The following is a 72,089-nucleotide window of genomic DNA, read 5'->3' on the forward strand; positions in this document are numbered from 1 at the left end:
TCCATTTAATCTTATGTTATTGTTCTATTAGTAATAATATTAATAATATTTTCATTGACATGTTTTCTTTTTCAAGTAAATGGGTAACGTTTTTTAGTCATCTTAACACGATTTAAGAATTAATTCCCCCGACGCCATCACAAAACAAATTTATGTGTTCACAGCTCAACTTTCACTGTCCGATTGGCAGCGAGTCCGTAATTTCGTCGCACCTACAGTTGAAAATTATTTGCCGTTTCACTGTAGTTATGCTCTTAAACCCAAGACTAACAATCAGTCTTTGGTAAAAAAAAACATTAAGGTATAAATACAGACCTGTTATGGACGCTTTACCTATCGTTGTTATCGCCAGCGCTCTCAAGAATGGAGATAATTTTGATGTTTTCAGTTTTGAAAGAAATGTAAAACAAGTTACAATATCTTTTCATGTAGAGTGAAGTTTGTTGGACATGGAGAGCTTGATTTTAATAATGTTAGTTTTTAAAACATTCTTTCCCAGATCCATCGCGTCGTGAGCAGCTCTCCATCTTCGTGATGCAAATGGAGTCTAGACCGATGCGTTTGACGTCCTTCAACTTCTTCCCTGTGGACTGTACTCTTGTCTTCGGATTTGTTGGCACATTAACCACTTACACTATCATCCTGATGCAGATGAGGACTCCTGATGAAACAACCAGTTCTACTAAAATCTCGCAATAATTTTTTGACTTTGTATCAGCACAATAATTGTAAATGGATTTGAAAATAAATCGTTGTATCCGCGTCAAATAATGATATTTTCATTCCACCCATCTTCGAACCGCACAGGTTGTTTTCACGAGTTTTTTTCCGCGTCCTATGTAGACCGCGATAGCCATGACGTCCCGTGGGGGTAGGCAGATAGGGCGTCGCTTGGGGGCGGCAGTTACTCAAAGGGCTCATTTAGTATATATATATATATATATAGAAATAGCTACATAAACTTTGTAACAACGAAAATATCATTCAATTAATAAATTCAGCTCACTCGTTGGAAACAAAATGTACTAATCTATGACTGTGATTTTTGTGCCGAGTTCGCAATGTATAGTTTACTTCCGTTGCCCTTCGACGTCCATGGTGACAAGAAACGACACCGTGCATGGATGATACAAAATACTGTATTTAAAACATGTGGCGAGATTTTGGCGTTGCCCAGGGGCGGCATTTTGTCTAGGGACGTCATTGGCGATAGCATTAATTTCATATACATCTCAAGTCCAAGTTAGAGCTATACTTGTAGAAAATTGGAAACGGGGCATACTTCTAGGGACTGAGCGAACATCTTTGAAATTATTGCATAATAATTCACAGCGCCCACAATTTCTGCGCATGTGAGTTCAATAATAAGTAATAACCGATATGAATTTATAGAGAGTAGGGGCCGTATGTATGAGATTTCCCAATTCTTTATAAGCTATTTAACCGATTTTCCACCATATAGCGTATAGCACTGTTTGCGACGTAAGCAATCTGACGTCACACGTTGATAACATTGTTTAGGTATAGACTTAGTGCATGGACTTATTAGCATCAATAGTGTGTATAGCATACATAGCAATAGCATCAATTAAACTATCGCGACAATAATTATTGTTTACACGTAAAAGTGCTAAAAAGGTCCCATCAATCTAATTCTTCAAGCGTAAGCGAGTCGCGTTATTTTCACTGTAAACCGTGTAAACGTCAAAATGCTCTACGCGGTGTAGTTCGTATTTTTTCCGGCAGGTTCTCCACTATTGTTCTACTACGCAGGTATCGCACAAGTTCCAACCATCGCGCGAATATTCAGAAACCGCTGAATTTTTTCGATCCATGCATGCAATTTTGCAACTTGCACGATAATACGTTTACACGTGCATTTTTGTGCTGTCAAAAAAAATATCTTAATAATAATTTCTTTTTAAATATTAGTCTCTTAATGCTGGCATCTATAATAATTTACGAATGTGTGTCATGTAAAATCACAGAAAGAGATTGATTAGGAAATTATTAAAGTATCATTTTTTAACCACTGTATATTAAAATATTTTTGATTCTTCCTTATTATTTCCATAATAATTAATGAAATCATCCAAATGGACAGAATGTCCTTTAAAACTCTCCAATAAATCTATTTAATGCAATTTATTTTAAGAAATCACGTAAATATTATGAACGTAGGTATAATTTTAGTTAGTTACGACAGCAACATTATTTTACGTTCTTCTGTCATCGACTTATAAATAATATTTTTAAAATTGGAACTACGCAAAAGCCCTGTGCGCATTTCAGACTTAATTTTTTGGAAAATGTCAGTGATAATACATGTTACAATAATATATCATTAGCTTTTCATGTTTCTATATTTACGATATTATTAATAATGTTATATTTTTCCCAGTATGTCTGTAGAAAATACCTGGGCTTTTTATTAACCAACATTGTAGCGACATCTACTAAGAAAATATAAATTAATGTGATCCCATCCTGCATTGTAGTTTGTATTCGACCCGCGAGATGGCATTGCATTATTTAATCACCTACTTACAGAAAAAAGCTATTTCGACTAGCAGTCAGGGGTGATCAACCTTTTGCATAGCATGCGCCATTTTTTTTCACAGACGAGTTCAAATGCGCCATACAACTGAAGCACCTTTTTATACCTTCTTACGTTCACGGTTGGGGTTGGAAAATAGGCATAGGGGTAAGATCTGCTTCGCTTAGGGGAAGAAAATGAATAACTCAATCACGCAATTAAATTAATTATTTTATGACAGTTCAAAAAACACAGGTTTATTGGAGCACCAATCAACAATAGTCAGAAATGATCTCTTGAACGAGAGGGTGAACGCTGTCGTGGACCCCGCTGACGGTGCTTCAGCTGCCGGAGAGTCTCGTTTGGTGAAGATAACTCTGGACCACAGTTATTGGATGTATGAAGGAGAGAGATAGAGAGCTCTGAGAGGGTGGAGAACTGAAAGCTTTTGAGCGTTTGGATTTCGCGAGTCTTTCAATGTTTGGTGCTAAATATGTTAGCAGCAGATAATTATTCAAATTTGAATCAGTTATTCGCGATCTCGTTTTGCTTTTAATCAATTTCATGGATATCTCTTATACATACATACACTCTGTTCACATCCTACTATTGTAAACTGTCAAAAAAATGGGACGAACTGATGAGGAAGAAGGCTACGTTGAAGTTCCCGCCACTACCCGTCATATATGCACGGCCGCTTTCCATGACGCTTTAAACGTGTCTGAGAAAAGTGATTTTAAGTGCTCATTCCGTCCCAAGATGGAGTCGCACGGGACTGATGCTGCAACCATGCACCGTAGTGCATAAAGAAGAAAGTTAAGAAAGATTTTTTTTTGTTTTTGGACGGGCTCTGCTGTCCGCTGACGTTAAGCGCCCTGTGTATCCGCATACTGAGTGTCACGAATTGAAATGGATGAGTCTACAGAGAAGTTAAGACTATCCTGCTCCCCATACAACGCTGCAAATTTCTCGAATGCCGCAAAGTTGGCCTCGGTTGCTATCAGATCTCCATGTCCAATTGGGCCCGTGTGAGGACGTGCCTTGGCAACTGAGAGCACTCAGGTATTGAAAATATGAAGGTGGATTCAGTTATGGCGCCTACTTTAATAGAATAAGTAGGCGCAAAGATTCAATGCGCCACTTGTAATTATCTAATGCGCTACGGCTTGGCCACCAATGGACTAGCTACGCATGCCTAAAAGTCAATTCATCAACACCTAAAATGTTAATTCATTTTCAGTTAAATATTAAATTAAAATAGTATATTTTTCCCGGGGATAAAACTTGTCCATTTTTAATTTTATTATACAATACCCACCTCAACCAGTGAATAAATTAAAAATGATTGAAATCATCTTGTACTGATTTCCATGATCTGATTCAATGAACTGGTCAACACAACACACAACAGCATGTTGTAATCAGCGCTCGAAGAACAAAAGTTTATGAACCGGAGCGCTCGATAATTTTCCGAAAATATTAAAGTGTGCTAGTATTTTTGTTATATAATACATACATACCTAGTACCACGAACAAATAATGCAATGATATTATTAAAATATCTGATATGCACTACTACAAAAATATTCAGACAGGCAACGTTTTTCAGCGCCCTAGCGAAATTATTTTTTTCGAAATATACTGTCAAACATAGTTTTGTTATTTTTACTTCCTTCATTTGCCGATTTGCCGTAATATAAGCAACATGGCCTCCAGAAGGGAAAGGCTGATAGAGCTTTAGCCTGGGGGCCCGGCCCAGTGAGATAAATACACATCACAAATTTTCTCCAATGTTAATAAAAAGTAATTAACATTTTAAAATATGTGGTTGTGTGATGCACATTTTGATTATTGTGTATCCTCCATAATTCAAGTGGGTTTATTATAAAAGCAGGGCTCGAAATGGACCGGAACGCACCGGAGCGCCGTTCCTGTTAGTGAAATCGGTAAAATTATCGCTCCGTCTCTTGGAATAAATAATTTGACCGTCTGAGCTAGATAGGCCATATAATAGAAAATCTAACTCATTTATTATAACAACAATTTGTAAGATAGCACAAAGTGTTATTATTGTTTGTAGAAATGTAATTTAAATAGGTCTGAACCACATGTCAAGTGTCTTATGAAACTTTATTAAGAATGTAAAAAATTAATGTTCGTAATGATTTTCATAATAATTCCCGAACCGGCTGGCTATTTATGACTTTTCTACGCGATTTATCATAAGAAGGTGTGTTACCCATAATTTAGTAATTTTAAGATGATATTTTCCGTTATTTTTTTTTATTCTTGTACGTTCAACGTAACTCCGCAACCAGAGAAGCGCCCGGGGTGGCTACCCCGCTCGCACACCCTTTGTTATGTCACTGATGCTTATAAATTAATAGTAAACGCTAATCAAAATACAACTATTTCAAAATTACAGACAGACATTTCAATATTACTTATTAGTTTATATATAGTGATACTCATACATGGCGAAAAAGTATTTACTCACTTAAAAAAATAAATGGATAACAATTAATCTAGAAATAATATTAACCAACTTTGCAACTAATACGCTCAATATTTTGAAGAGTGATAATATTATGATAGTGTCATTTCTAATTGAAATGCTTTGACATATTGTGTTCAATATTTGGTATTTACTTATTTACTTTAAACGTTCAAATTAAACTCAAGTTAAGTAATTGGACTACATACCTACATCCATGTAAGCATTTTAGTCAGTCCTTCACACTCTGAGAGATCAACTTATTCAGTGTTATTAATACATACATAGTATCCAAGAATCAAGACAAGATGGAAAAACTATCCACAACAAAGCTTCAAAATCTAAAAATTGTTAATAAAATTACACCAACCCATCCAACGATATTCACAAATGAAGCATTCGCCAAAAAGTCAGATATAAGTATATTTTACGGTCTCAAACCACTACATGTTTTGTCACAAATTTGCGGCCTACAAAAAGTTACATATCGCGATAACGAAGTATTTCCACTAAGTAAAATAAGCAAGATGTATTGTATGCTCATTTTGATTATACTTATGAGCTCATTTATATACGGAACAAAGTTAAATATGAATTACTATTATGTAACCATGGATACAACGCTATACGTGACAGAAGAAATGCTTACAGGGACCCATTTTGTATTGAGTTTAATTGCTATTCTTTTAACAGTGTTCTATAATCAAAATTCAAATTTGAAAATACTTCTAAATTTAAAATACGTAGATTCGAAATTTAATTTGCCGCCTGAGAATTATATTCAAATGTACAGAACAGTCTTAATACTTGTCATAATATGGGTATGTTCTATAACTGGGCTGATAATTTTTGACATTATCGCTTGGTATGATGTTGGAAATAGTTTGCTGTTTACGTTATACGTAACAATTTTTAATATGGATGTAATAGTTCTTCAGTACGTGATCGATGTCACAATGGTAGCATTTAGGATGCAAATTCTGGTGGCGCAGCTGATTGGCATGACGAAGAATAAAGGACTACACGCGGAGAAGACGAAAATTGACTATTCTTCAAACAGTTTACTGCTGAGAAAATTCAACAGGACACACAAGGTCAATAACCTCTCATTGCAAATTAAAGTTCTTGGAAATTCTGATGCTGGAGTATACAGACTGATGAGCATATTTGATAAACTGGCTGATAATGTTGATTTAATCAATTCTACATATGCACTACAGGTAAATTAATTATTTTGAAGTATCGAACTACTTTCTGCATGATGTCATTCTTTTAAATACATATACCTTTATTTTAATACTATCGACTGAAGGTTGTCATGTTATTTACATGACCACACTTTATTATGTTGGCAACACGACGCAAAAAGACTACCTAAAAATGGAATTTGAATTTAAATTCTAATAGATTTAAGTTTTGTACTATTCCATTTGAGTCGTTTTTTGCGACCCGGATATCATAGATATATCTCATTTCTTAACTCCATTAAAATTCCCAATACGTTACCATTGTTCCCAAAATGGACCATTTTACAACTTTTGACTATAGTATTTTAATTGTTTATTATAACTAATGATTTAATATTAAGTTTTGACGATTTATTATACGTGTATTATTGATTATTGATAAGGTAGGTGGTTTTTTACAAACTATTCATAATTTGTTTGTCATATTTTTTTATTGTGATCCTTGACTTAAAAGGTGGGCGATAAAGTTTTTACCTACTTTATTGCATTGAGTTGTTATATAAGTTAGAGTTAATAATATTCGTTGTCAGTGTGTTTTTGCCTTTTGGTGAGTGTACACAGTGCCTGAAGATGCCGAAAGGCGAAACCCGGGTCGCAAAAAACGATTCCAATGGAATAGTAGAAAACTTAAATCCATTAGATATATATTTTTTTACATATGCAATATGGATCTATAAGAAAATTTCGAAAAAAATCGTTGACCGAGGAGTGTCACTTGCGATTTCATCCGGAAAATGTTTTCCGTGCAAGGATACACTACAATCTATATAATAAAATTCCAACATGAGTGACAAGCTTGAAGATGTTACATCACTACGCAATCTAAGGTTTTTTTAAATTCCGTCAATAGTCGCTTTCACCGTTGTAACTTATATTATTATTATTATATATATTTATATATATATATATATTGTAGATAATGCCATTGATATAAAGATAATTCAATATTTATTAACTTAAAGACTAAATTTTCACTAATTCTTATTTAATTCCGTTGACAGCGTTTTTAGTAACATTATTTGTATGTTATTACTTGTGTTATTACACCATGATCTCGGCAAATCAAATTACGACATTGTGTTCGAACCAACTCGGTCTAAGAATTTTTACAGGTTTTTTTTTAAATATATCAAGAAAACTATTTTACGGCGCCTTCATTTTTTTTACTGCCGTCAACTTTTCCGCCCAACATAAAAGAAAATTCTGTCCGGAAACTTAAAGAGCTTTTTTACTTCTTACCAATCTATCAAACACAAAACTCAAGAGCTTTTTTCAGCTCTTGGTTCACATTTTTTTTTACAAAATCAAGACATTTTGCGCACAAAATAAATCTTTTGTGATTATTTCACTTTTGTAATACGATCCAGTAATTTTATATAATGCAATTTCTCCGGTTTTTAGTACCAAAAAACGGTATTTATTAATATTTTAAAACTGGTATTCCGGTATATATTGATACCGGAATACCGGTTTTGGAGATAATCCCTAAGTACGAAATCATTATTATTTAGCACAAACATTTTTGATTATTTTCCAGTATATAGTCCTCACTTACTGCGATTTGGGAATTTTAACATTTTGGCTGATAATATTAAATTTGATAGTTAATATTATTAATGTTCTTATGTCGTTTTAGATACTTTTAGTTACGCTTTGCTGCTTCGTGATTGTGTTATCCCAGATAAATACTATGCTGCAATACAAGCTGACTGATAACAACCAAGTGAGTAGATATCATTATGAAACAAATAGAAATCTTCAGAGGTATTAGGAAATGATAATACTAACTGTACATAACAATCAAGTGTACATTACAGGCCCATCTTGTCCATTTACGTAAAATCTGCATTGTTCGAAGGCGGTTAAAAATCAGTCTATTTTTTTCCAAATATTTGTATCGGATCTCGAGCTATTTTCAATACCTATGAATCCCGGGATTGATACACATAATCCCGAAACTTTCGGGATTGATTTTTTTATCAATTTTTATGGAAAATAAAATAAAAACGAAACAATAACAGAAAAAAAATACTTTTAATAACAAATAACTACATTAGAAATAAACTGAGTTTGAATGAAGTTTGATTTATACCCATGTGTAAGTTGCCGATTCATTTTATTATTTCACATAAATTAATAAAAATGAGAAAGATTGGAAAAACAATGCTTAACAAAGTAATTCCACCATGATATCATACATTTTACGGTAGTTTCATATTTGGCTGACTAATTAAATTTATGAAGCGGAAAGGTCATAAGTACACCATGATTTGCTTTACTATTTTAAATCTCACTAACCTATTCATTAAGTCTTTACTATTAGAAACAGCAATCTCATATTAAATTCACATTATTATTTATATTACAATATTATTTACTCCATTAAACTTATGTATTTACAAGATTGAACGTATACAATATTAACAATAAAATAAATGTCTTAAATAGTATAAATTATACTAGACTTATTTTTGACCGATTTTATCAATTTTATTTGTAAAGATAAAATTTTTATATTAATAATGGAAAGAAATGCCAATCCCGGGATCCCGGGATTGTCAAATTGTAATCCCTAAATCCCGGGATCAGAATTTTGGCTCGGGATTGAATTCCCTAATAGTAATCCGTAGATCACTGAACAGGTTGATACGATCGTCACAGACCAAGATTTTGACGACAGTTTTGATGGATGACTTGATTCAAATTCATTTTTTTTTTATTTATATGTAATAGTGAACATTGAAATTTACAAATTCAAGACGTCCACAGCATGATATATAAAACAAAGAAATTAATATAAGCAATATTAGTAAAAGAGTAAATACACAAATTATGGAAGTAGGCCGAATGAGCTAAGTAGACCTTATTTTAAGAAGATTATAAAATCCCACCTATACTCGTCCACACGTCGGTGGAATATGTCAACATCCGAAACGATTTGGTTGAACACAGTAATTGCTCTCCCAATTGGAAAGTTAGTGCTGCACCTTGGAAGATTAAACAACCGATGCTTCCGATTTCTAAGATATTAGTTATAGTTATCAGGTACACAGAGGTCAATACCACCAATAATGGCAAAGTTCTCATTTACACCGCGTATCAGTCGGAAAAAATATTTAATGAGCAACCCACAAAACACAAGCCATACAGAACCCCCTGAATGTCCTGAATTGTTATCAACATTGACAAACTTTAATACATATTATGGTAAAGACGTCAATGCTGTAATTAATATATTTTAACTGCCTTAGAGACTAGTTTGAATAAATATTTGATTATAATAATACAATTTTCAGGTGTTTTTTGCTTATTCAACTTTTGTGATCTGGTGCTCACATAGCTTGTTCATAATGATGGCATGTATTCTAGTGTCCGAAGCTTTGCTCTATGAAGGCAGACGAGGAATGGTGGTCATAAATAAGATGCTACTTACTGAAGATCTGAGTGAGTAAAACATTACATTACAACATTATACAAATTATCACCTTTCGCACAATCTATTAGGAGTCTAGGGATTCTCATCCCGGGATCCCGAGCTATTTTCGATACCTATGAATCCCGGGATTGATAAACATAATCCCGAAACTTTCGGGATTGATTTTTTTATCAATTTTTATGGAAAATAAAATAAAACGAAAAAATAACAGAAAAAATAACAAATAACTAAGTACATTAGAAATAAACTGAGTTTGAATGAAGTTTGATTTATACCCATGTGTAAGTTGCCGATTCATTTCATTTTTTCACATAAATTAATAAAAATAAGAAAGATCGGAAAAAAACAATGCTTCGCACTTTTAACAAAGTAATTCCACCATGATCTCATACGTTTTACGGCAGTTTCATATTTGGCTGACTAATTATATTTATGTAGCGGAAAGGCCATAAGTACACCATGATTATTTGCTTTACTATTTTAAATCTCGCTAACCCATTCATTACGTCTTTAGTATCAGAAACAGCAATCTCATATTAAATTCACATTATTATTAATATAACAATATTATTTACTCCATTAAACTTATGTATTTCCAAGATTGAACGTAGATATACAATATTATCAATAAATGTCTTAAATAGTATAAATTATACTAGATTTATTTTTGACCGATTTTATCAATGTTATTTGTAAATATAAAAAAAAATATATTAACAATGGAAAAAATGCCAATCCCGTGATTGTCAAATTGTAATCCCGGGATCAGAATTTTGGCTCGGGATTGGATTCCTGAATTAGGGCTCTTTTCCAGAGCGTTGAAGCGGAGCTCGGATCACGAGCATGAAATTCTGGAGCAATTGGATATTACTCGGAGCACTGAAAATTTGTAGTGCTCCACTGATCCGGATATTTTTTTTATTATTAAATCTTCGTCCTTAAATCCTATGAAAGTAATATATTATACACTTTGCAACACTGGAATTATTTGAAATACGGCAACACTGCCGAGTGATAAATAATCGCACTTTTATTTACAGAAGAAGCAGATAATAATACTGTCGGTAATTTTTTTAATATAATCAATATTGAAAAGGATAAATAATAAACCTTATTTCAAAACTACATAATATGTACTATTTTTAAAACATATATATACATATTAAGCCGGAGCGGAGCAACTCAAAAAGGGTCCGCTCCAATCCTCTTCTATTTTCCGTATGTATGTATCCATATATAACCCTTATGGTTAGGGAGATTGGAACTGAGGATCCCTTCTCCCGCTTGTGTATGCGCCTGACCCAAATGTTACAATTATTATGTAATGAAAATGAAAAGAAATTGAACGTGAATGTCATTATTGGTATTTTTTTTAAATATATTGGGTAGGGATAATATGAAACTAGATCATACCCACGAGGTTGAGTCAGTTAAAGATTATATTAATAGTTTATTATGTTATATTTACGCAAAATTGAAATGATTAAGTAAAGTTTTCTTACTAATTATTTCAGCTCCATCCAGACGAGAACAACTCACAATTCTGATGGCCCAGATAGAGTCGAGACCAATGCGCCTGACAGCTTTCAATTTCTTCCCCGTGGACTGCACGCTGGCCTTTGGTTTCGTTGGGACCATCACAACCTATACCATTATCTTGATGCAGATGAAGACATAATTAAGCATTGAAGATATAAAAATATAATTTGTCAATGGTTTTATTACTCATATTTTATTGTGAAGATTTTCCGAAAATAAAATTGAATTTAAATGATTTTTCATTTTTATTTTATTCAACTTAGTATTTCCTAATTCAGCAATACCTAATTAAGAAGACCATTTCTTATATTCAAGAAATAATTCCCATGATTTTTAAATATAACATTTTATATATTGAATATATTATATAACTTAAAAACACATATACTATGAACGATAGACAATGAAACGTAGTAATTAACTGAAAACACGTAAATTTGGACTTGTGGCAGTTTAGTTGCGAGGGTGCGATATATACTAGAAAAAAATCTCTTTTTGAAAAAGATACGACACCCGATGGGATTTGAACCTGTATAACCCCAATGTGTTAACCCAGTGGTAACCCAGTGGTAACCCCAATAAATGCTTATATTGCAATGAATTGGTATTATAATGCATTGGTGATAGAAGATAATTTTATTCATAATTATTAATATTAATTTTAACGAAATTATTGAAACTTGTAAACTAGTGGTTCTGAATGCTGAATTTTCACTAATTCTCGACCTAAGAAAAGTAACAATTTTGCTTTTTGAATACACAACAAAGCTCGAGTTTTGCACCCCAACCCGAAACAGCTGCAACTTTTGCATACCCTTGTTTTGCACCTCCACCCAAAACCAATTGATTGAATAATGAAATAGGCAGCGTTCGAAATAAAAAAATTACGAACCGGAGCATTCGATAATAGTACTATATTAAATGCAATAGCACCGAGATGAACATAAATACGCGTTGTTCATGGAGCATTTTCATAGCCGATTTTGGCAAAATTCATGAATTCAAGAATGAAAACCTAACCTAACCTAACAAATAATCCAATATATCGGCTATTTTCAAACTTTGTTTGCCACTGGCTTTCTGTAAACCGACAAGAACCGTTTTTATTTAGACATGAATTTTATCTCAGTACTATACGATCCAAAAAGGTTGGACGGTCTTTAATATACAACCATATATTTCCGATACAAAATTTCACGGTTAAAGTGATACGATGAACTGCATACGTACTACCTAACACAGACGGTCAAATTATTTTTCACGGATGGAGCAATAATCTCGGGGATTTCATGAACTGGAGCTGCGTTCCGGTGCGCTCCGGTCATTTCAAGCCCTGTAAACAGGTGAACAATATAAGTACCTAATTCAATATATATATTTAATTATTATAAGATGTTGAAAGCTATATTGTTGATTTATTTACGTATTGACAAAGCGTTTAGTGTTCTTTGTATTTCGTTCTTCACTTTCTAAAAGCAAACAATTAATATAAAAGCTACCGCGTTGATGAATTAAAAACTATTTATCAGACACGATGGGGAAATAGACAGGTGAGTATAATTATATGTTTTTTTATCGTATTGACAGTTGACATAGTGTTACATATTATGACAAACAAAGGAATGTAGCAATATAGATAATTACTTATTTCTAACATACAGGAGGTTAGATAAAATATAGGGAGACAATTGCCGATCCAATAGGGGATACGACCAACGAATTATTACAACGTTTTTCTTATGTCGTATTCTTATTTGTCCGGTGGTTTTTTGTCCGGTACAAATCTTGCAATCGATTTTTACTAACTTCCCGACTAGCTAGACATTTGAAACTTTTAGAATACATCAGAACACGATGACAATGCATTTTTTAATACTTTTAGACATCTTTAAGTAGAATTGAATTCATTTTCAGTTAATTCTGTTTTGTATGACAAGTTATTTTGACACCATTATTGGTTGCTAGGGGTCTGAGGTCCTAGCAACTAAATTATTAATATATACGTGCGTTACTATGGAAATCAATATGACATGTCAAAATAACATTTCAGTATTATTTCTATCAAGTACATTTTTTTTGGTCGTTTAAGCTAGTCAAGTCAAGTCAAGTTTATATGATTCATTTCATTCATTTTTATCATTTTCATTCATTTTTATCTTGTAATTATTTTTAATATAATATTATTATAAATGTATAAAAATTTCACCCATAAGTGCCTAATAAATATTAATAATTATACGTAATTATGAATACTATCATCATTATTATCAGCCACTGCTAGACGAAGGTCTCCCCTAGCTCCCTCCATCCCTCTCAGTCCATAATTTTTTGCTGCCACGTACATCCACCAAACTTTATGAGTTCGTTTATCCAGTGGATTATAGGGCATCCCTGTGAGGTGTTTAGTACCCCTTGGGTACCACTGTATGACGTATGACAGTATTTGACATATCCAGCCTATTGCCATTTCATTCACTTAGCGATCTCTATCACATCACGTAATCTTGTCTGTATCCGGAAATTTGTACGTAAACAGTTCACCGCAGGACACTTATTCGTGCTCGTGTAACATTTAACCAAATGACGAGTTCTTCGTTGAACATTTCACCGTGGAGTATATTTGTACGTATCTTACAAAATGCACTAAAGCAATCAGACCTAAAATTGTTATTAAAAATAATTATTTTAAGATATATTTTTCTGAAGATGGGATGAGGTTCCCTCTAAGGGTTCCGTGAGTCGACAAAGTTTGAATACCACTGGTTTAGAGTAAATGGAGCGACGACGAGCATACTGCGCTCGTTCTATCACAGTTTTATATTTGCCCGAAGCCCGCTTTCTTAGAATTTTGGGACCAGCCAAAATGTTTCGGTACAAGTTGGTTTACAGGAAGTCAGGCGGAAACCGCGCCAATTTTTATTGCCGATTTTAGCAAAATTCATGAATTCAAAAATGAAAACCTAACTTAACCTAACAAATAATCCAGTAGGTACCTATGGGCTATTTTCAAAATTTGCTTGCCCACTGGTTTTCTGTAAACTTACAAGAACCAATGTTTCTTATACACTATATTACCTTATTTTTTGTCATTTAAAATGTTATTTAAATAAATGTAATATTAATGTTTTTGTGCTTTGCAGCTAACTATTGTCTGGCAACTTGATCTTGGCTACGTGGCAAAACTGTGAACTACAATCGAACTTCCGGTTTCAAATTAGGAACGCCCCTAAATTATTCATTACATTTTTGACATTTGCATTGGACGCATCTATCTATTACGTGATTTGAAGCTTATTATATTCAAAAGATGTCCAAAACTATACGAAGTGATGTTCGAAATATTATTAGTAAACTTTTGATGTATTGTGAAGAAGAAAATGAGTCGCATTTAAAAAGCGAGCCTATACAATACTTAAACAAACCCATATCACGGGTGGCGGCCATGTCTGGTATGTCAAAATTCAGTGTTGTAATACTAGAAATATTTCCCCAAATACTGGAAATTATGTTTGTTTATTATATAGTTGTGTGTATCGTAATATGTTTTATTCATATTTTTAGACGTATAATAATAAAGTATAAATGGTCATTTAAGTACACTGGCAGTGTAATAATAAATTAGCAAGAAGAATATTTTCAAGAATAAACATTATTGTAATTAAATCAATTATTACAGAGATGTAAAATTTACAAAAATGCTTAAAATTATAAAGATACTTACAGAAAGTGTATCATTAATTTACAAGAATATCCCCAAGGACAGTTCGAGAATTAAGAAAGAAATGGCTACAGCGAGTGCCTCCTCTTCAAAAATCGTAACGCCTGGAAAAAAACGCCGTGGAAAAAATAAGATTGCATTGGACAGTATGGACTTATGTACCATACGTCAAAAAGTGCAGGAGTTTTATACTGTCCGCAAACAAGTTCCGACGCTGCGAACCTTACTAGTTTCTTTAAGAGAGTGCATGGACTTTCAAGGAAGCAAAGAATTTTTACGGCGATGGTTACATAAGCTAAGGTTTAAATTAAAAAAAAGCCTTTCTAAAAGAAATGTTATCATAGAGAGACACGACATAGTTGCGTGGAGAGGTAGATATCTCAACACTATGCGAAATAATCGACTTGGTGAAAATCGTCCTGTGTTCTATGTAGATGAAACATACGTGCACGCATCCTATGTTATGAATAAATGTTGGCATAGTGATGATATTAGAGGAGTTTTGAAACCGGAATCCGCTGGTCCTCGATTATGCATAATACATGCTGGGAGTGAAAATGGGTTTATTAATAATGGATTGGTAGTATTTAAATCTAAATCAAAATCTGGAGACTACCATGACGATATGAAAACAACTAATTTTAAACAATGGGTGGAAACACGCCTTGTTCCAAACATTCCCACAAATTCTATAATAGTTATCGATAATGCCCCTTACCATAGCGTTAAAATAAATAAACCGCCAACTATGGCCAATAAAAAAAGCGTTATGAAAGAATGGCTGAAAGAAAATAATATTATATTCGAAGAAAATATGGTTAAAACTAAATTAAAAGAAATAATTGATAGAAATAAACCACCACCAAAGTATTCATTCGACGAGTTGATCAAAGAAAAAGGCTCAACAGTAGTTCGTCTACCACCATACCACTGTGATCTTAACCCAATAGAATTTATGTGGTCACTTGTGAAAAGAAGAATTGCAAGTAATAATGTTGATTGCCGAGCAGCTGACATGCAGAGGCTAACAGAAGATGCTTTTGGAACGATAACACCGGACGATTGGAAAAAACAATGTGAACACACAATACATTTGGAAGAGGATTATATGATAAAAGATAGATGTTGTGAGACTATGAGTGACCAAAGTTTAGTTTTTAGTGTCAATTTTGATAGGAGTAGTGAAAGTGAATAAATTAGTATCGAGTGATGATGAAGCCAATATGTCTGGTGTAGAATACCTTCTAAAATTAATTGAACATCAATTTTTAATGTCGTGTCCTTGGAAATGTACTTTTAAAAGTTGTGTTGACGACCTTACATATGATGTTATAAATTATTTTAATCTTATTTGTATTTACGGTTAGTTAATTAGTTGTCCTCTTGTATTTTTAAACCGATAAGTAGGTACATATTGTTTTAAAGTTTATAATGTTAGGTGGATATAATTTAATTTATAGAAAATTATTTTCACAGTAGGTATATGTTTCTACAACAATTTTACTAAAAATACGATATAAAAGACGTCATTTGTAAATTATAAAAAACTGTGATTAGGTCATCAATATAATATTGAATATGTTATATCTTTCACTTCTACTTATTTAGTCATAATTTGTGTTATCCTAATTATTTAATTCATAAATACCTGCAGCAATATTATCAGTTAATGTGGGTTCAATGATAAATTTCCTTACAAATTCAATAATTACGCTGTATTAATTAACCTAATATAATAGTAATGAGGTGAAATTATTTTTCTATTGATACTTATCAAACAATAATTAGATTTATAAATTAATTACTTACTGAGAATAGAATTGTTATAAATTAAAAACCTAATTTCGCGGGATTTGTTTTCTCAAAAAATGACAACACTGAGAAATATTCTATAAGTGACACGGGCGACTTCCTGTTGTCGCCTAAATAATGTTGTCGTACAGTACTTATCATAAAATAATTGAAATTTTCACGGTTGTGTGTTTTCATAATAGTTTTTTTGTGATTCTATTGCGTGCTCTTTCTCCTTTTCTCAAAGTTTGGGCTCGGTACAGAGGCCAATCCCAGGTAATTGTGATTGTATATTTATTTGGTTGTAGTCTTAATATGATTAAGATTGTGTACTTTATATTATTAGAGTAATCACCTTTAATTAAAATTTTAAGACAGTAATACTTTCAATTCTTACTTAATTTAAATGAAAACTTCACAACCAAAAAAGATCACCCCGTGAATACATTAAAATAACATACTATGGAAAAAACACTTTAGTTTATTTCGGTATTTTTATATGGCGACTTTATGTTCGATGACACGCTTTATGTTTGCGGCTTGATGTAATTACTGCGCCATTTTTAAATGAAAATCGACATGTCTGACAAAAACATGGACACGGTATACCACAAAAAACCCACAAAGATCACCCAAGTGGTACCCAAAGATGTGTACAAGAACGACTTAGATTCTGACGAAAAATACAACATAATTTACGCACTAAAACCATTTTATATTGTATTACAAATACTGGGCTTACAAAAAGTTCGTTTCAGTGGAGAAGAAATAAGTGAAATAAGGTTGTTCTCAAAGCTGTATTCGTTTTCAGTAGCTTTAGCCATATTCTGTATGCAATCCATAATAATCGCCGACAAATTCATGTATGAATACAAGTCTTCTGATCCAACACAAGCTTTAACTGATTTGCTATTCATAATACCTTCGGCGTTTTCTTGTATAGTATCCGTGATTATGTCTGCCACTTGCAATAACAGAATGATCCTGCGAACTTTAAAGAACTTTCAAGTTGTCGATAGACAGCTTTGTATAGATCAAAGTCAGACAAATAAACCTTTACGATTGAAAATCATCGCAGCCATGATGTTTTTCTTTGTGTGGATTCTTGGATTGTATATTAGTGAGACGATTTATTTACACGATAGAAGAATGAGTACAATGACAGCTATTATAAGTAATATAAATGATTTTATATTACTCGAATTAGCAGTTTTGCTATACATTATTTCTTTGCGTTTAGAAGTTTTAAATACGCAATTGGAGGCAACCAAGTATGACGTTTCTAAATTGTTTGATACGCAATTGGCGACAATAATGAGTAAAAGAAGAGAGGCTTTCATGTCGAAGATAGGTGATGAAATGGACTTCAGTCAAAAGTTTGGCGTCAAGAGTGTTAACGTGAATGACCAGGTGGAGGATTTGACTAGATTGATGAGGATTTTTGACAGGTTGGCTGACAATGCAAATATCGTGAATTCTTGCTTTGGAATACCGGTAAGTAGTAGGAAAAACGTATATTAATGAATTCTGTACCTGTGTCGTTTTGTTAAAAATGTGTTTGAAAATTGGGTGAGTTAATAAAGTTGAATATTTTACTAACTGAACCAATAAAAAATAACACTAGCTGAGTAGTTACTAGCATCAGCTTAATCGGAAATTAATCACTTTCAGATCAAAAGTAATTCAAGCAATAATGTAATTAAATTTATATACATATAATAAACTATTTATTTTATTCAACGAATAACACACAAGACTTGAGAATGTAACATTCTATATATTGAATTCACCTACATAATTTGAAAACCTCCCATGCACACACTAGAAAAAATGGTACTGTACGGTTATCAGGAATACAGCGGAAACACATTTTGAAAATAGCCGATAAACTGGATTATTTGTTAGGTTAACCTAACCAAACCTAACATAACCTAACCTAACCTAAACTAACCCAAACTAACAAATAATCCAGTATATCGGGTATTTTCAAAATGTGTTTCCGCTGTATTCCTGATAACCGTACAGTACCGAAAAAATCATTTTGTAGAAAAAAATACCACACCCGACCGGACTTGAACATGTATCTGCTGGATTCGCGTCAGTATGATTTTCCAATTAAGTTTCAATTTTATATACTTATTTACGATGATATCAATGTTTTTAACCATGTTTTTAGCGGCTTAAATCTATTCTAATATTTCAATTCATTAGTGTACATAGTGTAACTACTATAAATAATCACGACCCAATCTAATCGGCCTTTCAATGTTTCCTGCCAAATTTCCATGACCAGGCTAACTTGGTTCTTCGTGCTGTCGCCTGTCATACGACGTCCCAAGTTTCGGTGTATCTTATATCTACCAATCTTTCCAAGTTAATAAGGGTCAATAAACAGTAGCCATTTCATATGATGCAGCATCTACAGAATTATTCTAACTTGATAAATACAAGTTTTGGCCAGCACACGATTATAGTACTCTATGGACTAATGCCGGATATTACACACAAGACGTCAATAAATTAATTAAAATATCACCAAACAAAATGTATAAAAAGGGACACGCACCTCGTGCCCTTCGACAACTATTTGTAATTCTTTGTAACGCGTATATCTTGTCCGCTGTTTATATGCCTACTTCAATTTCCGTTGAATAAACTTTAATATTTTAACTTTCGTCAAAGCTTATTATTTCCCGATCATATTCTCGCCATCTAGTCTAAATAAATCCTTGACGGTAAATCACCTGTCAATTACTTTCAAGACGACGGTCTTTAAACGTAAGAACTGTGAATACTACTCAGGAGTTGCACAGAAGTCCAGTCTTTGGTAAGAAGACGAATGAAGGATAACACCATCATACCACATCAGGTTGCTGTCAACCCAAGCCACCTGATTCCTTTGCCTTCTTCCCTAAGAGACATAATAGTGCCAACAAGAGTATAAAATATGTGGGATGCTTAATTGTCTAAGTTAAATGTCTTGTTTAAAGTCTAATTACGGATAAACTGACGTATACAGTCTTTCATTTTGTCGTACTATAAAGAAAAAATTATAAATAATCTTGAGGTGATGTTAATGATGAAAAATACCAAATAAATAATCAGAAAAATAAAAAAAATACAGTTGACATACTTTCGCCACATCATATGGCATCTATCCCCAAGTTTGTCAACTTCTGCATATTATTATCATTGAAGGGTCGATATCTGATAAATAATGAGTCGTTGGTAAAAGTAGATCGTCCTGGCTCAAGAACCTCAGATACTGATTTGAACGGAGTAGGTACTCCATCCCTATTTAGAATAGCGATGTATAGGGAGAAAATGGACGATCTAATTGGTTATATTCGAAAACGGATATGATATGAAATTATCAAATATCTTATAATAACGCTCTCATTATTATCAAATACACTTACAAGCGCCTATGAGAATTTTATAATTAATTCCCAATACGTTACCATTGTTTCCAGAATGGACGCGTTTACACCTCTTGTGTGTAGTACTTATTTTTACAACGTTTTTCTTAGCTCGTATTCGTATTTGTCCGGTGTTTCTTTGCCCGGTACAAATCTTGCAATCGATTTTTAACTGACTTCCCAACTAGCTAGACATTTAGAATATAATATCAAAACACGATGCCAATGCATTTTTTAAATACTTTTAGCCATCTTTAAGTAGAATTGATTTAATTTTCAGTTAATTCTGTTTTGTATGAAAAGTTATTTTGGAAGAAATCTATAAAAAGTAAAACTATTATTGGTTGCTAAGTGGGTCCTAGCAACTAAATTATTAATAATATTAATATATACGTGCGTTACTATGGAAGTCAATATGACATTTCAGTATTATTTCTATCAAATACAATTTTTTTTTGATTGTTTAAGCTAGTCAAGTCAAGTTTATGTGATTCAACAGAAAATTTAAAAACGTTGTATGCAAAAAGTTCTTTTTATCTTGTAATTATTTAAGTGTTCTATTTAGACATGAATTTGATCTCAATACATACACCCTTATGTTTATAACACAACAGCTTACGTCTAAATGTGATACGAACATATTTCCAGACACGATCTTGTCTATGGATTAAATTTTAATCAAATTGTAAATACCTACAGTCTATTTTGTTTTCAGCTCCTGTGCTCAGCAATTATGGTCTTTGATGATATCCTTTCAACCGTAAACAAAGTTATAACTTGGAGTAACTATACTTCAGAACAGGTTAGAAAGTATTCATAATTATATAGAATTTATTGTACTTATATATTTTTTTAAATTACCTTTACCTGTGCAATTAATGTACTAAAAACATGCAAGTGTGGCTATATCAGATGGAAATTTTTTACTGTTTCATCGGAAGAAGCAACACGTGGTCTTATGAAATGTTGTTTTTAATAAATCACCTACTTATGTACAATGTCAAATGTGCAAACTACATTTAATTGGTGTGGACGTGCTTTGGTTTAGCGAAAAAAGTTTACTAACGATTTTATAATAATATAATGTCGATGTAATTTATTGTAACGATGGCCGCGGCCTATAGTGTCGTGGGTCCCAGGTTCGAATCCTGAGTCTGATAATAAGTATACATATTGTTTTTCAATTTGTGTATGAGTCAGAGTATGGACCTAATATATTGAGCAAGTGGCTGACATTCATTTCTCGTAAAAACAAAATCTGTTAATACAAACCTCCTCTCTGTGGAGGCCCATAATATGATGTGACCGCGTCACAAACGCTTGAGTTTGTAAGTTGACACGTCAGTCCTTGATAATGAATATTATATTCATCTTATCAGTAATCCTGAAGAGGCGGTCCACTAGGCTTGGACATGTACACCGAATGCTATTTGAAAGTGCGACATAACTCGCCAGTGTAGCACTGTTTCACTGATTTTGGACGATCGGACGAATCTCTGTTGAATGGTGTAATAAACAAAATATTATGATATTGCAGGCCCAATCCGCGGAGTCTATTATAATTCTGATCATCTGGTGCGTTCGAGTTTTATTCTACGTGACAATGTTGACTGCGGTGTCGGAAATACTCCAAGGAAAAATAAAAAAGATGTCCAACATTTTGAATAAGTTATCAATCAGTTCCAAATTGGGTAAGATATTTTTAAAACTTCTTCATTGCTAATCGATTGAAGTCACTTAACAAGTCTACAGTATTATGTGGCTTGGTTTTTTTACCGGGCTGTGGAGACACCCTTACCTATAAATATCATACAGAGCCACTTTAATGTCTAGTATATCTGTTTTCCAGATCCAAAACGTCAAGAATACTTGGAGCGATTTTCACAACTGATGTTCTGCCGGACCTTCACGATTACTGCTTGCAATTTCTTCGCCTTTGACTTCACCTTCATATATTCACTTGTTGGAGCAGTTGCCACATACATTGTTATCCTTCTTCAAGTTAACCAACCTGCCCCCAAGAAAACATAAGAATTGTACACGTAACACAAAACTAACTTAAACAAAATATGATGCTGCATTGCATGGTAAATCACAGAGTTTAAATTCAGTAATAATATCGTTAATAAATAATGGTTTCATTTAAATCAGTGATGAACAATGTTTCTGTTCATGAGGGCCAAATAAAATAGCTAGCTACAACATTTTTATTATTATTCAAACCTATTGTTTTACAAAACAATAATATTTTGTATAGGTGAATAAAAGATATTATATTATTTTTTATGATAAAAATGTAGTGTAGGTATGTGAATGATATGAAACGTTGCTCTAAGAATGTCAAAAGGAATCCGATTAGCTAAGAGCAAACGTTGCTCAGAGTAATCTGTCAATCGTTACGACCAGGGATACCGGCTCGAATATTGGATTTTGCTGATAGTGCCGGAAGCCTTGACGTTTTTAACCGTAATCCATCATCCCTATTAATATACATATTATCTCTTGATAATGGCCTCTGCAACGAGCCCGAAACGTCGAGTAAAGAAAGAAGAAGGACACACGGTAGAAACCCAAAAATCCACTACGATAAAATCTTTTTGGACCTCAGACAATTATCTCGTAGAGCACATGCGGCCCGCGGACCACAAGTTTCTCATCACTGATTTAAAATACTAAAACTTTTAATAGCATCTTTGAAAATAGCAACCATATTTCCAATACTCACACTCAAGAAAGAATCTGTCAATTTTCTTGAATAGTTAAGTACCCCTGGGCATCTATTCTATACACAAGACTGCTATCGGCAGCTATCGAGGGTAGTTTTTCGTATGTTTGTATCAAAGTATTATAATTGTTACAATAAGTTAGCCGTCTAAACAGTCAAAACTGTGTATCTCGCTCTAAAATTGAGCACACCCGAGCGAGGTGCTGTTAAAACATAGTCCTTATTGTAACAATTCCAACTAACTTATTGTGATTGTTACAATAAGTGCTAATATTTCGATACAAAACTACCCTCGATAGCAGTCTTGTGTATAGAATAGATGAGCAGATATATTATAAATAGTCACAAAACACGCTCTGACAATTTTTTCAACTTAAAATAAAATCACAAAATTGTTTTTTTCGTTATAGTACTGATAAAAATGATGAGGACAACTACTCAAATTTGCAAAAAAATGGCATGCGATTTATAATAAAGGGAATTTTATAAATTTACTAAGCGGGTTTTGCGACTCCACTACTCTAAATCATGATCTCACATGACGGAATAAAGCAAAATGAAATAATCACAGGGTTCCATTAGTGTATAAGTATTTGATTTTATTGCACTGTTTTTCAATCACTGATAAATGTATAATAATAGAGTGACATTGTTTTTTACAGTTTTGTAAATAATTAATATATTTTGATTGAGACTTATAATGTTTTAATAATCATTTTCAACGTATATTTATTATTGTGTAGGTACCTATTCTAATTTCGAATTTAAGTAGTGAGTAAGTACAAACCATTAAAAAATTAAAAAAAAACTATGCTTTACCACAACTATATTCATTGTGTTGACTATAAATACGCATGATTCAACCGGAATTAATGTATGGATTAAAAATAACACCAAGAAACAATAGATTTATTTCATAGAAGTAATACATACAAGGACATTGATGTTAGCAGGAATATTGGTCAAACTATTCGATGATTAATTTGATATAAGTATTATAATTTGATGATTATGATTAATTTGGTGAATATACTCATTGACGTTATAGCCTGTTTACACGTGCATCGGTTCACTGACGGTAGTACCTACGTATTACGTATTATAAGACTGCATGCATGTATCAAAAAAGTTTAGCTGCTTCTGAATTTTCACGCGATGGTTTAAACTTGCATGACGTATGCGCACCAAAATGATAATAGCGAACGTGCCGGGAAAAATACTAACTACACCGCGCAGAGCATTTTGAAATTTACCAATTTACACAACCTGTCAAATATCACCATGCAATGACAATGAGTCTCGCTACGCTTGAATAATGAGATTGGCGAGACAGTCAGCACTTTTGCGTGCAAACAGTAATTATCGCGATAGTATAATTTACACACAATTTGTACATGCGCTATTATTATCCATAGTAATGTAGGAATATAGCAGATTCGCTTCTGTTTATGTTAACTGTTTAAGTAGGTACGTATAATATTATTATATTAAAAAAATATCTTTATTATTTACGGATCCATTACTATACTATGTTTTTATTTCATATGACTGATGACTTAAGTATTGCAAGTATAATATACTTGACATATTATGTCACGTGTAGTTATTTATTTAAAACATTTACTACATAATATCGTATATTGTTTTTGATCTTTCAACTTTGAATAGATTTTGTTTGTCGACAGGAATATCATGTTATATATTATGTTTCAACAGTTCTACTTATGTCTTGATAGTACCTAGCTTTACTGCAGATGCTTCAGGGGACTTTCAACCTGGCTTGACAGTTCTTCAAGCCAACTGAATTCCGGCGTCCTGGAAGGCCACTAATATTTTACGTGGTGATGCTAACATGATCTGAGAAAGGCATGGATTCTTGGAGACGGCATGTAGTATCCATCTGTTCTAACTAAGGGGCCGACATAGTTAAAGAAGAAGTCTTAACCTTATATACTTAATTTACTGCAACGAATCGTTTACCTTCCTTCAGAAGGCAGTTTTCGCAATTGGTAAAGAAGTTTAATAAGTGTGTATGAGAAAGAAACACCTGACAAAAAGACAGCATATGCAATTAATTCGTAACCAATGACAAATACAATAATAAGTTAAGTGTATCAATTCGATGACTTGTTCTCGACAGAGTTGTGACTTTTGTGAACCCTTTTCATGGGATGACGTTTTGCGGCCTTCCTCGCCTCCCTGGCAGCTACGACAAGCGGTGGAATTATTCCTTCATTAGTCGATAGAACTTCTGGTAAGGAGTGGTCTCCACATCCCATCTGGGACATGTCGAAAACGAAGTTAACATCCACGCCGTATCTGAAAAAAATTTACAACAGAAATTAGATAAACTATTCTTGAAATAAATAGTGTTTATAATGGCTGAATTACAGAATGGACTGATTGATACTCTCGGTGTCTTCTTGGGTAACATGACTTACTGCCATTACCAGCGATTATCTCCCCTTTCAGGACCAAGGTGCTGTGTGAAGGTCGAAAATGAAAAATATTGGATATCTTTGCAAGCTTAATCTACACAGTCTAAGTATATACATTGTAGGAAAGACGTATACTATCATTAAGCTACCCTATCTTTTCTCAACTTTGAAATTAATATATTATGACCACATTAAATAATTATATATTGATACCACAGAATAGATAATACATAGAATACCGATAGGCCATATTCAATACGCCGCGTGGTGAAGCAGGATTTTAAATGTGTGAGTGTCCTACGAAAATGAAGCACGCATTATGCACGTGCAATGATGTGTATTAATACACCAACATTAGATGAGCGTAAATGCATAAACCGAGAGCAGTTTTCAGTATTCGACCTAAAACGTATTATTGACACGTGTGTAAGTTTAACGCGGATTCTTCCTTACTCGAGTCGGTTACCTGCTATCGCCTTACCTGTTATGTATTTCAGTTCCCATTATTTCTGAGTTCCCTGATTGATACCATAAGAACGTATTATAATAAACGTCGTCGTGCTAAAATTGAGAATAATCCATATTTTTGATGCCTACATAATAATACATAATATAGTAAAATATATTCGGTATCCAATGGAGTTTGTAATTGACTCGTAATTTTAGAGAAATTGCGACGGTCTACGTTCTAAATTTGCCATAATAGGTTTTGGACCGCTCTTTAATTGAATTGTTTATCAATTTTCACTGGCAAAAATACATGATAATTGGAAGTTGATTAAAAACTTACTTACGATTGAGGTGATACAAAAAAAATGATTATAACATTCAAACGTACAAATTAAACTCCATCCCAGCTTGGCTGTATGAACAACTTCATCAAATATGTCTCCCTTACGAACTCATATTGTCCAAAATAATAATATGTATATGTGTTGTAACACATATTTATTTTTTCGAATGCTATAATTTCATATTTGTACCTTGGAAGCTTATCCCGAAGATACGAGATGACATTATGAGCCAGCGTAGCGTTTCTTGACATGATGAACGAAGACATGTAGCGAAGACTCTTTTCTTTCTCGGCGCAGTGCATAAGCAAGGTCCAAGAAGTATAGTCCGTGTCCAGCACATAGGTATTGTAGACGCCTTCATCTGGAAAATTAATATTATATTATTTTCCTATAGAAAATATTGAATATTCTATAATGTATTGGTATATTCCAATCAAATAAAGTAGTAGTAGGTATAGCTAGAGATTACTATACTGGTATTTCAAAACCGGTATGCTAGTATTTTTCGATACCGAAATACCGGATTTAAAAATCAGACAATACCGTTATATTCGGAATTGACAGTGGAGACAAAATGTATTAATTAACATAAAAACAGAACTGTGATTTTTTGATCATCATTTTCTGTCATCTTATGCGATGTTTGGCTTACTTCCGTGGCCCTTCGTCGTCCTTGGTGACCAGCAGTGACAATACCATAATATTAATATTGTAAAGAGATTTTTACATCTAAGTATTATATTTATTGGTATATACTTCTGTTTTTACAATTATTTTACGAATACTGTTGTAGTCAGTGGCGCACTCAGGATTCAATATTGGGGGGAGCCCAAGGAGGAGAATGTAAATTAGTCCCATAGGCTCTTTTTCTTCTTCACAGCCTAATTTCTCGTTTATCGGTCTTTTGTCTATTGCACTCGGTGTACCTACACCATGGTCCCCACATCCTGAAACGGGCTCTCAGGCTAGGCTACTTGGCGGGCCCCCTACCTACCGCTAAGATTAAAAGCAGTGTGAAACACTACATTAACGTTTTTAAAATTGTGTTTTAGTTCAAATTAAGGGTACTTATACAGTGAATTATTGGCGATTTTTAATACATCTACTTTAATAATGGAGCTGTCGAGTATCGACACATAATAAACAAAAAATATATTGCACAATTACATAATTGAAAATTTTCATGGCCATGAAGTATAATAGCGCCGCAGGCGACTTTTTTTACTATTAAAGCTAATTTATGATGTGTGTTTATCTCACTTATCTGGTCAACCCGACACGCCGGGCCCCCAGGCTAGAACCCTTGCCCCCCCCACCCCCTGGCTGCGCCACTGGTTGTAGTATTGCAATTCCTAGGTATAGCGTGGTATGGAGAATTGTGTTCTGAACACAGTGCGTATGAATAAAAAGCGATAATTGTAAATATGTAAAATACCTAAGGATATTATGCTATAATATTATAAAATGTGTTAAAAATCTGAAATTGAAATGGTCGGGACACATTAGACAAAGAAGAGACGATCTCTGAAAAAAATGACGCTATCCAGTGGTATCCTAGACGTGAAAAATGTCCGAAAGGTCGGTCTAAACCGCATGTAGTTTTAAACCGTGTGCCATATTAAATATATTTTCACTGAGTGACTATGTATATATACAGTTTATATACGGATACGGTCATATATACTTAGTCATAATATATTTCCATTAACAAAAATCATATGTTAAGTATGCACACGTTACAAAACCACATACGGTGTCATGGTTATAATGTTACTTACACGTATCTTCGGCGTGAACCCAGTGAGCGGGGGTCTTGGAATCAGGTACCTGCCATGTCAGGTTTCCGAGGAGCTGTTCGTTCAATGGATCATCGATGAAGGAGTAGGTGAAGTTCATGTTTACCTGCATTTCAAGGTTACCTGAAAAAAACATTAAATATATTTTTTTTTAATTATATTTGTGAAGATTTTTAATTTAACATGGGTCGAATAACATATAGTGTAGTCAACCTAGGTCTGAGACTGCGTATGGTTGGTTATTATATTTCCTCAATTCTTTTCTGTGGAATGGAGGCATGGGTGCTTATCCAAGAGATACCAGGGAGAGTTAAGGCTTTCGAGGCGTGGCTGTATAGACGCATCCCTAAAATTCCTTGGACTGACCGAGTGACAAATGTTGAAGTTCTCAAGCGAATGAGAAAGGACCGATAAGTTCTGCATAGTATAAAAACCAAAAAGCTACAATACCTCGGCCACATTATGAGACCATAAAAGTACAGCTTTCCCCAACTTGTTATCCAATGAAAGATCGACGGTAAACGTAGCAAAGGAAGACGCAGCATTTCGTGGTTGAACTGTTCCAGGTAACAGATGATAGAGAAAAGATTGCCCTGATGGTGGCCGACATTCGCTAGGGTAATACTATAAAATAATCTTTATAATTTTCAATGTCTTTATATTCGATTGTATATAACAGTAATACGTTATGGGTAAAATATCTGGCGAACAATGCTGGTGTTTTTTCTACGTGTTATATTCTATTGTTTTTGGTTGCTATGGTTTCCTTCTTCTATTTTCCGCCAGTCGCCGGTGTTGTCATTTTTGCTGCCACATGCATGATATAAATATATTAAATAGTTAATTAATATTTTTTTTTATTCAACGAATAATTCACAAGATTTAAGAATCTAACATTCTAATTATTGAATATACATAATTAAATTTATTAATTAGAATGTTACATTCTTAAATCTTGTGAATTATTCGCTGAATAAAAAAATAGTTAATTAAAAATTTTTTAGCAAATTCAAGTAAGTTACAACAAAAAATCTTTAAGTGATCCGTGACGTCGGTTAGTAATTAAAGTAATACCTACTTTGATTTAAAATACAAAAGCCGATCCCCAATAGTAGCTCAATTTGGAAAGCGCTTCAGCGCATCTTTTATATACACAAGACTGCTATCGACAGCTATCAAGGGTAGTTTTTCATATGTTTGTAACTAAGTTATTATTAACTTATCACAATAAGTTAGTTGTAATCGTTAAAATAAGTGCTATGTTTTAACGGCACTTCTCTTGGCTATGCTTAATTTTAGAGCGAGATAGACAGTTTTGACTATTTAGACTACTAACTTATTGTAACAATTATAATACTTCAATACAAACATATGATAAACCCTCGTTAACCGCCGATAACGGCGCATTGTAGTCTTGTGTATATATAAAAGAGAATTTGTCGTAATTAAGTATGACGCCTTTAGAATAGTAGCCAATGTGCATGGGCGCAAAACCCGAGAAATGCAGGTTCGATTCCTGCGGGGCGGGGGGTCATACTTTTTTTTTAAGATTTTTCTATTGCTTATAATATATTATTTTCTCAGAGGTGTTTGAAAACTATGTATATTTTAAATAGTGTTAATAATAAAATTACCATTCTGTAAAACGTGATTTTCCTTTGTGAAGTGAGCCCTCATGCATTTGTAAGCCAGGGCCTCTTCAGAGCTTGCGTAATACTGCACGACATACCACTGTCCTAAAAGCTTTAAAATAATCATAATATATTTTATGTTTTCAAATTAAAATTTGAAACATTCACAATATGACATGGGGATAAACAAATACTAATTAGGTGAGGAAACAGAAACGTCATAAACAGTACACGAAAGTACACTGTTTCAATACTTACACGTGAGAGAGGACAATATTAAAGTTTTGATTATATTGACATGCATGTCGCGTATAGTTGCTTCTTTACACTCCTGGCTCTAGGATGAAAATTATGTAAGTAATATATTCTAACAATATTTTTTGAAGTTATACTTCTTTAGGCGCGTTTGGAAAATCAGGTCAGAGTGTATTTTTGGCCTGTGACATGTAACACATCATTTATTTTTTCACACGAAAAAAAACGCACTCGATTGAATTCGAACCAACGATTGTTCGGTTATCAGCCGAACGCACTACCCTTACGCCACAATATGATACTGCAATCGTAAGTAATAAGTATAATATTATAGTTTAGAATTGTTCCGTTGCCTAGGCAGCGAATTTATTATTGTCGGCCATTTGTAATTCCTTACATAAATAAACTATTAACCGTCAGAGTGACAGTTGGTAATATAAGTTAAAGTGTATAGAAACAAATCAACGGCGTTCCAATAAGCGGTCCTTTTTCATGAGTGTGTAATTTAACAAGATAATTAAGAGCTAGTCAAAGAATCTAGTTTATCACAAGTTTTTTTTTTGTTTTGTCATGCCAAAGAAGTATAACTTCTAACGCGCGTACATAAGTGCACACACTGATTTTTTTACATATATTATCTATTTATTATCTTATTACTACATTTATTAATACAAGTGAATATCATTTGATATAATTTTATGCGAGATAATTAGACAAAAAGAGGCGAATCAGTGTAGTAAAAAGTGCAAAGTTATAAAACTTATACTCTACTGTCCCGCTGTCACGGTGACAAATTTAGTCTATGGTTACGTCATTTTGCAGAATATTTTGAACGAACACGATCTACGTAATTTCAATGTTGGAGTAACCTAGTAACGAGTCTCTGTAAATTCAATAATATTTTGAACGGAACCCAACCCGCAGACCATAGATAATAGACAACATTCTTAGAAATACATAGTACCAACTGCTAAAAACAAAAAACACGTGATTTTGACTTGAATCGAAAATGTGTAGGCATGTAGAAAATGATAAAAACGTTAATTGAGTCATGCAGGTGTAGATGCAGTGCGGTACAACGTGAGGTAACCTCATTGTTGTTCTGATGATTTCGGCAGATGTTGCTAACTGACAATGTTTGTTTAAAGGTTCAACAATATGTGTTACTGGATGGGAGCATCAGTCTGATAACATTTTTAATACCAAGAAAAACGACATTACACACTTTTTCCCGTAGCGGCAGCTTACTGTGAGTTATGTCCGGTCCTAATAAGGTCATATTATGGGCCTCCTCAGAGGGGAGGTTTTATTAGCAGATTTTGTTTTTAAATACAAAAAATATTATTTAGATAGGTACAAAGAACTAAGGAAGTACATCGGATGAGTTCAGCAGACCCTATTTTAAGGATTTATAAAACAACGTCCACCTATAATACTCATCCTCACGTAGGTGGAATATATCAATACCCGAAGCAATTTGGTTGAATATAATTATCGCTCTCCCAATTGGCAGTACCAGTGGCAGGTTGGTTCTGCACCTTGGGAATAAACAACTGATGCTATATATTTCTAAGATAGTTATCAAGGACACACCGGTCAAGACTGCCCAGAATGGCAGAGTTCTCATGTATGCCTCGTATAAGTAAAAAAAAAATACGTAGCTAAATAAAGAGCTCTTTGAAATTGCAGACTGCAGTATGTAAGTAAGTATACCTAAAAGAAAATTAGGTCCATACTCTGACTCATACAAATTGAAAATCAATATGTATACCAGCCAGACCCATGATTCGAACCTGGGACCTACGACGCTATAGATCGACGCTTAGCCGCGCGGCCATCGTGGGGTTAAAATATATAGCATGAATCTTATTCTTATTGTGCCATTCCCTAGCGGAGGTCGGCCACCATCAAGGCGATCTTAGATTTGTCGTCTGCTACCCGGAACAGTTCAGTGGAGCTGCACTCGTATCAAACACGGAGGTTCTTAAGCCACGAAATGCGACGCCGTCCTCTACTATTGATCTATCCTTGAATGACAAGTTGGGGAATGCTGTACTTTTGTCCTCTCATAATGTGGCCGAAGTAGGTACTGTAGTTTTCTGGTTTTGATACTACGCAGAACTTTTCGGTCCTCCCCCATTCGATTGAGAGCTTCAACATTTGTCAGCCGGTCATTCCAAGGATGAATAGCATGAATAATGAATATAAATTCAAAATACTAATAAATTAGTAGATTTGGCACTTTCCATAATTGGATTTATGGTGATAGTGCTTATTCAAAATATTCAGCGGCATGATGAAACCATAGGCTAAATTTGTCGCTGTGACAGTACGCGACGTGAATCTCAATATAATCACAACTTTACAGGATGTTTTTAACAATAATTTTCACATTTGACCGGATATTTTGTCCGTTATAGGTTCTACTGTATTACTATTTTTAATGCTTCATTGCATATGAGTTTGAATCAATTAATTTTTCACCTTTTCAATTAGTTACAAAACATAATATAGATGGTCACACACTGACATTCAATATTTTCGACATAAGGAATTAAAATGATTAAAACATGAATAAACAGGACATAAAGAAACATAACAGTGACAAAACAGGACATCCAAGGGAAAAATAAAACATTCATTTTTGTCCTATCTATTTATTAATAATAAACTATTATAAACGAAATATGTATATATAAGTATTTAATATATATAATTAACTATTTCTTTTATTCAACGAATAATTCACAAGATTTAAGAATATATCATTCTGATTATTGAACATATATAATTTTGAAAAACACTTTCTGAGAGAATATATTATAACCAATAGAAAAAATCTTTTTTGAAAAAAAGTAAGCCAACCCGACGGGGAATCGAACCCCGTATCTCCCAGTTTACGCCCTGATCCGTGCATTACCACTATGCTACGAGGTGACATACTAATTGCGACAAATTTTAACTATTGGTAAATTTTAATACCTACTCATCAGTGCTCTTCCAAATCTTGGAAAAATCCAAAGAAACAGGGCGTAAACCTGGAAGATACGGGGTTCGATTCCCTAATGGTTATAATATATTCTTTCAGAAAGTATTTTTCAAAATTATATATTTGATATATATAATCACTGTTAGTTGGGCATTTGGCGTACAAACCTTAATTTATCAGCCTAATTTTCATAATCATGCACAACTCCACAGAATTATTAAACTCATTATTTCATTGTACCTAGTCACCCCATTTTGAACATATTATATTTATTAAGACGAAATATTATACCTACTGTCCGACAAAAAGATCTATGCAATAACCGGAAGTCGCTAGTGCGGTTAAAAGTGGGAGGAGCTTGTTAGTTCACAGTTTTAACACGTGGACAACTCGTCGCTAACCGGGAGGCGCTTCAATCGTAGTGCGGTTAAAAATGGGAGGAGCTTGTTAGTTCACAGTTTTAACACGTAGCCAAGAAGATCCTGTTGGACAGTAACTTTCCGGCAATACTGATTAGGAATGCAGAAATTATATACTTAATTTGGTTTTTTACGGCGTATTAAAAATCTATACAACATAATATAGAGATCCGACAATTTCAATATTAAATGTAATATTTTTCCTGAAAAGTTATAGGTTCTATTTATCGCTGTTCTGTTTCTTCATTTTCTGATTATTCATGGAATCGGTGTCAATTTATGACCATCGATATTAAAGTTTCACATGAAAAACATGAGCAAGTAAATTATTTTGGGTAATTGTGCCGCAGAGGTGGACACGAGCTTTTATAATTATTTTTTTTACGAAAACAATTTATTCCATGTAGATAATTATAATAATAAATACCTTTTTCTGTCGGCGCATCGGCTTTTCGATCCAATAATCGTTAATAGAAAATTTGAAATTTTCATATATTTTGATACACCATTATCACAAACTAAGATTATATGAGGTAAGATTAGGTTGGGGTAGGTTAGATTAGGTTAGGTTATGTTAGGTTAGGTTAGGTTAGGTTAGGTTAGGTTTGGTTTGGTCAAAAAAGAAAGTTGTAAAATCTCATGTCCACCTCTGCGGCACATTTACCTTATTTTGTTGGACATAGGCATAAAGCCCACCAAAGTGGGCTTGCGGGGCGCTCGCGCATATTCAATGTGAATCATCAAAAATACAACGTAATCAAATACGCCAGCGCACACTGGATTTGACGACGCATTGTGCCCGCCCGCCCCATGATTCACCCATGGTTTGGCTTCTCAGATGGACGAATTAACGAAAATACAACGTAGCCCATTCATTGAAACGGCAAGCAAAAGAGGCGCGCGCTGTTTATTTTATCCGTTTCTGGACGCGTCGTACGTCGGACGGGCGCCTCGGCATTATTTAATAACAGTGAACTCATTGTTTAGTTTGCTGCGTGTCCAATATTTCCCTGGTAGAATGATGTCATCGTAAATATTAATTACAAGCCCCAAGAAATAATATAATATTTGTATTGTTTTGTTATGAGAGACGCTGATAATAATAATTATTTTGTGCTTCTTGTGCCCCTTATTACATAGGTGAAGGGTAATGCGGGGGTGGGAGGGGGCTTACTCAGTAGTGAGCGCACCGAACGCCGCTTTGGTGGGCTTTATGCCTTAGAATGATGTGCAAATTAGTGAATGCTGTTAACAAGATCGGTCGTTAAACAATCATAAACTATTTAACATGTCAATATTATCAAATCTCATAACCAGATAATATAAATAATCAGTAATTATTACCGCATCCAATTCAAAGTTCCTCATGGCCTTCACGACAGGACATTTGGTTTTATCTTCGCGCGGTTTCCAACTCCAGCACGAAGAAAAACTTAACACTAGTACCAACACAAATTGTAAAGAACTCATTTTCACGATGAAATTTAAACACTGATTTAATACACTTTATTACCTCTTATCACATAGGGCTCTAGAGCTCCAAGCTAAGCACTAGAAACTCCAATTAACTCCAAGTAATAAGATTCTGCTATATGTGTTTTTTTAGAAAACTATACGGAAAATTGGCTGAAGAATAATATAAGAATGTTACATTCTAACAAAAAGTCTTGGAGTGATCCGTGACACCGGTTAGTAAGTAAAGTAATAAATACCTACTTTGATTTAAAATTCAAAAGCCGATTGCCAATAGTAACACAATTTGGAAAGCGATTCAGAGAGTATTGAAAAAGCCATTACTTAAAATTTTTCGCAATTAGGTAGGATAGCATTGTGGTCGATTTGCGTGGGCGCGAATCCCGAGAGACGCAGGTTAGAAAAAATTTTGCTCTTGAATATATATTTTCTCAGTGTGTTTCAAAATTATGTATATTCAATAAAAATATTTGATCATTTAAATAACTTAATGTTATGAAAGTAAGTAGGTAATTAGATAAACATAATTTATTATTTAAAAAAAAGCCAAATATCAAGAATTTTTGTCATGTCAATGGATGTATAATATCAAAAATATTAAGATTTTGCAGTTTCCAATTGATAATTTAGAAATTACATTCAAAAATTGTATTCCTACAGATCCTGCATAAATTTGTTTTGTATCACAATATAATTATATAATTTATTATATGTGTGGAACATGTAATTTTCTCCAAAGTGTTTGTTTCCAAGTCCTAGTGTTTTTTTTTACTGGCTCTACAATACCACCTGAATTTTGGCTACCACGCAATACGGTCTCTTTTTCAGTTTAATTTTATGGGAAAAGCGTGTTAGTCACTTGGACAACTCATCAGCGCATCTATTCTCTTCACAAGACTACTATCGGCCGCTATCGGCCGCTATCGGCGGCTATTGAGGGTAGTTTTTCATGTTTTTGTATTGAGGTATTATAATTTGTACAAAAAGCTAGTTGTAGTTGTTACAATAAGTGATATGTTTGCACCTCTTTTGGGTGTACCAACTTTAAGAGCGAAATATACAGTTTTGACTGTTTAGATGGCTAACTTATTGTAACTATTATAATACTTACGAAAACTTTTACAAAAACTTTTGCAAAATTCACAATTTTTATTTTTTTCCATTGATATGTAGTACTAACACTTATTATTATATTATTATAATGACGTTATAACAAGCCAAATTATTCATCCGTGATGCTTCTACAAGCTTATTGCAACCAATAGAGAAGAAAATAAATTATACAATGATAGTATTTTATGATTCAGTGTTTCGTAACTGTCAAACTGTCAGGTCGACATTAGATTTTCGAATCGATTGTACATAGAAAATACGTAAATAGCGATCGTGCACTTTAACCAAGTAAGAACATGGAGTCTAGGTACAAACCAGTGGCGAAGGGTGGAGGTAGGCTGTTAAGATCCACCGTAAATAGTGCACAATATACTTGGTCAGTCATATAATATATTTGTTTTCATTGAACTAAGACAACAATTGACACGTCATGTTGTTGAGTACATGTCTTACCTATACCAAACCATAATCGATAAAAATATTCTTCTATCTATAAAATATCTAAAATGATGTATGGTTTAACGGCACTTATATATATATTTTACAGATAAATGAGTATATTCTTTACTATTTTATTTTTTATTTATTTATTTTATTTATTTAAGAATACAAAACATTGTGGACATAACAAATCTAAATTCAAGACGTACACAACATGAGATTTACATTATAAGTCAAACATTACCCTCACAAGAGAGAAGAGAATATAGAAAAAGATATATATATATATATATATATAATAACAATAATAATAACAAAAAAAAAAATCAAAACATACTTAAGTACAATTTAATACAGAAAAATATAATTTTTGAGAACGAAAAAAAATACAATTTTATACAGAAAAATACAGTTTCAAAAATAAAATGCAAGTACATCATTGAAAATGTCTATGTCTTTAGGGAGCGCATTTACTAGTCTTGCACCCCTCGCTAATGGTGCCTGATAGGCTTGACACGAGGAAACGTAAACTATGTCTTAAAATAGGCAGGGTTTAATTGAATTTAAAAAAAATAACAGACAATATCCACACATTGTATTCTTAGTTCAATGATAACAAATAAGTACGTTTGACTGACAAGCTTAAGCATGGCCCCCACATGTGGTAGCGGGCCCCCATGCCAGGATCTATGGCGGTTACGGGCAGTGTTATGGTCTACAAATTCTCCACGGAACTTATCATTTAAGTATTAAATCATCGTATCACATCAAATTGCAACGCACAACTACATTTTTAAATATTCAATAGCTTTGAAATAAACTAGCGACTTTTTTACTATTAGAGTATATTTGTGATGTGTGTTAATCTAACTTAACTCGTTGATCCGTCACGCTATGCAATCCCTGTCTACCCGAAGAGTGATTGTTCTTTCAAAGCATTTCTTTTTACTTCTTCGTGGGTTCATTTACAATCCGTATATACTGGCAAATATTAATTTTCATGTTCCCACCAATATCACTCGTAGCTCCACGGTCTTCAAGATACCTCGTCGCAGGACAGATGTTATGTTTCGCGATGCTGTGTATCGTGCAATTAGCTTATTTAATGGCACCATAACGGTTGATTTGTTTTTTATTAACTATGTAATGTTTGTGGACGTATTAAATAGGTTAAATTTATAATTGTATATATTATCATATTTCTTTAATATTTAAACATGCTGTTTTTTCTCCTTGTTATATTAGTTGTTATTTGTAATTAAGGTATTTTTATATATTTGTATTTATTATGTATTATGGCGCATTGGCCAATAGCTGTAATGCCGTAATACTTTTTTTTTTATATAAATAAATAAATTGTCACAATAGTTGAATTTACACACTATTGGTGCCAGTGAATCCATGCACGTGTGCAGGCGCTATAAAGTCACAACAGTTATTGTGTCAATAGTTAAATTTACACACTATTGGTGCCAGTGAATCCATGCACGTGTGCAGGCGCTATAAAGTCACAACAGTTATTGTGTCAATAGTTAAATTTACACACTATTGGTGCCAGTGAATCCATGCACGTGTACAGGCGCTATAAAGTCACAACAGTTATTGTGTCAATAGTTAAATTTACACACTATTGGTGCCAGTGAATCCATGCACGTGTTCAGGCGCTATAAAGTCACAACAGTTATTGTGTCAATAGTTAAATTTACACACTATTGGAGCCAGTGAATCCATGCACGTGTACAGGCGCTATAACGTTACAACAGTTATTGTCGCAATAGTTGAATTTACACACTATTGGTGCCAGTAAATCCATGCACGTGTACAGGCGCTATAAAGTCACAACAGTTATTGTGTCAATAGTTGAATTTACACACTATTGGTGCCAGTGAATCCATGCACGTGTACAGGCGCTATAAAGTCACAACAGTTATTGTGTCAACAGTTAAATTTACACACTATTGGTGCCAGTGAATCCATGCACGTGTACAGGCGCTATAACGTTACAACAGTTATTGTGTCAATAGTTAAATTTACACACTATTGGTGCCAGTGAATCCATGCACGTGTACAGGTGCTATAACGTTACAACAGTTATTGTCGCAATATTTGAATTTATACACTATTGGTGCCAGTAAATCCATGGACGTGTACAGGCGCTCGGGCCCGTGTGCCCGGGCCCCCAGGCTAGAGTCCTGTCAGCCCCTCCCTTGTGGGGGCCATGAACTTAAGTATGCATTATTTATGCCGGATATTAACAGCCTATCTCCATCCTTTGCCACTGACGTACACTCTTTGCCACATTGAATGTATTTTTGGAATATAATATTTAATTGTTTACATGTCAACTTCTACAGACAGAAATCACAACGTCAAACACTTTAATATTCAAATAATAATTCTATGATTTGATTGTTTTAAAGCTATATTTAATTAATTAACACACACAAAACAATCGTAGGTAATATCGTCCAACGACAAACCGACAGACACTGGCCATGAATTGACTATGACTAAGCTCCAGAACACAATATAATATTTACAATACACAATGTAATGCGAACAACACTAGAAGGAAACTGAATTTAAAAATTATATTTTGATACGATAATTCAAATAACAGTACAATATTAAATATTATAATAATTACACATGTAATTTTATAAGTTTTCATCTCAATATTGTCGTCATACTAAAATAACTTGTAAATGACGTGTATAATTAGTAGTAGGTACATACGTCAGTGGTATTCAATATATTATGTTTGTATTAAACTATTTTTAGTACGTTACCAATGTTACGAGTGAGGTATGTTGATACACCTGCTTAACTTCATCTGAGAAGCTGTTAGCATAAATAAATTAAAAATAATTTAAAAATAATAAATCACTCACCTTATAGCAGTGGCGAAGGGTGGAGGTAGGTTGTTAAGATCCGACATAAATAATGCACACTAAACTTTGTCAGTCACATGGATTTGTTTGCATTGAACTAAGACTACAATATGTAGATAGTGTTTATTAACTTTTAAAATTAAATTAAACCCTGCATAATCCAAGCAATAGTAGATGAGAGTCAATTTTTTTTCCCTTAAACCATACATAGTTTTTGATATTTTATATATAGAAGAATATTTTTTATCGATAATGGTTTGATAATATAGGTAAGGCATTGAATTAAAAAAACTAACCAACACTATTTTGTAATATGTATTATACCTATTCTTAATTCAACAAAAACAAATAAGTATAATTTAAAAAACTGTGCACTATTTTTGTCGGATCACCCATAGCATACCTAAAATAATATGGCTTGGTTTAGGCAGGGTTTAATTGATTAAAAAAAAAATATCCAGTACCATCTACAAATCGTATTCTTAATGCCCTATCGATTAAAATAATTTTTGATTAAACAAATTTTGATAACCAATAATTATGACTGACAAAGTTTAGTATGAGCTATTTATATCGAATCTCCACAGCCTTCCTCAACCCTTCGCTACTGCATCATAGTAAATAATATTCCAGCGGATTTATCTAATATATATATTTGTTTTGAATTATATAATATAACGCACGAGAGAAAACATAATATGAAAGTGAGTAAGATAGAACAGGGGGTAAAAACGTATTCAACACACACGTATAAACGCAAATTCTAAATTTGAAAAATCAAAGGAAACATTTATTTTGGTTCCATGAAGAAACAGAACGGTGACAAAACAGAACAGAGATAAAATGACATATCAGGAAAAATATAACGTCATTCATTATTCAAATTCTGGTATCTCTATATGATGTATTAAGACGAGATATAGCTTGCCAGCGATTATAATAATTAGCCAATGCCTATACAGGTCACCTTGAAGTTAAGAAAAGGTATAAGAGAGACTCTTTAATCGAGTGGAAATAGTTGTGCATGATTATAAAAATCTAGTAAATAATTTATTGAGGTTTTTACGCCGAATGCCCAACATGCTGTGATTATATTATATATTTACGTATACCTTCTTCTTTTATGAATTATCATAATTTTATTAATCTATTTATTTTAATCGTGTCTTAAAAGAAAACCAATGATACTCCCATAATAGTTTAACAGTTGCTTACAGTGCGGTAATAGCATATCGAGGGCGGCTCTCGTGAGTTCTGGGTTCGATCTGGTGAGGACACAATATTTATATGTTTTTCTCAAAGCCTGGGTGTTTTTTATTGTTCAAAATTACTAACAACCACCTTGTACGAAAAAGCAAGGACATGGTTACTAATTCAAATTATTTAATTCAAATTATTTATTACAATAAATTCAAAAAAAAAATAGCATATCGAGTGAGTGAGAAACTAGTGTGATATCCAATTTATTTAAGGGTAATTATAATAGGGTGATGTTACCTACTTTGAACTTAGGCAATATTCACAATGAATTAAAAAAATAAGATAAAAAACATTATGGCTGAGGGAGAACCGTCAGCTACTGTCCGATAACAAGAAATCGGAGTCGCTGTAGTCTCATATAGAAGACTTCTCAGTGAGATACCTGTCAAGGCGGCAACGCGTGCTAGAGGCATGTTTAATTATTAATAATGCATATGCTTTCTTTTTCGAAGCGACTTCCAGTCTCCTTCGCAATAAACAAAAAAATACTAATAATAATTCCAACATCACTCTTGATCATTTTAGACATATTTTATTATAAAAAACTTCAAATTACGTAAATTAATAGATCCGTCCACCACGGAGCGTAAAATGAAATGATAAATTTGGGGACGTTCCTCATTTTAAAACGGAAGAGCGATTAGCTGCACTGAATGGGACTGTTAGTTCACAGTTTTAACACGTGAACAAGAAGTTCTTGGTCGACAGTAGGCGTTACCCGCTTAACAAATGAACGTGTGCATCGAAGGCGTGCTCGGCAAATTCAGGAAACTTTACAAAGACTCCGCCAGGCTAATACAAAGAATTTAGTCTGAAACACCAGAACACATAGTACGTAAACGTATAAATAAGTATGACAGACAAAGTTCAGTGTGAACTGTTTATGTCGAATCTCCGTAGCCTACCGCCACCCTTCGCCACTGATTGATTGCCAATTTTGATTGTCATTATCAAAAGAAATAATCCGTATGTCTTCAAGTAGAAAATTCGAAGAAATCCAATTATTGATAAAATAAGGCAATCGAATAGTAAAGAGAGACCAAACTTCATAATTACATTTCTGCTAACTGAGGTTTTTCTTATACAACAAGTTATCATAAATATTATTATTTTATGGGTCACAGTTGTAATTCATTATACGGATTGAACTTTCCTGTTCTTATTTTATTGCGTTCCCATGCAGTCACTGTAAATATTTACACATTTATAAAGTAAGTAGGTAGGTACGTGTTTCCGGTACATTGGTCAAAGAGATAAGATTAATAATGCGATATGTCACCCTATACTCTCATTGGGGACATTTGGCCGGATACAAGTGCGGTTTTGACCGTTGGGGGTCAAAATTTATACTCCCAGTAATTAATTAAATTGTTTGCAATGTGTATAATGTATATTTTCTTTATTTGATTTTATCATCATCAGCCTGATTGTTGGATGAAGGCCTCCACAAGCTCTCTCCACTCTTCTTGCTTCCTTTGTCTTCGTTACACGTAATGTTTCCAAAATAGATGTCTAAAATGATTATATTCATCATAATATTAAAGGGGAGAGGCATGCCAGCAGAGAACCTAGCGGAAAAATACGAAGCATGCAATTTGAGTTTTTTTTTGATAATTTACAATTTCAACTGTATTAATTAACAAATATGTATCTGAAAACATTAAAAAGATTTTTATTTTTTTTAAATTTAAAAATAAACTTACAATTGTAAAAAAATGTAATAAAATGTGAATTTGTTGCAGGGTCACATCTTATTTTTACATTATATTTTATGGTCATATTTATTATTAAAATTTAGTTTATTAGGTTTTAAATTTTATATATATATATAAAATGGATTTCAAGTTATACACATTTATCTCTATATATATAAAAATCTCGTGTCACGATGTTTGTGGTCGAACTCCTCCGAAATGGCTCGACCGATTTTTATGATTTTTTTTTATGTATATTTGTTAGATATGAGAATAGGTCAACAAGTATATTTCATACCGCTATGTGATTAGGGTATCTCTATCCAGAAAAATTTTCTTTTATTTTTTTGACATTTTTTTTTTGTATTTTTTTTATTATTTGGCATAAAAAAATACCTATAACCCCAAATTTTCACCCTCCTACCCCTACCCTCCCATTTTTTAATCGCAATTTTATTATTTTTGTATGAACAAATTTAACCGTCGTTCGTATTTCAAACAGAACGAAATTATTTATGTTGTTGAATGACAGATGGCGCTACGTCCGAGAAGAATTCAAGAGAAGCGTCGCGTCATTTTGAAATTTCATTCGGCATATCACAACGCAGTGCGTGCAAAATTTTATATGATTTATTTTAATTTATCTATTTTTATGTGCGTGTATTACAGTGCACAATGCCAGCAAGACGCAAGGGGGGCCATTTGGGCCGTCGAATGAATAAAGCAACAAACATGCGAAATAGTAGAGCAGAAAGAACAGACGAACAAATCCAACAAGATAACAAAAACGTGCGTGTAAGCATGTCGCAATTGCGTGCATCTCAATCACAAGAGGCACGAGCTGAACGAAATCAACAACGACAATTGGAACGGAACCAAGCGCGCCGGTTCGTAGTTAATACACGCAGAGCAAATGACCGACAACGCCAACAAGTACATCGAACATTTACATCCGCTTCGTTCCTTCGTCTCGCATTCGAGTACGAGCCAGATATTGAATATTCCGCTCATCCGAAAGTGCTGATTGGTGCTATGGACAAAGAATGTCCCCATTGTCATGCGCTCAAATTCAAACATGAGTCAGCCGGGATGTGTTGCGCATCAGGAAAAGTGCAACTACCAGAAATTGAGATACCACCAGAACCATTGAACGGCTTGCTCATCGGCACGGTTCCAGATTCAAACCTGTTCCTGAAGTCCATTCGCACATTCAATTTATGCTTCCAAATGACTTCGTCCGGAGCAACAGAAATAGTTCACAATACTGCGGCAAATGGTCAACAATTCCAATCTACGTTCAAAATCAAAGGCCAAGTATACCACAAAGTAGGCTCATTGCTGCCAATGCCAAACGAACCACATACATTTTTCATACATTTTTACAAATCTACTTCATGGGCGGATGCACGTTGCGGCTACAATAGCCTCAATTCGCCTAATGCCAGGCGCATCGTCAGCGAACTGGACGCCCTGTTGAATGAGCACAATGAATTATTGAAATTCTTCAAAGCACACATGCACGAATTGCAAAGTGACAATCACGCTATTGTCATCAATCCTGATAAAACACCAGCTGGAGAGCACGTACGTCGATTCAATGCGACTGTTGTTGACGACATTGCTGGAATCATGGTTGGCGACCGCACATCGACGCGAGAAATCGTGATTCGAAGAAGAAACAATAATCTGGAGTTCATCGCTGACACACACCGTTCATACGACGCTCTCCAATATCCGCTAATTTTCTGGTAGGGACAATACGGGTATTGCATAAACAGTAAACAACGAGATCCTGTCACATGTAATTCATTCATTATGAACATCATTACTCATTTTGAATTGAGAAAATGAATGGTTGATGTTTTTTTGTTTTTATCGGCGGTCATCGTCAACACCGCTCTATTCCTCTTTCTGTCATAGATCCCATCCCCACACACTTGTCTTACGATACATTCGTTATTTTTTATTTAACAACCAAAATATTCACTAGAAATAATTTATATGGCAGAACAACGTTTGCCGGGTCAGCTAGTATTTTTATAAAATTCGGTGTGTTTTTTAAATAGATATAAAAACTATTAAAACGATGAATTAGTCAAAAATCTAAACGACGAAAAATTGAAAATTTAATAAACTAAATTTTAATAATAAATATGACCATAAAATATAATGTAATAATAAGATGTGACCCTGCAACGAATTCAAATTTTATTACGTTTAGTTACAATTGTAAGTTTATCTTTGAATTAAAAAATAAATAAAAAATGTTTTTAATGTTTTCAGATACTTACATCTTTATTTATTAATACAGTTGACATTGTAAATTATCAAAAAAAAAAATCTCAAATTGCAAGCTTCGAATTTTTCCGCTAGGTTCTCTGCTGGCGTACATCTCCCTCTTAAATAAGTAGGTGTTAATAAGATTTTTTTTGAGTTTGTTTTACACATTTTTTTTCATTGGTTCTACAATCCGCTGTGGATCTTGGCCGCCTCGCGATGAAGTTTTGTAAAATTTTTTTATGAGAAAAAGATATTAGTCACTTGATCAATCTATTAGGTCCATGCTGTGGATTCAAACCACAATAAAAAACAATATCTGAATTTCGCCGCTACGTTACCGCTTGGCCATCGAATATTAACTCAAACTTCAAAAATTATAAACTTATACTTGTCTTGTAAAATGTGCATTCGTTGGAGGCTTCCTTCTAATATGTTGTTATAATTTAAATATAGTTCAATATAGTCTTTAGAATATTATGGAGAACTCCGTAGCCTTAAATACTTATCTATTAATTTATTATTTAAAAAAAAATCATTTTATCTAAAATAAAGATATTTTTAACTGGAAAACTAAATAGCGTGTGTAAATTGTAAAATATTAAGGCGAATTCTTCACTGAGCCTTTTTTAAAGAGGCACCTAGCGGAAAAATACGAAGCTTGCAATTTGAGACATTTTTTTGATAATTTACAATTTCAGCTGTATTAATTAATAAATATATATCTGAAAACATTAAAAATAAAAATATTTTTATTTTAAGTCAAAGACAAACTTGCAATTGTAAAAAATGTAATAAAATGTGAATTTGTTCTATCGGTCCGCACCCTATTATTACATATATTTTATGGTCATATTTATTATTAAAATTTAGTTGATTAAGTTTTCTAAGCATCACTTAAGCGATTTTTGACAAATTCATAGTTTTAATATTTTTATATATATTTTAAAAAACATCGATTTTTATAAAAAATATAAATGTGTATAACTTGAAATCCTTTTTATTTATATTAATATAAATATTTTATTTATATTTATAAAATAATTGATTTGATATAAATAAAAAGGATTTCAAGTGATACACATTTATACTTTTTATAAAAATCGATGTTTTTTAAAATAGATATAAAAAATATTAAAACTATGAATTTGTCAAAATACGCTTGAGTGATGCTTAGAAAACTTAATAAACTAAATTTTAATAATAAATATGACCATAAAATATATGTAATAATAGGGTGCGGACCGATAGAACAAATTCACATTTTATTACATTTTTTACAATTGTAAGTTTGTCTTTGACTTAAAATAAAAAATATTTTTATTTTTAATGTTTTCAGATACATATTTATTCATTAATACAGTTGAAATTGAAAATAATCAAAAAAATGTCTCAAATTGCAAGCTTCGTATTTTTCCGCTACGTGCCTCTTTAAAAAAGGCTCAGTGAAGACTTCGCCTTAACGAAAATTGAGTGTTATGCTGCTAAGGACATCTATCGACAGAATACAAAACGCACCGTGAGTGTAAAACCAAGACATGTGCAAAATTTTCAATTTCGAGATTAAATGCGACACAACTGCAAAAGTCGTAAACTTGATAATGTAAAAGTGAAGTAACTGAAAGAACATGCAAAATAATGTAGATATAAACCAAATAATAGGTATATTTTTTATAAGATATAAACCAAATATTATATTACATCATTATTATGTTTTTTTTTTTTAATTTCTATTTGTCCTGACAAAACGAAGACTTCAAACCCTAATATCTACAAAATATGTCTTTTGCAGATGTCTTGGTTTTACACTCACTGTGCGAGAAGATGCACAATACATTATACTAATATTATTTTATACTACTAACTACAATTATTGTAACAAAATATCGTAAAATGAGTATAATGCTGTTAGGGGCATCTATTGACAGAATACAAAAGATGCATATAAATACAATAAATATTATTTCATAACTACATATTCCGACCATGTCCGATCCTAATAGGATCATATGGGCCTCCACAGAGTAGAGGTTTGTATTAACAGATTTTGTTTTTTACGAGAAATGGATGTCAGCCACTTGCTCAACCTATTAGGTCCATACCCTGACTCACGCACAAATTGAAAAACAATATATGTGTTCTTGCCAGACCCAGGATTCGAACCTAGGACTCAAGGCGTGATAGTCAAACGCTTAAGCCGCGCGACCATCGTGGGCGCTGATATTACTTCCCTCTTATTATTTTTATTATACAATTTATTAAAATCTGTTAAATGAGTTATAAATAATTTCGAATAAATCATGTTTTTTTTTTATTAAAACATGTATATTTCTTGAAAACAAAAATATACTTAAATTCCAGTAACTACTGTAATTATTACAGCACAGTAAACTAATTATATTATTATGTATGGGGAAAGGAATGAAATTAAACTTGCAATATTACAACAGTTTTGTCATTTATTTTTTGAGCTCAATAAATAAAAAAAAACACAACTTAATATCTTAATTAATAATCAATTGAACAACACAATATCTTACCGTTTCAATAATGTAACGAATAAATTAACTTAAGATTAACAATAAATATTTTATAATATGCAATAAAAAAGAGATATGTTGGCACCGTGTTCAACATAAGCGACTAAGCACATTATACCAGTCACACTTACACGAACTAACAAAAAAGTTATACATGTTTTTTTTCATAACTAATAATGTAATCATAAACAATTCGACTTATTAAACACTTGCAATAATGTATGCAAAGAAAAACAAAATGTTCATCTCATTATACCAATATGAACCCAATATATGAATTTAACATGAAATACAATAAATAAATATATATTATATTCTGATGATAAAATAATAACTTCATTTTAACCTTTTCTATGCTTCACGATATTATTATGGCAGTATCTGACAGGCCGCAGATTTTAAACGACACACGTTGAATTACTAAAATTCCAGTAATATCATTAATAATTATTTGTGGCTTAGTATTTCATGATTATTCAAACCGATGTCAATGTATATTTATTTTACGCATTATGCAAATCAATCGACAGTGGCTAGTAATTTGAATTTAAAGTCGGACGAGATAACTCGCGAAATTTGTATGTGCGGCCTAACGATCATGGCCTCATAGAGCGAAAAAATTTGCTGAAGGCATGGAATCAGTTTTAAACAAAATGTAAGAATACAATACAATACATAATTTTCTAAAGATGGTTTTAAAATATTTGGTTGAACACAGCGGAGGTTGTATTCAGATTTTTGATATTACTATAAATGGATGTTAGCCACTTGCTCAACATATTATTATTAGGTCCATGCTCTCGATCCAAACAAAGATTTTTAAAAAAATGTGAAATTTGCCAGACCCGGGATTCGAACCCAAGGCGCATGAAGTGGGCGTGTTATATATACTTTAAAAATAAGAGATTAAATAATAATTATAGGCACATATTATTGTATAATATATTTCATTTAACTGGATTTTTAATAAGTACTATATTTATATGACAGTAATTAATTCTACTACAAAAAGTCTTTTTTTAATTGCGTTGATTTACATTTTGTTTTATGAAATATCAATATAATATAGTTTGAAAAAAATTGGTCCCTTTCTACAATTTATTTATAAAGCAATACTAGTTATTAGATGCTTGCAACTTCTTTACTCATCCGGGGGTTACGAGTTTGATCGATGGTGAGATCACCATATTACATGAAGTGTGGGTGTTTTGTTATGATTGTTTCCATACTTTTATTACTACATTACTGTCATCGGACCACGTAACCTGTTTTAGTGATAAAAAAACTTTGATAACTACCAAGCATTAAAATAGAACTATAAAAAAAGTTTTTTGTGACATAGTGTCATAATTATTATAAGTAGATTAAATTTGTTTATTTCAGAGTAACATAACAATGTAAATTGATTTTAAAATAAATGAAAGAATCATGTCAAATAAATTAAGTATATGAATCATTTTTTTTAATATAACATCTGAAGTAAAGTGAAATTAAATTTCAATGTGCTAATGTTCCAAAATGTTTACTTTGAAATTATGATTTTACATTCATTGGCTGTGAAACAAACATTTTATTGAATCCTCGCATACATACTGAAAATATTATTTTCTCGATATTGTTTTTGACCAAATATTATATTTAAATGACAAAAAGATAACCTAAATGACCACGTCTGGTCATCAAGCATGCCAATAAATAAACATCATTCATTCCGTGACAAATGAGAGCTTTTTCTGTTTAAAACAGTTTTAATCTAAATAGTATATAACTGATTGAATAATTAATTGAAATTTAGATAAAGAAACAAGTAAAACACTGAAGTTCGCTGAACACATTGCATTCTGTAATAACATAATTTAAGATAAAATAAGTACATAAAATTGTTGATAGTGGTTATCTATCACCAATGACTAATCCAGAAGCAGTATTCAGACTCATATACAAAAATAATTTAACAGCAAGAGTCCAGTCGTTGATTTAATAAAAATAACAAAAATGTGACTTTTTTTTACCAGTGATTATTTTTGAATTTGGAATTTGTAGTTTCATATTTTCGAAACATTAACATCAACGCACTGGTTCTCAATTATTTATTATTTATTAATTTGTCATCTTTTTTATTTTTATGGTATAAAAAAATCTATTTTAAATAGTAAGAACTCTCGTTTCCACTCGCTCACATAATCATATATATTTAAAACTTAAATCAACACTTACAAATTACATACTTATACGAAAACAAAACGAAATACTTAGGTCATAAAGTCATATAATAACTTATCGAAATAAAACTATAAAAAATAAATAAATCTCAGAATAGAGTTACATTTTAGCGACGCAATGTTATTACATCGACCTTTCCCGAATTAAAATACGTATCAATAACCCCCCTTTCTTACAAAAGGATAATATTAATATTCGTAAATATACTTAAACATATCGAATTTAATTTAACTAATAAATAAATTTCGTACATAAAAAGTGTGTCTTCTATTGGTTTTATCTATCTATTTTGATGACGCGAAAGGTACATTTTGTTTTCTCAAGCATTAAACTCGAAATAATTAATAATAATAATAAGAATTGTAAATACCAAAAATTTGAAGTTTTAAAAAAATCAGCGAAGAATTTTACATTAACTTATTTATTAAACAAAATTAACAGAGGGGAGGGTAAATATACAAGATAAATTGCGCATCAGGCGATTTTTCCCAATAACTTACACATATTATTATACATTATCACCTCACCTATACAATGAGGTATTAACGTTACGTGTTAAATATTTTATTAACCAATTTTCCGTATTTTGAACCCCTCCTCCCACTTCTTCCTACCGTGAAAATTTGCCACAAAATGTTTTATTTTCCTGTCTATATTACTTATGTCACATTTTGAAAGAAAACTATAAAAAATATCGATATTATCTTTTTGCTGAATATTTCATCAAATGAGTAAATGACTGCCAAAAGTTGGTAAGTCTCGAAATCATGTTATGGAGTAATTGCACTTAAAGTTTGACATGCCTTCTAAAATCAGGCATAATGTTAATTTATTTGTGTTTTATGTGCATGTTCTATAATATATTGGAAGACGTTTTTTTTCTAGAATACGTATTTATATAATATATACCTGCACAGCTCCGTTGTTAACTCTAAATTATCGAGTCTTACCAACTTTTGGCAGAAACCTCACGTAAATTTTTTACGTTTGTGACATCACATTTTATGACCACTTCCCCTCTAACCCCTTCGTGACAAATCATTGCATTATGATTACAAGATTTATTTTATATACTTACTCATAAAATTTTTGAAATTCATATTATGGCATTTACAATCATTATTAATACTGTACCTTTAATTTGATAGTAATATTAAATCACATTTATATACTCAAAAAAAGACGTAAATAACTTACAATTACTTTAAACTCTCGGTTATATTGAGCCTCTAACACATCAATCATTATTCAATTACTAATGCCTTTATAAAAAAATCTTTAGTTTCATTTGTGTTCTCTTTCAAGATTGACATAAAACAAACAAAGATGTTTTCTTTTTGTCTATGGTTGTTTTAATCATATTATTGCCACTCGTGTTACGTTTAAAATGTGTTAAAATGTCGCAAAAGCTGTTATTTTAAATTAGTTTTCGAAATAACCACGATATGTATACCTTAATACTGATGGGCTAAGTGTTAGCTATACAAAGAAAAAATAATAAAGATTTTTAACCGAAATATTTATTATGGCTGCCAATTCATCTAAGCTACGATTATTTCTATTCCAACACCGACCCGAATACTTTAAACGTTAATTTAAATTTAGTTAACTCGTCCACTATGTTTTTAACTAGTTAACATGTTCATTTTATACGCCATATTGTGACTGACTTAAAATATTTGTTTTTAAAGCGAGAAGCTGCCAAAATTATTATATATTATCGTCGCAGAACTGTTAAAAACTTAGTTGTATACAATTTAAATTTTCCATGAGATACAAAAAAACTACTCTGTAACCACAAACAATAAATTAGCATTTGTAAGTGTACCTAATAATTTAATTTATCTAAATAACCAATAGAAAATAGTTTACATACTACCATCGAATGTTTGTAATAGGTCCAATCTAGTATTTCAGGCTTTATTAAAATTATATATCTTAAATCAGATGTTTCTATAAATTATAGATTATATAATATTAAATTTGGTGCCATATTGAGTATTGAGGGCTTTATTAAAACAATTTTTTAGCAGATTAAGAAACAAGATTTTACCAGCTCGACGACGATAGGTATGTCAAAAATATTATAATGTTATTAATATTACGCAGAGCAGATGCTCAAAATTCGATCTGTCATGTATACTTTAATTGTTTGCTTCTATTCTTTACTAGTTTCCATTAATTATCTCATTATAATGTTCAATTTGAAATTTCTATGAGGTTCTAGATTTTATGAGTAGAAACAGCTTTTGGTTGTCTTCTTCTTTGATAATTGTGGATCGCTGAACGCCGCGTTCTTTTCATGGAGACCAGAAAACGGTCTTAATCGCACGCATAAGAATGCAGACATGACACACGAAACAACGAGAATAGCTAATAACACAATAAGAGTCGCGGCAAATCCTGGAGTCGTCATGCAGATCATTCCACCCGGAGGCATTTCTTCTTTAGCAGGGAAGATCATCGTTTCAGACGTTGAAGAATTACTACTCTCATCTAACGCAAATGTTAAATCTCCTGTCGATACAACTCTGATAACTCTATTAAGTCCTACTTCTTTTTCGGGATGTACTTCTCTTGTCCTACGGACTCTCCTTTCGTCTCTTGGTCGTCCTCCGTGTAAGAATGCTTCCAAAGGTAGTGGTGGTGGTGGGGGTGGTCCATATTCTGGTCCTGGTCTCCTCGATTCTGGTCCTGCAATTAATCCACCCTCAGAACACTGATCCGGGCACTGGTATCTGCAAATCTGGATTGTGCATTGGAAGTGCACTTCCATTGAGTCTGGGAATTTGAACGCCTGGAAATGAGCGTACGACAAAACTGAAGCACTTGCTCCGAAGTTCTTTATTTTGGTGAACCTCGACATAAGTTTTGGTCTCGTGACGCAGCCTTTTTGGTCAACCAATTGTATGGGAGCTCGTTTTCCATCATGTGCCATACAATTTCTTACTAGCATATCAAATTTGGAATCGTCATCTTTGATAGCCAAGACCATTGTCATTGTTTGTCCAATTTTAACTAGACCTGATACTTCTGATGCCCACGGTCCCTTCCCTACTTGAATCTGCATCCAGCATCCCACATTATCTCCAGCAAAATCAGCGCGTACGACGTCGAGCATATCAACTGGGAACGGTCTGAATGTAACAGACTTTTCATACTGGTCATGCCAAGTGCACCTCAATTTTCTTGCTTGATCCCAAACTTCCTGTACCTGAGGATCATACTGAATAACAATGATATTTTCAAAGTAAGTACCAGAACCAGAATCAGCACCATATCCATATAAACCATTTTCAGTATTTCCAGCAGTGCCACAAGCATGAATACTAATTTCAAAATTAGCAGAAGTCCTTCCTAGTCCAGCTGGTAAATGAACACAGTTTAAATTAGAGTAGTGACCTTTTGAGAAGACGATACCGTAGAAAGGTTTATCAAATCCTAGGAAAACCTTCATTGAATTCTTCTCGCACTTGACGTCTAAGGAGATAATCTTCGGCATGTCAGGAACTGGTGCTGGCCAGATGTCATTTCCTCCTGGGAATATCTTGTCCATTGCTTCTTGCTGCTTGGCAGGTGGAGGAGGTGGTGGTGGTGGAGGACCATGGTAGACGCCGTGCTCGAAGAGTGGTTTTCCCAACGGACCATGTTGCTTGTTCAGAAGTCCATGAGGAGGTGGTCCGTGATGGCCCCCTGGATTACGGGATAGACCTGGAAAATTTAATTTGTTGGTTTTAATTAAATACATCGTTATACCAGTGTTAAATTCACATTGTATTATAAACATCTGTCGTTTAGTGATAAATGAATATGCAGACGTTTATCAGAATTATGCTTATAGTTTGTGGGAGCAAATTATTGTTTACAATCAACAATGTTTATTTATTATCATATCATAAACTAAATAAAAGTTTTATAATTCCATGACAGTATTTAAACATAATATACTATATAACAATTACAAGATAAAAAGAACTTTTGATATACAACGTTTTTAAGTTCTGTTGAACCATATAAACTTGACTTGACTAGCTTAAACGATCAAAAAAAATGTACTTGACATGTCATATTGATTTCCATAGTAACGCACGTATATATTAATAATTTAGTTGCTAGGACGCCAGACCCCTAGGAACCAATAATGGTGTCGAAATAACTGTTCATACAAAACAGAATTAACTGAAAATGAATTCAATTCTACTTAAAGATGGCTAAAGGTATTAAAAAAATGCATTGGCACCGTGTTTTGATATATTCTAAAAGTTTCAAATGTCTATCTAGTCGGGAAGTTAATTAAAAATCGATTGCAAGATTTATACCGGACAAACAACCACCGGACAAATAAGAATACGAGCTAATAAAAACGTTGTAAAATTGTCCACACGTGTAAACATTGAAATAAAAAATACTATTATTTTTATCGGTTGATTGAATTAACTAATGAATGTATATATATTGAATATACATAACTTGAAAACACCTCAGATATATATATACCTACTAGAAAAAATCACATTTGAAAAAATACGACGCCTGACGGGATTTGAACCCGTTTTTTTCGAATGCTTTTTTTTCTAGTAGGTATATATATATATATATATATATCTGAGGTGTTTTCAAGTTACCTATGTATGTTCAATATATGGAAATCATTTTCAAATCTTGTGAATTATACGTTGAGTAAAAGAAATGGTTTATTAAAAATTGTTAGTAAGTTCAAGTACACGTTATAACTAAATATTTGGCGAGACCCGGGCATCGGTTAGTAATTAAGGCATTTAATATTCCTTGATTTGAAACACAAAAACCGATAGTCAATAATAATGCAATTACTAGTGTAAATTATCGTAACTAAGTAGGAGGCATGTGGCTTAATTGGTTAAAGCATATTGTCGCGATACCAGATTTTTTTCAAGTGTGATTTTTTATAGTAGGGCTTCATCTGAGGTGTTTTGAAGTTATGTATGTTCAATATATGGAATGTTACATTCCTAGTGAATTATTCGTTGAAATAAAAAAATGGTTTAGTATATAATTTAAAAATAATAATTGAGTGGGTAGTAGCAAATAATCAATATGCTATCTATACTGTATTCTGTCCAAATTAGCATGGCATATAAATTTGAATCATACATGCTGTCCCGCTTTGACATAATATCTCTCGCGCAGGGGCAATTGATAGAAAAACGCAGTAGCATGATCCAATATCAACATTATTTTTGTCAATATGAAGAGTGATGATATTTTCCAAGCGTTTCTTTCACAATATGTAATAATTATGTACATAATTTTGAAACGACTCAGATTCCTCAGAAAAAAAATATCTTTTTTAATTATTAGAAATAATATAGTATATTTTATACTGATCTGATAATTTACCTAATGGATGCCCTCGATTCGGATGTTGAGGTCCGCCGAATGGACGGTCCTGGTCTCCGGACTCCAAAGCTAGCTGATCGGGGTTAGGGATTTCGTTGTCTTCTCTATCCTGGATGTTCGTGCGAGAGTCGGCTCCTTCCAAGTGATCGTCTTGTCCAGCGACTGCTTCCACGACTTCCACATCTTCAGCCAGAGACAAAGCCAGCTGAAATAGACAATGATAAACATCAAATTTAAAATTTTTCTTTCGCACGATTGTTATAATCTTATATTACAGATACGATATAAATAAAAAAAACTATTTCTAGAATATTTCTATGTTCCTGAGATAAAATAAAAATTATAATAAAACAATGGAGTCTTCAAGAGTTTTGATAGATCTACATGTTTATAATAAAAATAAATATATAAGTAATAATATGTAACCCTCAATGAACTCTTACTTTATAACGGTATTTTATTGTTAAATCATCGTCTAATTTTTTCACATATATTGTAAATAGCAAATTCATATGGATAATTTTCGGCGTATTCTGCTAACGTGACCACTTGAATTGATTGCTTGATTTTTTTTAAATGTTAAGTTAGGTCTTAATATAGGGATGTTTGATTATCGCAAAAATTTCAATTCATATAACAAAAAATCTAAAGCAAAATATCGATTCGGATAAAATAATAGCCATAGAAATCATTTTCCGTATAAAATAAGCTGTTATAATTGAGGGGTATATTTTCAAAGTGAACTTATTCCACTACTTGACGAAAATGCGTTATGAATGCCAGAATTTCAAAGATAAAATCTTGAATAAGTATTTTTTGTGTAGAAAAACCTAATAGCATTTAATCCAGTAGAAAAATCAACCTAAAAAGTGGGTGTTAATTACAAAAGTAACTTATTCCAATACAAAAAACATATGTAAGATCAACACCGTAAACAGTTTTTTGGGTTTTGTCAGTGGAATAAGTTCACTTTGAAAAAATACGCCTCAATTTCATCCACGGTAGCCGTATTTGTAGAGCAACCGTCGTTGAAGAATTAGACCACATGATCGATCCCACTACTGGGCAAGAAAGTATTGTCTTTTTCAATGTGTCTTCCATCCTTCGTCAAAAAAAACACCATAAAAATATCGCTATATCTACTCTTGTCTAAAGCAACACGGAAATTCATCATATTAAATATGTAGACAAAAAAATATGACGCTTATAAGTGTCAAGGGAAGTATTTGATTTGATTAATTTGACTCACTTCTGTTTCTGCATTTGGTACCATTTTCTATCTCATCCTCACGTGAGTGAAATGGTTACATGTAAATTGCACATAAAACATTTCACCGTGGCATAGTTCGCCGTGAGCTTTATTACCGGAAAAATATGACCGTATACTATACATATAATATGAACATTAATTCATTTTCCATAGCTGATTTTGGCAAAATTCATGAATTCAAGAATGAAAACTGAACCTAACCTAACAAATAATCCAGTGTATCGTCTATTTTCAAAATTTATTCACTGCTGGCTTCTTGTAAAGTGTAAACCGACAATAGACATAAATTTTATATCAGTACTATACGACCCAAAGAGGTTGGACGGTCTTTAATATACAGCCATATATTTCCGATACAACATTTCACGATGAAGTATGATACGCCAAACTATATACGTACACGTTTCCGAACACGAGGTGAAATATATTAGGTAATATCCGAAGCGATTTGGTTAAACAGAATTATTGTCCTCCCAATTGGCATAAATAATAGCAGGCTAGTTCCGTACCTTGGAAGAACAAGTAACTGAAAATTCTTAAATAGTTATCGGTGATACATAGTTTAATACTGAGAATGAAGAACTGAGACTGACAGAGTTATCATTTGGGGGTCCCGACAAAAACGCGCAAACCAAAACCGCCAGGACATTACCGCCCAGACATTGCCGCCTTTAGAAATGAGACAATTTTTATTTTTACATAATATTATATTTTAGATACACAGATAAAAATAACATAGGTACGTATAAAGATAAAGGTAAATAAAAAAATATTGTATTTTAACCTTCTTAAATATTCTTAAATACTACCATAAAAAGGCATTAAGTGTTAAAAACTGTTGATTTTAAGTTATTACTCTACTAACAGTTGCAATGGATTAAATCCCAAATTACACTGATTATCGTAAGTATGTAAATTTCTATCGACACGCAATTCTACTTCAAAAACAAAAAAGCACTTGTTTTATATATATTTTTGTATTTTTTGTGAGCGGTTTTGTCTAGGCGGGTTTGTCCGGGCGGTATTGACGGTCACTCGTACGGGCGCATTTGGCTTGGTGGCAATGTCTGGGCGATAATGTCGGGGTGCCGTCATTTGATGATGATGATGATTTGAGAATGAATCAATGTTTCCTGCATATTATCCTTATTCTAGTATAAGGTGACGGCTCAAATAATACCTAACGTATTATTTGAAGACTATTATATTGACCTATATATCTGTAGTATAAGTATATAATATAGTCTTGTGCTGACTACAGACAGACGTGTCCTTGACCCCATTGCTTCATTCCTCATGTAAAGCTCGCCCGCCGCCTAATGGCGTCCGTCAGCTTTCTCCAGGTGTTTACAATTTACAAGTTATTTGACTCGGAATTCCGGTCCCGCGAGTATTTGTGTAAATGGGTAAACTTACTGGTAAGACACTTATACTCTTTGGATTGGATGTGAGGCATTGGGGCGATCAGAACCAGATTTTGGATAATGGGTCAACGAAATGAACAAACAGAGCGGGCGTGATCATCAAGAGCGTCATTGAGGAGCCCGGGGGCGCTCACGAATCGCCTCTGCAGGGGTTACCAAGCTATAATATAATATAGCGAAGAAATTAATAAGTAATTAAAAGATAAAAAGAACTTTTTATATACAACGTTTTTAATTTTTCTGTTGAATCATATAAACTTAACTTGACTAGCAAAAAATTGTATTTGATAGAAATAATACTAAAATGTCATTTTGACACTCATATTGATTTCCATAGTAACGCACGTATATATTAATAATTTAGTTGTTAGGACCCTAGCAACCAATAATAGTGGATTGGATTACGGATTTATTCCGAAATAACTTTTCATACAAAACAGAATTAACTGAAAATGAATTTAATTCTACTTAAAAATGGCTAAAAGTACTAAAAAATGCATTGGCATCGTGTTCTGATATATTCTAAAAGTTTCAAATGTCTAGGTAGTCGGGAAGTTAGTTAAAAATTGATTGCAAGATTTGTACCGGACAAACAACCACCGGACAAATAAGAATACGACCTAATAAAAAACGTTGTAAAATATATGAGGCTCCCAGTATCAAAGTGGGCCAAAGGTACCTTGATGTTTGTTACAGGCAGAGGTAAAAATGTAGTTATACTTTTAACAATGTATATTTAAGTGTTATATTATTCTTAATAGTCCTACTATAACCTTTCCTGAATACTTTTAGATAGTAAATTTAAGTGTCACTTTATTAACAAAGCTTAATATGACATCTAAAATATGCTCTTGGCCACGTTTGAGACTGACTAATCTAGTTCTATATTAATTTGGCCGTTTTTGATAATAAGCGAAGACCTTTAAGGTCAGATCAGGTAAGATGTGTTTGGCGGTCATATTGACTTTTGCCGTTTTTTATATTCATTTACTTACATTTTAAAAGTCGATTTAGTATATAGGTTCTGGCCATTTTTGATGCACGAAATATGTAAGAATGGTAGATATTGATATAAACAATTTTTTGGCATTAAAATGTAAATAACGCTGAAAAGTGCCTTTGGCCCACTTTGATACTGGGCACATCATATCTTTTATATACATGTAGGTTATCAATCTATTCACTAATTGGGTAATTATATTACTTCGGTAAATTTATGAAAATTGCTATGTTATGGACCAAGTGATTGATTGGACATTTTTCATAATACCCAGCAATGCGAAGAGTGACTTTTGAAAAGAGGTAGGCTGAGGAGATCTGAGAAAAATAGCACACTTGTCAGGTATCCTTACAAGAAATAAGAAGATAATAAGATATTACTACTAATGAATAGGTACACACTAATGACAACGATACACTAATTTAATGAATTTTCAAAAACTCACTGACGATATAAAATTGAGCGATGAGTTTAAATTACTTACGTATTTTTTAAAACATTTTTACACAACAAAAATCATTAGATAAAATTTCTTTATTTTTAATAATAATCTATCTTTATTAATATGCGATTAAACGCCATAGAAATTACTTTTTTTAAATTATCTATTTAATAATTATTTTTGACAAAGTGCAGTCACGACTACAATATTATGCGCCAAGGTTTTAGGCTTTGAGATAGGAGCTTACCATATTTCATACAATTCATTAAACTGACTGAGGTTACGTGGCGTAAAGTCCATATAAAAAAATATCACAATTCCTCAAAAGTAGCTCAAGTTATTCATATATTCACTTTCTATAATTCATTTCGTATTGCAGATTTATTTGTAGCAAGCTTCACACTTTCGTTTCCACCATGTCGGCTTTAGACGTAGAGCATGGATAACCTATTGAATGTGAAACTTTTCCAAGTGTAATGAGGAATCAAAAACCGTGGTGATAAAATGTTTTTTTTTATTCATTGAAGACGTCTGGGGCTGGGAGATGAAGCGCACAGGTTAATCGATACACGATTGTTTAAAGGTGTGAGTATATACGCAGGTATTTTGCGATAAAATAGAGGTGAGCAATGACCCATTGTATTCAAATTTATGAAGCCAACAACCGAAATAAACTATATTATAGGTAGTATATAAAAGTCAAAATATGTTTGCTTGATATCCTTTTCCTACTTGGCCCCAACTGACATTTACTTATAAATAATTACAAGATAAAAAGAACTATTTATATACCACGTTTTTAAATTTTCTGTTGAATCATATAAACTTGATAATGCCATCTATTAATAAATACTTTTTTTTGCACTTGATTGAAATACTGAATAAATATAGAATACTGAAATGTCATTTTGACATTTCATATTAATTTCCATAGTAACGCACGTATATATTAATAATTTAGTTGCTAGGACCCCCTTAGCAACCAATAATAGTGTTTTACGTTTTACGATTTTTTTCCGAAATAACTTTCCATACAAAACAGAATTAACTGAAAATGAATTCAATCCTGCTTAAAGATGGCTAAAAGTATTAAAAGAAAGCATTGTCATCGTGTTCTGATATATTCTAAAAGTTTCAAATGTCTAGCTAGTCGGGAAATTAGTTAACAATCTTCAATCGTCCAATACAAATCCTGGACAAACAAGAATAAATTTGTGCCGGACAAACAATAATACGAGCTAATAAAAACGTGGTAATAATAAAATACAAATTTTGTTTGGTCAAATTACGTGTCCAACCAATTAGAATTTTGAATTTTTACGACACATAATATTTTCGATTTTAATTTCATTTGTTTGACTTGGCTGTCAGAATTATTTTCTTTTTGACATGTTGTATAATATAATTATTATTGTTTTATATATCGATCAATGGAGCGACCTCGTGCAATGTCGGAAACTTTAGCTAATGTTGTTTAAAAAGTCATTAACCTCACTGTCTTAATAATATAAAATCTTTACTTGCACATATCATAATAATATGAAGATTTTTCTTTGTTTGTTTGTTTTTTACGTATTATAGTCAAGTATTTAAACCTTCTTTTAGATAGATTCTCTATAAAAATCACTAAAGCATGTTCCAATTTGACATAAGTGCCATTTTTATATGCAAACGGATAGAAGAACTACCCTATTTTAGAGTTTTTATGACAAAAAGTCTTCGAGGTTCTTTTTTGTTTCATTTTCATAACAACGCAAAGCTGATGCATCCTTTATTATAATATATTTGACACAGTTCTTTTATCAAAATTTTTGTAGCATTTATTTTAAAAGCATTCTTTTATAAAACTCGAGACACATAATATCACACAGTGTAAAATTTTATAAAAGTTCAATTTAAAAAATGGAACGTATGTATGCTAGTTTGTACATACATATCTAATATATTTCCTGTATTTTTTGTTAATATTTTTGTACTCTGGGTGACATTTCATATTTTTCGTATTCTACAATCAATATTTTTTTTGTTAATTTCTTACCGTCTTCCGTTTTAAAACGAACCGTCAAACCAGACACGACCAGTGTTTTTAATAATAATTTACTGAAATTTAATTATATCTACTGATTTTTAATATTCAATTAAATGCCGCATTTTCGTGATGTTTAAAAAAAATGGGAGATTACAAAAATATCAAACTTTTGGGGCCACTAATCTAATATTTTTGTTGATCATGTCCGATCCTAAGAAGATCGTGATGGCCTCCACAAAATGGAGGTTTGTTTTAACGTATTTTCGTTTTTTTTTTCGAGAAATGGATGTTAGCTACTTGCTTAACCCACATTAATCAAATGAAATCTGAATTTTTGTAGATTTTTGTCAATCTACTAAATTTTCAAAATTTCCTCTGGCAACACTGTAAAATATTTTATACAACAGACTAAAATTTGATAAAAGGTAATGTCGTGCTCTTAACTTTTTTAGAAGATAGATAGATCCTGTAAAAGATTTTTTTAAATATTCCATACAAAAAAAATATTTGACAAAGTTATTTTATAGTACAATATCGGCCTAAATCAAATTATGAAATAAAGAGTAGCAGACTAACACATTTTTATGAAATAAAGTCATCAATCAATAATGGCGAGGACTTCTACAAATATAGTGTACGTGTGATGAGATTGTAAGTGTGTGTATGCAGGTTGTACGGTTTAAATAATGAGGTCAGAAACGGTTTAAACAGCTCCAACTTCTTATGGACAAAACCAACATTAACCACTCGATGCTTTTGTTTGTGTATGTGTGTGATTCGGACAGAGTGGATCAAAATATTTGACATAAAAAATATATCGTCACTTACTATTAAGACCTCGTAAGTCTGATATTATGGAAAAATGAAGTTTGTTTGAAAAAATTTAAACAAACAAACATATTAAATAATATCAAAACCTCGGTTCTCTAGACTAGTATGCCGTCCATCCATCGAAAAATTTTAAAAACTCATAGGACTCGTGGTTTCAAACATGGAATCAAAACCTCGTATTTCACAATCAGTGTGAGCAGATTCATCGATTAAAGAGGTGTTTAAAATATTATTTTTATTACATTTTTTCCTTCCCCTCAATATTCTTCTCAAATAGACTTACGAGGTTTTTTTAGCTTGGTTTTTAAAGTTGTTCTACTATTATACAATACTAAGTAAAAAATCGGATACCTTCTCATAGAGCGCGATGCTCAATCGTCTGTCATAATTACAACAAAATTACAACAAAACACTATCCAGAAAGCCTTTCATAGTTATGATCGAGTTGTCTATGGTCCACCAGATCTGCAATAGCTTCGTTCTGTTTTTCTATTGAAAATATTACCATATATAAAAATTCTCTTTTTCATAATTTAGGTAAATTATTTTGTAATTGTTAAACGATGACAAAAATATGAAAAATATACAAAATAAATTCAATAACTATAAATACACAATTAATATTTAATTAAAATGATTAAATGTCTCCGCAATTAGTGAATAATATAAGTTATTTTTTGACCCATGTTTTTCCCGATACGGTAACACTTGCCGTTGAAATGTCAGATTTTGTCATTTACAATTAATACGAATATGCCATGATGTGAATAATTATATAGAGTGATTAAAACTAATATTACTATGTTGGTGTGTAGGTAACTAAGTACTTATATATTTCAAATACCTATCTATTGGTTTAATATTACATAAATATCTAAATCTGAATAAGAAAAGTTAATTCATAATTCATTGACACTGACATTTCAACTCGATAATCGGTTTTACTAAATTAAGACATGTACAGAATTAAGAAAGTAAAGGAAAATATGTCGTATTAAATGTCACGGATATTTAATAGTTGTTCAATACACATATTGAGATCAATTGTTAAATGAATTTGAGTGTATTGGCCGTTTTAAAGACACGTAAATGTATTTTGACAGCAGCTGTCAGTGGTAAATGGAAATGCAGAAGGGGGGCAAGGGGGCGATTTCATAACAAAAGTAGTCTATGGTTAAGGATTCCTTATCTCTATAATCTATAGTTAACAGATGGATTTCGGCTATTTACCAATTTTACTGTAAGTTTGTGGTAAGTACGAATTGAGCATTACGCCCATAGTACCATCAGACCACTTTGTCCATCTTGAAAGCGTAAAAATAAATAAGTATCCTAGGAAAACAATTAAGTTTCGATAAATTGCATATTTTTTATGTGTTTTCACACGTAGAGGTTTACTCAACCCTACAACTGATGCATTATTGTATATGATCATTAATTTATATAGCATAGATAATAATACGAATAGGCAATGACAGGCAATAAATTAGTTGCATTCCGGCTCTTCAGCGGTACCATCCAAACTTATTATCTACAATACAAAATCAAAAAATGCAACGACTGTGTATCATTCGTCAATACCCGAATAAACCATGTCACGCATTACACACCAAGCAACCTTCAACGATACGAACATTAACATCGGAGCTACCTCAGCAACTTTGATTAACCCCCGATGAAGTGGTAACCCCGGCGTTAATCCCCGATACACATTGCACATATTTTAGTGTTACAGATTTTAACTTTTTAATATAATAAAAATCAATTACTATTAATTTACCATTCGTTTGAATTATTAAACTCCATTGTATTGCATGACGTTAACGTGATGAATCTCACGGCCACCCTGTACATTACTGCATCACGTGTGTGTAGGTGACTTTGATCTTATTTAGGATTGATGGCGAGCAGTTGGAGTCGATCATGTTGAAGGCGGAATTAATTTTTTTTAATATACTAACCTAACCTCAACTCACTCAAGGAACATAGATTGAACTCTATTGGGTGTCAATAAAAAACGACATGATTTGACATAGTTTTAGACAGAATAATAGTATCGAATGACCTATCTATACAATTACTGACTTTTTCTATTAAAATCATAACGCTGTTGTCTATTGATTTAATAATCACTTTGTGAAAGACATCAAGAATGATTTTAGTTATCTTCGTACTACATAATTATTACAGATTCAAAGCATAAGCTTCCTGACTTTAGACTTCTTCGCAAATATCTGAATCAAATCCAGTGTGGTAATTCCAAATGTGCTTATGAATATTACAACATTTTAGCCTTTTTAGTCCCCAATTTGTCACCACAGAAAACAAACATAGATAAAAGATAAAACAAAAATTTATAGAGGTTGTGACGTTGATTATTAATTCTTTGATTCAAACCTCAAAAACAAAAACACATTGGCCGTAATCCAATGGATGCGGGTCGAATTCTGCTCCGTACTAATAATAATAATCAAAATTATATAAAATGTTTTACACCCAATATCTTTTCTTTAACACTTGTGCGTCCTATTATTTTAACTATATGCTGAATTTGGATCAAACCTTGCTTACACTTGTCTGAGGCTATGTATTTAATTGACTCCTGTGGATCTGTGCCGCATCGTGGACATCCACGATGGCCGCGCGGCTTAAGCGTCGGCCCATAGTGTCGTGGGTTCCAGGTTCGAATCCTGGGTTTGGCAAGTACACATATTGTTTTTCAATTTGTGTATGAGTCAGAGTATGGGCCTCATAGGTTGGACAAGTGGCTGACATCCATTTCTCGTAGGCCCATATTATGATCCTATTAGGATCGGACATGATCGAGGGAGGCATATCTTATCATATCATGCAGACGTTTCTTAACAGATTCCTATCTGTATTTACGAGCAATGAATGTTATCCACTTGTTCAATATATATGATCCATGTTTTGGATCCAAGCATTCATTTAAAAACCACATGTGAATTTTCACAACCGTCGAATTTTCGGTAACCGGACAAAACAGAACATGACAAAACAGAAAATGACAAAACAGAACATGACTAAACAGAAAATGACAAAACAGAACAGTCAGGGGAAAAATGAAACATTAATTTTTATGGAATCTGTTTAGGTTAGGTTGGGTTAGGTTAGGTTAGGTTAGGTCATTATTTCGTTGTACCTAGTCACCCAATCATTTTGAGCATATTATATTGATTAAGATGAGATATCCTAAGCTTACCGGCAACACTATATACTGTATGGCAATACTGTATATAATTTGATTTATTATAGCGTATTTGTGCTATTAAAAATCTATCACATAATAGAGATAGGACAATTTCAATATAAAATTTATATTTTTCCTGAAAGGTCATAGTTATATTTATCGTTGTTCTGTTTTGTCACTGTTCTGTTTTGTCATAAAACCGAATTTTCACACCCACGACTTTAAAATCTGGCAGGCTCTAATGAATATTACTTTATTTAAATTTAAATCACTTAACTAGACAACCTAATAAAGAAAATAAATAACTGGATTGTTAGTTTTATTATATTTTGACTCACAATACAATAAAAATATGATAAAATTTCAATATTTATCCTCGTATCTAATTTGAATGTGAATGAAATTCCACTTTCTATCGGGTAAGCCTCTACGGTTATATCTATAGGCAATAAATTCCGATCGGGCCGGCATTATCAAAATACTAATTGATTTTATATAACCACGTGGTCGTAAATTTCATATAAAAACTCACAGGAATTGATTTTGATTGAATATTAACAGTTTATATTACATTACCTTGACACATATTTTAAAACTTGACAGGGGTAACCATTTGACGGGTTGTTTTATATTATCTATTGATAGCAATGACATTAATATGGACGAATCATCTGGAAAAGAAAATGACACTCACTTTATTGTCGGGTCTGCCGAATGGCATAATCTGTTCTAACGCCATTACAATAAAGGTGATATTGCTATAAATTCCTGATGCTTTTTGTTGGGTCTGCCGAATGGTTCGGTTCGAACGGGTTCGCTCAAATGAACATTGACATTATAAACACTGCTCTAACGCCATTACAATTAAGGTCATATTGCTTTAAATTCCCGATGCGTGATATCGCATAATGGAAATTGCGTGACGTCTACCTATACATACGAATTTACTTGCTAGCTACTATATTGAGTGCGTCGTTCATTAATAATGTCATTGATTGATAGTATCATTCAGGAGGGAAGAGTACCATATTATTGGAAATAAAGTTAACAATTTCTAACTTCTTGGACCAATTTTTCGTAATCCAGCCGATAAACTTAGGGATCCATATTTTTTTCTCTGTACGTATTGCGTACATAGAAGGTAGCAGTGGGAAAGGGTGAAGGTAGGCTGTTAATATACGACATAAATGGTGCACACTAAACTTTGACAGTCAAACTTATTTATTTTTATTATTTTTTTAAATTCAATTAAACGCTGCCTACTCCAAGCCATAGTAGATAATAGTCAAAAAATATTCGTTTGTCTATATAATATCTAAAATCATATCATTACACCATGCCAATTTTAGATGTTTTAGAGATAGAAGAATATTTTTTATCGATTATGTGCCCTACATTAATTGAAAATTATCGATTTCAGTATAATGTTTTCACAAAATATTGATTTATTCTCAAAAAATGAGGACATTATTAGGTATGTTTTATTGATTTTGTCATATTTTAAAACACTCCCACCACTATTCATTCCGCCTCAAATCATCATAATATATTAGACTCCTCCTTTCTAATACTGTAATGTGGAGGACCCCCAATTATCTCTATGCATGCTATTATTTTGCGGCTACAACTTACTTACAAACTAGCTCCACTTGTTTTGATAATTTTCTAGTAGATGGCACTGTCAATTCTGTATTATGTATAAAAGTTAATAAACGATTTGGTATACAGTTTCCTTTCTTTTATTACGTACTCAGTACTGTGTGCTTATTATAGAAAATTAAACTATTAAATTATAGTTATTATAGATGTTGCTACTCTCGCGATAATTTTCAAATAAATATTCATCTCAACTAATCGAGTGCTTAAAGTCAGACAACGTTATCTACAAAAAAGTGTTTTTTTTTTTTTTTTGAGATAACGTTATTTTACATTTACGGCTACATGATAGTCAAATAACGTTATGTAAATCTTTATTAATTTCTTATCAAATCGTCAGTAAAGTTTAACGCTAACTACATAAGTTACCCTTGTTTTCATATTTTTTTTAAAACTATCCCTATAAATTTAAACATCATCATAAGCAAGATAAATGTACAATACACAATTAATTATAAAATATTAACATTTGGTTTTAAATAAACACTTCCTTTGTTGAGTTACAAGAATCTAAAATAACGATTTTTGGCTCTCCTGTAAAGTTGCACTTTTGTAGATAGTGTTGTTTGACACTAAGCCCTCGTAATGTAGTACTAGACTTCGAGCACTATTTAAAATTATCGTAGGTACATGAAAATTATTTTTCTTTATGTAGTAATTTTTTCATCATATCAGAAATAGCTGATAAAAATATGACCTGCAGCGCAATCGCACCTCCCATACACTGGAATAATGCTATTTTTAGAGCCGATTATTCGTCACTGTACAGGCCAATTGTCGTAACCCTCACCTTTTCCCGAAGTGACATTTTGATGGTAGGTAATGGACTTATTGCATACTCTTACACAAACTGGCCAAGAATCAAAAATCCCAAAAAAATATTACCCTCTAAAATATTACAAGCCACTGGTGTGTCAATGAAAGAATATTATCAATTATTTGTAATAAAATAATAAGTATATAAATATTATATAAAATAATAAATAAATTCAATGCCCACAGTTTTGTTCACTTCCTGAACGATTTGATATTTGAGGGTTACGACAATAATTGGCTTGAATAGTGATGATATTATATGAAGGCACTAGAAACAAAAAAGACAGTTTCCATTTTTGAAAAATGTTGGTAAGTCTATAAAAATATCTCAGTTTCATAACTGTTACAATTTTTGAAAAAAAAAACGTTCTAGTTTTTAATTATGTTATCAATATCCCAACAATATTTATTTTAAGAAATTTTTTTTTCCAGATATTATACCTATTAGGAGGCAATAAGACATTTTAAATGACATGCCCTCGTTTTATATGGATTCAGTCGTTTTTAATTCTACATCCCTCATAATATTATGTAACCGAAAAAACTCACTTATAAATTATACAATAATTATTATTATACGACTTCTAAATTATTTTATGTTACGGTCGTTCAAAGAGATACCGCCAATCGTCAAAAGATGACGCCACCAGTGCTAAATATGTGGCAAAAATACTCGATATGGAATAAACTCGAGTTCAAAATAGTTATAAAATACTCTGTGGCATAATTCCACTCCAGTTTATGGTAATTTGGTTAGGTATTTATTAAAGTAAACAATAAATAAATGCTGAATAACACAATGGTATCACTGTTGTATAATCAAAGTAAAAACATTAAAACCATGTTTTCTTTTATTGACAATATGCATCTTACAGACTGTTATAAAATCTGCGATCACCTGAAATTGTAGTGTATTGTAAGGAGTATGAATGCAAACGCCGCTCTAAGTGTGTTGAATAGGGATTAACTGAGAGCAAACGTTGCTCAGAGTAAAATAGTGTAATAGTGTACTATGTCAATTATAACGACCAAAGCTGATATCAGATCGAATGTTGGATTTTTTTGAAGCCGGAAGCCATGTCGTTTTTAAACGTAGCCCATATTACAATGGCGAAGGGTGATTTTTGGAAAGAGGTCGGCTGTGGAGATCTGAGAAAAAGAGCACACTTATCAGGTATATATACGAGAAAAGAAGATAATACGATATTACTACTAATGAATAGATACACTCTAATGATAATGAAATAAACGACAATGACTAATTCAATGAAACTTCAAAAACTCACCGACGACATAAAATTGAGCAATGAGTTTAAATTACGTTTCAAATTATCTAATAATTTTTAATTATTTTTGACAAAGTGCAGTCGTGACAACAATATTCTGCGCGAAGGTTTTAGGCTCTGCGATAAGAGCCTACCATATTTAATACAATTCGATAGACTGACTGAGGTTACATGACCATATTAAAGTCCATACAAAAAAATATCGCAATTCCTTGACAAATAAATAACCCAACAGTTATTTAAGTTAGCACAGATGGCGCACTGTGGTATATTTTTTTTTTAAACATTTTCAGATTGTTTTGTAATCTTTATAATACATTCCTATGTAATATTATACGACATCTATCGTTGGCAAATAAAAGTATTTGTATATAATATAAAATAAACAAGTGATTATATAAATATGTATAGATTATATATGCAATTAAAAAATATTTTTCTTAAGATGGTAGGCTTTAAAAAAATCGCCTAGTATGTAGTCATCGCCACTGCCATATTAAGGTTGAAGAACACCCAAAAAACTATTACTATTATTAAACGACTGTAAAAGTTGCAAACATTAAGCGAAATTATGTTTTCTTCAAAATTCCACATACATACACGAATTTATACATGAGTCTTTCTTGTAAAGAATTTCATGTAAGTGGGCTTGAGTTATTTTTTTAAATGTAGGCTTAGTATCGTGACCGCGTTTATGAGCGGTAAGTGAAGTTAATAGTCAAATATAGGATGGAACAAGTACTAATCGAGTTCTCACGATGTGTTAAAAGTTATTATGAGAAGTGAGGGAAAAAGCGGCCGTAAAATATTTCATGGATATTAACTTTTATAATGGCAGTAATTGAAACTCTATGAATATTCAAATTTTGAAATAAGAACTGTGTTTGAACTTTATGAAATTACTTCATCCAACAGTGTTGCCAATAAAAAAAATCAAGACATTACAATAATAAAACGTTAATAAAATATGAATTATCATAATTATTATTAATACAACAGTGCTTAAAACGACACTTCAGGGCGGTTACATGTAAATTGTACGTAAAACATTTCACCGTGATACAGTTCGCCGTGAGCTTTCTTATCGGAAAGAGATGAACGTATACTATACTGCCTACGAATGAAACCCTAACCTAACCTAACTTAACAAATAATCCAGTATATCGGCTATTTTCAAAATTTGTTTGTGGCCGAAGTCTGTAAAGTGTAAACCGACAAGAACCGTTTTTTATTTAGACATGAATTTTATACGACCCAAAGAGCTCGGACCTTCTTTAATATACGACCATATATTTCCGATATACCTAACATTTCACGGTGAAGTGTGATACGGTGAACTGCATACGTACAAGTTTCCGTGCACGCTTCAGGGCACGGTTGACTACCTAATATAAATGCAATATCTTATATATTCTAATATAAATATTGCTGAGTCATGGAAAGTTCAGTTCCAGGTTTGGCATTACCAAATATAGCAATTTTGAATAAGCATCCTAGCTTGCAAAAAATTTGCATCTGGCGTATGGCATTAAATCTAACGTTATTCGACACTACAAACAGCTTCATACTTATCATGATAAAGGAAGATATATTTTACCAGACTCGCTTAAAAATCAACCAAGATACCTATATCTTATAGATTAAATAAATGTTTTTTTTTTTTTTTTAATTTTATGCAGTATTTTATTATTTAGTTGTGAAATACGAAATTCTTTTTTGATCTTTGTTCTTGTGAAAATAATGTGTATAAAAAAAATGACAGTTTCTAGACATTTTTTGAATTTTGAGTAAATCTAGCATTTTTCCGCCATTTTTGAGAATACGTGCTTTTTGAATATGACTATTTGGTATATATATTCAAACTTACTTACAGCAACCCCAAACCTTGTAACTACCTATCTATAACTATATTAATGAATTTTACTTTAATTTCAGTAATTACCTACTCAAACACTACATGCAGAGATGCGCCAACGGTAACTGCCGCTCAGGTGCTAGCCAAAAATTGCCAAGAAGGAAACAGACAAAAGTACTCGATGTGATAAATGTAGCTAAGCGAATGAAATGGTCATCCAGTGGTACCCAAGGGGCACTAAACGCCCAGAAGGACGCCCTAAAGCCCGCTGGATAGACGAACTTATAAAGTTCGGTCGATGTACGTGGCAGCAAAGAAAATAATTACATGATAAAAAGAACTTTTTATATACAATGTTTTTAAATTTTCTATTGAATCATATAAACTTGACTTGACTAGCTTAAACGATCAAAAAAAAATTGAATAGAAATAATACTGAAATGTCATTTTGATATTTCATATTGATTTCCATAGTACCGCACGTATATATTAATAATTTAGTAGACCCCAGACCCCTAGCAACCAATAATAGTGGATTAGATTACGGATTTCTTCCGAAATGACTTTTCATACAAAACAGAATTAACTGAAAATGAATTCAATTCTAGTTAAAGTTGGCTAAAAGTATTAAAAATGCATTGGCATCGTGTTCTGATATATTCTAAAAGTTTCAAATGTCTAGCTAGTCAGGAAGTTAGTTAAAAATCGATTGCAAGATTTGTACCGGATAAACAACCACCGGACAAATAAAAATACAAGCTAAGAAAAACGTTGTAATATTTTTGATTCTTCCTTATTATTGCCATAGTAATTCATGAAATCATCTAAATGGACAGAATGTCCTTTAAAACTCTCAAATAAATCTTTTTAATGCAATTTATTTTAAGAAATAACCACAATACAGATAATATGTAAATATTATGAACGTATAATTTTAGTGAGTTATGACAGCAACATTATTTTACGTTCTTCTGTCATCGACTTAAAAATAATATTTTTAAAATTGGAACTACGCAAAAGACCTGTGTGCATTTCAGGCTTCAATTTTTGGAAAATGTAAGTATGTAGCTAAAACATTATGCAGTAGTTAAAAATCGATTGCAAGATTGGTACCGGATAAAAAACCACTGGACAAATAAGAATACGACCTAATAAAAACGTTGTAAAATAGGGACGATGAATAGTGCAGGCTTTCATTCAGCAGCGGATTGATCCTAACTGACATAAACTATCATATTAATTTAAAGTGAAAGTTACTGTACATATCTTATCGGTGCTATAATAGATATATTGTGTAAATTATGTAAGACACGAAACATACGCTATTAATAAATTTACCATGATAATTTAAAATAAGTCATAAATATTATACTCGGCGCCCAGAATATTATGATCGTTTCGTCTTGAACCATTCTTGATAAAGGTGGGCTATCTGACCAATTCAATCGGGTTTATTGAAAGGAAAATGTGAAGGGAAGACCATAAATTTGATTTCTATCTAAACCGACGGCGTATGTTTTCTTAAGACATATTATTATTGTAAGGTTACCGCCTGTACCATCGAAGGTTTATCTATGATAAAGTGATACGGTGACCATCGCCCATAAAAAATATTTAAAACAGTGAAATTGTTTTTTAAATTTACACGTACCTAATACGGTTATATGTAAACTGTACGTAAAACATTTTACCGTGGCACAGTTTGCCGTTAACTTTCTATCGGAAAGAAATGACCGTATACTATACGGTCT

The 72,089-nt window shown here is 32.4% G+C and overlaps 2 protein-coding genes across 5 annotated transcripts; both read right to left on the minus strand.

Annotated features, from left to right (window-relative positions):
• Positions 1–23,485: 23,485 nt before the first annotated feature.
• On the minus strand, positions 23,486–38,815 carry Karl (lipocalin/cytosolic fatty acid-binding protein Karl). 4 transcript variants are annotated; one of them, XM_085945202.1, is made up of 6 exons: positions 38,593–38,742; positions 34,572–34,853; positions 29,568–29,676; positions 27,916–28,056; positions 26,327–26,498; positions 23,486–25,224 (listed from the first exon to the last, which is right to left on the minus strand). In XM_085945202.1, exons 2-6 carry the CDS (start codon positions 34,695–34,697, stop codon positions 25,020–25,022), a joined length of 753 nt encoding a protein of 250 aa, XP_085801328.1. In that variant the 5' UTR covers positions 34,698–34,853; positions 38,593–38,742; the 3' UTR covers positions 23,486–25,019. The 4 variants fall into 4 exon arrangements, with proteins under 4 accessions (XP_085801328.1, XP_085801329.1, XP_085801330.1 ...); XM_085945203.1 differs by having other exon boundaries at positions 23,492–25,224; positions 38,735–38,815; XM_085945204.1 differs by having other exon boundaries at positions 23,492–25,224; positions 38,698–38,814.
• Positions 38,816–51,369: 12,554 nt separating this feature from the next.
• Positions 51,370–55,791, minus strand: dy (transmembrane protein dusky). Its single transcript, XM_085945623.1, has 3 exons — positions 55,768–55,791; positions 54,519–54,723; positions 51,370–52,850 (listed from the first exon to the last, which is right to left on the minus strand). Exons 1-3 carry the CDS (start codon positions 55,789–55,791, stop codon positions 51,370–51,372), a joined length of 1,710 nt encoding a protein of 569 aa, XP_085801749.1.
• Between the last annotated feature and the right edge of the window lie 16,298 nt (positions 55,792–72,089).

Source organism: Rhyacophila brunnea, unplaced genomic scaffold (genome assembly GCF_057557595.1).
Source record: "Rhyacophila brunnea isolate RB1 unplaced genomic scaffold, BYU_Rbru_1.0 scaffold_18, whole genome shotgun sequence".
NCBI lineage: Eukaryota > Metazoa > Arthropoda > Insecta > Trichoptera > Rhyacophilidae > Rhyacophila > Rhyacophila brunnea.

Bases quoted from the DNA above. Each gene is read 5' to 3' on its own strand.
- dy (XM_085945623.1), bottom strand. From the start codon at position 55,791: ATGGTACCAAATGCAGAAACAGAA. The intron at 54,724-55,767 runs GTGAGTCAAATT...TGTCTATTTCAG, and splicing joins TACCAAATGCAGAAACAGAA to CTGGCTTTGTCTCTGGCTGA. The intron at 52,851-54,518 runs GTAAATTATCAG...TAAATTTTCCAG, and splicing joins GAATCGAGGGCATCCATTAG to GTCTATCCCGTAATCCAGGG.
- Karl (XM_085945202.1), bottom strand. From the start codon at position 34,697: ATGAGTTCTTTACAATTTGTGTTGGTACTAGTGTTAAGTTTTTCTTCG. The intron at 28,057-29,567 runs GTAATTTTATTA...TGTTTTTTTCAG, and splicing joins AAATCACGTTTTACAGAATG to GTAACCTTGAAATGCAGGTA. The intron at 25,225-26,326 runs GTACAAATATGA...AATTTTTTTCAG, and splicing joins CTTCGGGATAAGCTTCCAAG to ATACGGCGTGGATGTTAACT.